General features: G+C 47.5%; 1 protein-coding gene and 1 pseudogene across 1 annotated transcript; one reads left to right on the top strand and one right to left on the bottom strand.

Annotated features, from left to right (window-relative positions):
* The first annotated feature begins 14,235 nt into the window (after nucleotides 1-14,235).
* Nucleotides 14,236-55,103, top strand: LOC123120157 (uncharacterized; annotated as a pseudogene).
* Nucleotides 55,104-55,762: 659 nt separating this feature from the next.
* LOC123119180 (disease resistance protein Pik-2) lies at nucleotides 55,763-59,522 on the bottom strand. Its single transcript, XM_044538888.1, has 3 exons — nucleotides 58,454-59,522; nucleotides 57,848-58,074; nucleotides 55,763-57,758 (listed from the first exon to the last, which is right to left on the bottom strand). Exons 1-3 carry the CDS (start codon nucleotides 59,332-59,334, stop codon nucleotides 55,948-55,950), a joined length of 2,919 nt encoding a protein of 972 aa, XP_044394823.1. The 5' UTR covers nucleotides 59,335-59,522; the 3' UTR covers nucleotides 55,763-55,947.
* Nucleotides 59,523-72,089: the final 12,567 nt, after the last annotated feature.

Here is a 72,089-nt window from a genome sequence, read left to right as displayed (position 1 = left end):
CTCGCATGTCGGCGCCACAACTACCCCACACGGCCGTAGTGAATGTGTCCACCTAACCCGGGCCCGCATGGCAGCCTTTGGAAGACTCTGGCGTGCTCGTCCTTTTTAATGCAAGCGTGGGGAGGGGTAGCCTCATCTACTTCTCTTCCCCTTTCACATCTGGCCACACCCATTCCCCTCGCCATCGATAGCGCAAACGCTAGCCATGGGTATCTTCGGCAAGAGCAATGGCAAGCTCGACGCCAGCGCCAGCTCGGCCCGCACGTTGCCTCCGCCTCCACTGCCGCCATTGTCGCCGCCCCCGTTAGCCTATGTGATGGATCAGCATGCGGCTAGTGGTCGCCGGCCACGGGACCGACTATACATGCTGGTGCACCAAGGGCGCTGGCACTATCATCAGCCGCTACCGTGGTCGAATGTTAAACCCCGGCATGGCTGGCACCTTGACCCGGACCGCATCCTGGTGCCGCGGTCGACGTGAGCGCACGCATAGGAGGTGCGCAAGCGTCGCGCGCTCCTGACGCCAGAGCAGCGGCGCGACCCTGCCTACACGCCACACTCCCCAATTGGGAGGCCTGGTTCACCACGGAGCATGACGTGGCCCGCTGCGGCAGCGTGCAGCTCAACCCTGGTTTGTGTCGCCGCCCTCGGAGGTGGTGCCGGAGGAGGAGAAGGGATCCTAATAGCCGAATTGGAGGCGGCGCTCTAGCGTTCCCTGAAGGAGAGCTAGCACGAGGAGGACACGCGTTGGGACGGCTTGGAGGAGGCCCTCGCGCTGTCAGCGGCGGGGGACTGTGCCTATGCCTCTCCGCTGCCCGAGCCCAAGGTCGAGCCCGAACACATGTTGGCACTCATGCTCACACCCACACCCACGCCCATGCCCATGGAGCCGGAGTTAGAGATGTATGCATGGACCGACATCTCCGCGAGTGGGTGAGCTTGCTGGCCATCGCGTTGGACGCCATGCGAGAGCAAGAGGAGGCTTACCTGGAGCACTGGCAACAGCTCCACCTGTCGGAGGAGCGCATCGACAGCGCGCGCCAGATGCAAGCCGGGTGCGAGGAGGAGGAACATTGTGCTCGCTGGGCACGGGATGTGGAGGAAGAGTATCGGGAGCAGGAGAAGGAGGAGCACGCACACCGCACAACAATGCTGCCGGTAGAGCTGACACTCGAGGCGTGTGACACCGCATTCCCACGGGCTGGGATGCTGTTAGCCTTTGTCATCCTCACCGGCGACAACGCCTAGGGCAGCGTGCGGGGTGCCTGGGAGGCGCGTTTATTTTGTTATGTTTTATTAATGTTGAAATAGACTTTGACCGGCGGTTGACTGGCCATTTAATGTTTAATTTGGATGCATGTTTTCAAAATTGTCTTTTAAGTGGGCATGGAAAAAATGTGTCGGCCAAAGTTGGACGACCCGGGCACCCGGCCAACCCAAATAAAAAGGCGGATAATCCGGTAAAAAAACCAGCTTTCCTTTTGCTTCTACAAAGGGCAACTCGAATGCTAGAGCCCAAATCGTCCGCGTACGTCGGTTTGTGTGTAAACATACACATGCAACGACCCAACACACATGAGCATTCTCACTTCTCGTCTGGCCCATGTCAGTTCTGCTCCATTTCCAGACCAAATTCGATCTAGATTTGCGTCCAAAGCGGACACTGCCGAAGTCTTTCTGGGCGTTCCTCGTCCGCTACTTGTCCGTCTTGACCCACCGTCCATACACTCACCCACCTTCCACCTTTCTCTCTCTCCCCAACCATCCACCCACCGGAGGCTGGCGAGCATGGCCGTCTTTGACTCGGCGCTGCTGCGGGCGCGCTAGGATGGGGCGGCTGGGGCTCTAGGGCATCAGAGCAGGGCACGAGCGAGCGCGGGCGGCACAGCGGGCGTGGCATAGAGCGCGGCGCAGGCGGGACGGGGAGGGCACGAGCGAGGCGCTAGCTGGCCGCACGAGCACACATCGGGGGCCAGCGGTTGCTGCAGGGCGAGGACGCGGCTGGCATTGGTGTGCGCACGGGCGGACGACGGCCAGGGAGGCGTGCATGTCTGAAGGCGCAACAGCGAGCGCTGCCGGGCACGACTGCGGGTGGTGCGGCAACAGATGGGGGCGCAACAGGATGGGACGGCAAGGTTTACATCAGGTCTGGTACACAGCATGGCATACATAATAGACCCTATGGCCGAGGCATAGGGGATGACACTCATCTCTTCTATATCTTCTGCCGTGGTCGGGCATTGAGCCGTGCTCAATTGCACACCTTGCAATACAGGCAAGAACCCCTTCTTGGACTGATCCATATTGAACTTCTTCAATATCTTGTCAAGGTATGTACTCTGTGAAAGACCAATGAGGCGTCTCGATCTATCTCTATAGATCTTGATGCCTAATATATAAGCAGCTTCTCCAAGGTCCTTCATTGAAAAACACTTATTCAAATAGGCCTTTATACTTTCCAAGAATTCTATATCATTTCCCATCAATAGTATGTCATCCACATATAATATGAGAAATGCTACAGAGCTCCCACTCACTTTCTTGTAAACACAGGCTTCTCCATAAGTCTGTGTAAACCCAAACGCTTTGATCATCTCATCAAAGCGAATGTTCCAACTCCGAGATGCTTGCACCAGCCCATAGATTGAGCGTTGGAGCTTGCATACTTTGTTAGCATTCTTAGGATCGACAAAACCTTCCGGCTGCATCATATACAACTCTTCCTTAAGGAAGCCGTTAAGGAATGCCGTTTTGACGTCCATCTGCCATATCTCATAATCATAGTATGCGGCAATTGCTAACATGATTCGGACGGACTTCAGCTTCGCTACGGGTGAGAAAGTCTCATCGTAGTCAACCCCTTGAACTTGTCGATAACCCTTAGCGACAAGTCGAGCTTTGTAGATGGTCACATTACCATCTGCGTCCGTCTTCTTCTTAAAGATCCATTTGTTTTCTATGGCTCGCCGCTCATCGGGCAAGTCAGTCAAAGTCCATACTTTGTTTTCATACATGGATTCTATCTCGGATTTCATGGCTTCTAGCCATTTGTCGGAATCCGGGCCCGCCATCGCTTCTTCATAGTTCGAAGGTTCACCGTTGTCTAACAACATGATTTCCAGGACAGGGTTGCCGTACCACTCTGGTGCGGAACGTGTCCTTGTGGACCTACGAAGTTCAGCAACTTGATCTGAAGCTTCATGATCATCATCATTAACTTCCTCCCCAGTCGGTGTAGGCACCACAGGAACATTTTCCCGCGCTGTGCTACTTTCCGGTTCGAAAGGGGTGACTATCACCTCATCAAGTTCCACTTTCCTCCCACTCAATTCTTTTGAGAGAAACTCCTTCTCTAGAAAGGACCCGTTATTGGCAACGAAGATCTTGCCTTCGGATCTGAGGTAGAAGGTATACCCAATAGTTTCCTTAGGGTATCCTATGAAGACGCATTTTTCCGATTTGGGTTCGAGCTTTTCAGGATGAAGTTTCTTGACATAAGCATCGCATCCCCAAACTTTTAGAAACGACAGCTTAGGTTTCTTCCCAAACCATAATTCATACGGTGTCGTCTCAACGGATTTAGACGGTGCCCTATTTAAAGTGAATGCGGCAGTCTCTAAAGCATAACCCCAAAATGAGAGCGGTAAATCGGTAAGAGACATCATAGATCGCACCATATCCAATAGAGTGCGATTACGACGTTCGGACACACCATTTCTCTGAGGTGTTCCAGGCGGCGTGAGTTGTGAAACTATTCCACATTTCCTTAAGTGTGTACCAAATTCGTGACTTAAATATTCTCCACCACGATCTGATCGTAAGAATTTTATTTTCCTGTCACGTTGATTCTCAACCTCACTCTGAAATTCCTTGAACTTTTCAAAGGTTTCAGACTTGTGTTTCATTAGGTAGACATACCCATATCTACTTAAATCATTAGTAAGAGTGAGAACATAACGATATCCTCCGCGAGCCTCAACACTCATTGGACCGCACACATCGGTATATATGATTTCCAATAAGTTGGTTGCTCGCTCCATTGTTCCAGAGAACGGAGTCTTGGTCATCTTACCCATGAGGCATGGTTCGCACGTGTCAAATGATTCGTAATCAAGAGACTCCAAAAGTCCATCTGCATGGAGCTTCTTCATGCGCTTGACACCAATGTGACCAAGGCGGCAGTGCCACAAGTATGTGGGACTATCGTTATCAACTTTACATCTTTTGGTATTCACACTATGAACATGTGTAACATCACGTTCGAGATTCATCAAAAATAAACCATTGACCAGCGGGGCATGACCATAAAACATATCTCTCAAATAAATAGAACAACCATTATTCTCAGATTTAAATGAGTAGCCATCTCGAATTAAACGAGATCCAGATACAATGTTCATGCTCAAAGCTGGCACTAAATAACAATTATTGAGGTTTAAAACTAATCCCGTGGGTAGATGCAGAGGTAGCGTGCCAACGGCGATCACATCGACCTTGGAACCATTCCCGACGCGCATCGTCACCTCGTCCTTTGCCAGTCTCCGTTTATTCCGTAGTTCCTATTTTGAGTTACAAATATGAGCAACCGCACCGGTATCAAATACCCAGGAGCTACTACGAGTACTGGTAAGGTACACATCAATTACTTGTATATCACATATACCTTGGGTGTTGTCGGCCTTCTTCTTGTCCGCTAAATATTTGGGGCAGTTCCGCTTCCAGTGACCACTTCCCTTACAATAAAAGCACTCAGTTTCAGGCTTGGGTCCATTCTTTGACTTCTTCCCGGTAACTGGCTTACCGGGCGCGGCAACTCCCTTGTCGTCCTTCTTGAAGTTCTTCTTACCCTTGCCCTTCTTGAACTTAGTGGTTTTATTCACCATCAACACTTGATGTTCTTTTCTGATCTCTACCTCAGCTGATTTCAGCATTGAATATACCTCGGGAATGGTCTTTTCCATCCCCTGCATATTGTAGTTCATCACAAAGCTCTTGTAGCTTGGTGGAAGCGACTGGAGGATTCTGTCAATAACCGCGTCATCCGGGAGATTAACTCCCAGCTGAGACAAGCGGTTGTGCAACCCAGACATTCTGAGTATGTGCTCACTAACAGAACTGTTCTCCTCCATTTTACAGCTGAAGAACTTGTCGGAGATATCATATCTCTCGACCCGGGCATGAGCTTGAAAAACCAGTTTCAGCTCCTCGAACATCTCATATGCTCCATGTTTCTCAAAACGCTTTTGGAGACCCGGTTCTAAGCTGTAAAGCATGCCGCACTGAACAAGGGAGTAATCATCAGCACGCTGCTGCCAAGCGTTCATAACGTCTTGGTTCTCAGGGATTGGTGCTTCACCTAGCGGTGCTTCTAGGACATAATCTTTCTTGGCTGCTATGAGGATGATCCTCAGGTTCCGGACCCAGTCCGTATAGTTGCTGCCATCATCTTTCAGCTTGGTTTTCTCTAGGAACGCGTTGAAATTGAGGACAACGTGGGCCATTTGATCTACAATACATAGTGTAAAGATTTTAGACTAAGTTCATGATAATTAAGTTCATATAATCAAATTATTTAATGAACTCCCACTCAGATTGACATCCCTCTAGTCATCTAAGTGAAACATGATCCGAATTCGACTAGGCCGTGTCCGATCATCACGTGAGACGGACTAGTCAAGATCGGTGAACATCTCCATGTTGATCGTATCTTCTATACGACTCATGCTCGACCTTTCGGTCCTCCGTGTTCCGAGGCCATGTCTGTACATGCTAGGCTCGTCAAGTGAACCTAAGTGTATTGCGTGTGTTCCGAGGCCATGTCTATACATGCTAGGCTCGTCAACACCCGTTGTATTCGAACGTTAGAATCTATCACACCCGATCATCACATGGTGCTTCGAAACAACGAACCTTCGCAACGGTGCACAGTTAGGGTGAACACTTTCTTGAAATTATTATAAGGGATCATCCTACTTGCTACCGTCGTTCTAAGCAAATAAGATGCAAAAACATGATAAACATCACATGCAATCAAATAGTGACATGATATGGCCAATATCATCATGCTCCTTTGATCTCCATCTTCGGGGCACCATGATCATCTTTGTCACCGGCATGACACCATGATCTCCATCATCATGATCTCCATCATTGTGTCTTCATGAAGTCGTCACGCCAACGATTACTTCTACTTCTATGGCTAACGCGTTTAGCAATAAAGTAAAGTAATTTACATGGCGTTTATTTAATGACACGCAGGTCATACAAAATAGTAAAGACAACTCCTATGGCTCCTGCCGGTTGTCATACTCATCGACATGCAAGTCGTGATTCCTATTACAAGAATATGATCAATCTCATACATCACATATATCATTCATCACATCTTCTGGCCATATCATATCACATAGCACTTGCTGCAAAAACAAGTTAGACGTCCTCTAATTGTTGTTGCAAGTTTTTTTACGTGGTTTGTAGGTTTCTAGCAAGAACGTTTCTTACCTACGTATGACCACAACGTGATTTGCCAATTTCTATTTACCCTTCATAAGGACCCTTTTCATCGAATCCGTTCCGACTAAACTAGGAGAGACAGACACCCGCTAGCCACCTTATGCAACTTGTGCATGTCAGTCGGTGGAACCAGTCTCACGTAAGCGTACGTGTAAGGTCGGTCCGGGCCGCTTCATCCTACAATGCCGCCGAAACAAGAAACGACTAGTAGCGGCAAGAAGAATTGGCAAACTCAACGCCCACAACTGCTTTGTGTTCTACTCGTGCATAGTAACTACGCATAGGCCTGGCTCATGATGCCACTGTTGGGAATCGTAGCATAATTTAAAATTTTCCTACGCTCACCAAGATGCATCTATGGAGTCTACTAGCAACGAGGGGAAAGGAGTGCATCTACATACCCTTGTAGATCGCGAGCGGAAGCGTTCCAATGAACGTGGATGACGGAGTCGTACTCGCCGTGATCCAAATCACCGATGACCGAGTGCCGAACGGACGGCACCTCCGCGTTCAACACACGTACGGTGCAGCGACGTCTCCTCCTTCTTGATCCAGCAAGGGGGAAGGAGAGGTTGATGGAGATCCAGCAGCACGACGGCGTGGTGGTGGATGTAGCGGGTCTCGGCAGGGCTTCGCTAAGCTTCTGCGAGAGAGAGAGGTGTTGCAGGGGAGGAGGGAGGCGCCCAAGGCTGTTGTATTGCTGCCCTCCCTCCCCCCCTTTATATAGGCCCCTGGGGGGGGTGCGCCAGCCCCAAGAGATGGGATCTCAAGGGGGGCGGCGGCCACAAGGGGGGAAGGATTGCCTTGCCCCCCAAGGCAAGGGGGAACTCCCCCCCTAGGGTTCCCAACCCTAGGCGCATGGGGGGAAGCCCAAGGGGGGCGCCCCAGCCCACTAGGGGCTGGTTCCCTTCCACTTTCAGCCCACGGGGCTCTCCGGGACAGGTGGCCCCACCCGGTGGACCCCCGGGACCCTTCCGGTGGTCCCGGTACAATACCGATAACCCCCGAAACTTTCCCGGTGGCCGAAACTGGACTTCCTATATATAATTCTTCACCTCCAGACCATTCCGGAACCTCTCGTGACGTACGGGATCTCATCCGGGACTCCGAACAACTTTCGGGTTTCCGCATACATATATCTCTACAACCCTAGCGTCACCGGACCTTAAGTGTGTAGACCCTACGGGTTCGGGAGGCATGCAGACATGACCGAGACGCCTCTCTGGTCAATAACCAACAGCGGGAGTTGGATACCCATGTTGGCTCCCACATGTTCCACGATGATCTCATCGGATGAACCACGGTGTCGAGGATTCAATCAATCCCGTACACAATTCCCTTTGTCAATCGGTATGTTACTTGCCTGAGATTCGATCGTCGGTATCCCAATACCTTGTTCAATCTCGTTACCGGCAAGTCTCTTTACTCGTACCGCAATGCATGATCCCGTGACTAACGCCTTAGTCACATTGAGCTCATTATGATGATGCATTACCGAGTGGGCCCAGAGATACCTCTCCGTCATACGGAGTGACAAATCCCAGTCTCGATCCGTGCCAACCCAACAGACACTTTCGGAGATACCCGTAGTGCACCTTTATAGTCACCCAGTTACGTTGTGACGTTTGGCACACCCAAAGCACTCCTATGGTATCCGGGAGTTGCACGATCTCATGGTCTAAGGAAAAGATACTTGACATTGGAAAAGCTCTAGCAAACGAAACTACACGATCTTTTATGCTATGCTTAGGATTGGGTCTTGTCCATCACATCATTCTCCTAATGATGTGATCCTGTTATCAATGACATCCAATGTCCATAGTCAGGAAACCATGACTATCTGTTGATCAACGAGCCAATCAACTAGAGGCTTACTAGGGACACTTTGTGGTCTATGTATTCACACATGTATTACGATTTCCGGACAATACAATTATAGCATGAATAATAGACTATTATCATGAACAAAGAAATATAATAATAACCATTTATTATTGCCTCTAGGGCATATTTCCAACAGGTACCGGCGTGCGGAGCACAACCGGAACAACCGGGCCACCACCGCCCGAGTACCGCATGAAAACAGTACAGTGACCGGTTGTTGAGCGATACCTGGCCGGTACAACCGCCGATGAACACCACAGAAATTTTAAGCATGGGGCAGTACCACCGCCCAGGGGTAGCGGTACAACCACTTGGATATGCACTGGGATGTTCAACCCCAGGGTATCACCCCTGGGGTGGTGGTTGGGCCGGTACCAAGGGCCAGCGGTACAACCGCTCGAGCAAGCGGTACAATCGCTGAGAGTTCATAGCAACAGTTGAAAAAGAAATGGAGCTCTCTCTCAAGCAAGAACCGGAAGGCAGCGGTGGGTGAGGAAGATGTGTACGTGCAATGATTCACCCAACTCCTTCCGATGTGGATTCCCTCTTAATAGTACGGGTTTCCTACGACCAAAGAGATAAACAAGTAGACAAACACCGTCTTCGATCTTTTCCTTCCAGAGAGAATAACTCACCGATGCGAGTCTAATCATCAAGAACCTGAAGCACTTAACACAAGATTAGACCAACACAGAGTTGTCATCATCATCCAAAACACAAAGTAGGGAAATGACCTTACAAATAAGTTTAGGAATTACGAAAGCAATTTCTTTTTCGAAAAACAGAATGTTCTGTGAGACGCAAACAATTTGGAAAATTGTGAAAAATATTTTGGAAAACTATAAGATTTTTGCAAAACTAGAACATCTTTTGAAATTCATGAACAATTTTTTGGAAACGAAAACATTTTTCCAAATTCCAAAGCAAAATTGGGAAACTCGAACATATTTTGAAATTCTTGAATAAAATATGAAACAATATTTTTAAGAAACTGGTGAACATTTTTTAAACCGGAAAATTTCTGAAACGCCTAAGAAAAATGAAACGTGAACAATTTTAAAATCTGTGAATAATTTTTTTAAACAGGAACATATCTTTAAAATTGTCAAAAAAATTGAAAAGAACACATTCAAACTTTTTTGTAATACATGAAAATTTTCTGAAATTCCGAATAACTTTTAAAAAATGTGAACATTTTAAGAAATTAAGAACAATTTTGAAAAATACGAAGATTTTTTGAAATTTTCAAAAAATTTCCAAAACAGGAACATTTTTCGAAAATTTCTAACAACTTTCAAAGAAAGGTGTTTAAAAATAAAAAATTTGAAAGCTAAAACAACAAACAGAAAACAGAAGACAAATATATAAAAAAAGAAACAAAAAAAGATACAGAAAAGCGGACAAAGAAAAAGAACAAACGAAAAACAAGAAAACCCAAGAAGAAATAAAAAACCGGTCAATAAAAGGTTCTCAAAACCGGCTGGCTAGATTTCGTATAATGGCCCGGCCCATTGCTAGCGATGCGAGTCTTCCGCGATTTCGTTGGGCAGCGCTCGCACGCGTAATGACTGGCCCGCGGCCCAAACATTCACGTTTGCTCCTGCACCAGCCTCGCCCGCTCGCCTTTTTCTTCTGGTTTTGTTTACTGCTACTGTTGAACATTGACTGTTTAACTAGTTGAGTGATGCGAACCAACCTGTAGTTGAATAGTTAGAGGGATTGTGGTATTCCCAACCCACCATGGTTCAAGTCCTGGTGCTCGCATTTATTTCTGAATTTATTTCAGAATTTTCGGCGATGCGCATTTACTGGGAGGAAACGTTCAGGTCGACGACGAGGTGACTACGGTGACTTCGTAAATTTCAAGATGCTATGCCTGCTCAGTCTTCCGGAGGTGCTCATAAGGATAGGGTGTGCGTGTGTGCGTTCATAGGAGTGAGTGTATGCGCGTGTATATGAGCACTTGCGTTTGTACTGTGTTCAAAAAACAAGTTGAGTGATTGACCATGTGACGCTTGACCGGTTGGCTTAAAAAAACATGTATCTGCAAAAGCATAAATTTAAGAAAATTCAATTTTTAAAAAAATCCACAAAATTTGGAAGTGTTAGAGAATTTGAAAAAAAAAGTTCATCAATTTGAAATAGGTTCAAAATTTGGGAAAAGATCATGAATGTTAAAAAGTTCATAATTTTTTAAAATCGTGAATATGGAAAAAGTTCATGAATTTGAGGAAAGTTATTTTTTAAAAATAAAGATCACGAATTGAAACAAGTTCATGAATTCACAAAAAAACATGGAATCAAAAAAGTTTATGGATCTAAAAAATGCTCATGAATTTGAGAACAGTTTGCTAATTTAAGAAAAATGAACTTGAAAAAAAGCGCAAATATGAAAGTAAAAAAAGAAAACAACATATAAAAACTAAATAAGATTGCTCCAAAAACCAGAGAAAACCGCCCCCCAGAAAAACCAGGGGAACCTTTTAGCGTCCTTGTGCCGTTTAGGGACCTCCTACTCCCCGCGGGTGCGGAGGAAACACAGTAATCGCGCAACCCAGTTTTTTTGGAACCTCATAAAAGGTTCTTCTTGTTTTTTACTGGCGTATTTTTTTTCTGTTTTTCTTTTTTACTTTGAAAATGCCCTCGAATCCCCAATTCGAAAGAAATATCAGTATTTCAAAAAATTCCATAATTCAAAGAAAGATTCATGAATTTGAAAATTGTGCCAGAGTTTCCAAAAAGTTCAAGAAATTGACAAAAACTGATTGCGAATTTCAAGAAATGTTTTTAGATTCAAAAAATACACATATCTCAAGTTCCTAGCTTTCAAAATGTTTGGTGAATTTGAAAAGTGTTCCTATATTTCAAAACCGTTCATGATCTAAGAACTATTCATTAATTTGCAATGTGTTCCCAAATTTCATAAAAATGTCCATGAATTCAAAAAATATTTGTGAATTAAACATTTTTCAGGATTCTGAAAAAATATTCAAATTTCAAAATAGTTTGCAAATTTGGAAACAATTCATGGATTTTCAAAAGTAATCGTGAATGGAAAAATTAAAATAAAATATTAAAATGAAAAAACATAAGAAAAAACGAAAATGTAAAAGTAAAAAAAAAAGCACAAAAGGGGTCTGGGAAGGTTCTAGGGAAAGTAGTGGCTGCACCCACGCAAGAAAACATAGCAAAATATTTTAAAATATTCTGAAAATTTGTGGGAATGATCATCAACAAATGTTATGGTTTTCAATGATTTTGTCTAATTACAAAATCTGCTCAAACAGTACACTTACATTTTGACTAATTTTCTGTGATTTTGTCTTTTTTGTAGATAGCTTCTCGAATGTTACCATCAAACTTTGCAAGCGACCATAAAATTTGTAGATGATCATTCCCACACTTACATTTTGACTAATTTTATGTGATTTCGTCTTTTTTTTTACATAGCTCCTCGAATGTTATTTGACCAGCAAACTTTGCAAGCCACCATAAAATTTGTTGATGATCATTCCCACAAAATTTTACAATTTTTTGAAATGTTTGCTATGTTTTCTTGCGTAGGTACATTGAAGGAGGGTGGAGAAAAACCACTCTTGAAGGTTCTAACCGGAAAGGAGAGCTAGTTGTACTATACTTGTCCATATGTGGAGCATACGGACCCTGCCGGGCCATCCATCACAGGCCGCCCCTTGATATTTGGACCGATCCAGCGAGCGGCCGGTCTAAAACAGACAATTTTGATTCATAATCCATAAAAGGTAATAATTTGTCCCTTCCAATTGATAAAACAATTCTAATTAAAAAAAGTACCATGTACTAAAAAAGTACTACAAAAGCAAACATGTGAACAGATATGAACGCATTTATTTTGGGTTTTCAAATTTTTAAAAAATCATAACTTTTAGATCGCGCTTCGGAATTAAGATCCGTTTTCACCGCTGAAACTCTCGCGACGTGCTCTTCAAAAATAGATTCCATATGGAGATGTTTCGACGAACTAGTCTTCCTGACAACTAAATATCAATATGTGTGCAACTAGACTACATGCCGCGCCAACTAAGCATATGCGTGTGCCAATAGTCCTTCTGCCAACTAAACATCAATGTGTGTGCAACTAGACTACATTGCCGCGCCAACTGAGTATATGCGTGCCAATAGTCCTGCCAACTAAACATCAATGCGTGTGCAACTAGACTACATTGCCACGCCAACTGAGCATATATGTGTGTAACTAGTCCTGCCAACTAAATATCAATGTATGTGTAACTGGACTACATTGTCACGTCAATTGCGCATATGTGTGTGCAACTAGTGTCCTGCTAACTAAACATCAATACGTGTGCAACTAGACTAAATTATAAGCCAACTGAGCATATATGTGTGCAACTAGTCTTTCTGCCAACTAAACATCAATATGTGTGCAACTAGACTACATTACAAGCCAACTAAACATCAATGTGTATGCAACTAGACTAAATTACAAGCCAACTGAGCATATATGTGCGCAACTAGTCTTACTGCCAACTAAACATCAATGTATGTGTAACTAGACTACATTACAAGCCAACTAAACATCAATGTCTCCCGATAGAAGAAAATGCATGGAGGATAGATGGTCGATGACTCCAAAATCAGGGTCTCCCTGACGACCTGCTAACCCCAGCCATAATGAATCTAGTAGTCGCACCTCGACGACCGCTGCCGGCACAGCTGTAGGCACACCCCTGTCTCAAATACTCCTGTCATTAGGATGTGCAACTTAATCATCTGTTTTGGCCAACTAACTGACAGTCAATATCCAACTACAAAACGATGCTTGTGCAATACTAGTAGAGAGATATTTTTCTGCGATGTCGTCGCGTAAATCGATCAAGAGCAAAGCTAGCCAGCCCAGCGTACACATGCAAAAGTCTACGGCGAGGCATGCATGTTATAAACAGCAAAATCAATTAAGCTGCTTGCTTGTGAGGTTCTCAGCTAGCTTTTGCCGGTGGCCGCGCCTCGATGAATCGATCTGCTACTGTAGACACATAGAAGAGCAGAGGATGTTGCTGCTGCGTGCGAGGCAGATCGGGTGAAGGCGCTCGACCACAGCGCCCTGCAGTGGCGGACGCTGGAACCTGCAGGAAGAGGCTGGGGCGACGAGGATGACCCTCGTCCGGATCCGCGTCGGAAAGCAGCAGCTCCACCATGGGAAGGAGAGCCGCGTGTCGTGGCAACGGCAACCGCGGTTGGTCAGCATCTGCTGGATCTCGCTGTCACCTGGATCGTGGGGAGGAGAGGACCTCCGGCCTCACTTCGCTGCCTGCTGGATGCTGCTCGGGCCGGCCATCCATGGCGAAGCAGCACAGGCGCCTGTGCTCCCTGCTGCTCGGGGCAGGTGGAGGAGGGGAACGACGGGGGAGGATGGGGCGCAACTGAAGAGGAGAAGGTGGAGAAGAGGATGGGGTTTGTCGTGTAGTGTGGCCGCTCGCGGCTCCCCGACCAGGTAACACCTGGCCTCGTGAGGCCACACGATCTGAGTTGATCGAGCGGCGAGCGTTCGGCCGCTCGATTCTACCCGAAGGTGCGCGCGCACTAATTAGATTTTAGGTTGATATTTTCCATTGTACTCCAATATGGATAGAATTTTAACGAGTTTCCCTGGAACCTCGCAGTCACAGCTATATGGCGGTGGCGGACTGGACACCGTGGTACCCGCCAGTTTTAAGAGGAGACCACGAGCAACAACTCCCTAGACATCAGTTTTCGGAGTGACCAGCAACTCGGGCGATGGGGAGGTCTAGTCGCCGGCGACGGGCTGCCAAATTGATGGCCAAGCAGTCCGGTTCGGCCATGGGGGTGAGTTCCTGTCCTCTCCTTCCTCTGAATATCCTATCTTATTTTCCTTTCAGTCTATCGTGCAGCATCAAAATCGCATCTTTAACTTTTTTTAACATCAGTACAAACACAAGCGCTCATACATACGCGCATACACTCATCCCTATGAATGCACACACGCACACCCTATCCCTATGAGCACCTCCGAGAGACTGAGCCAGCATGTCATCTTGAAATTTACGAAGTCACCGTAGGCGCATCGTCGTCGACGTGAACGTCTCCTCCCACTGAGGGCACATCGCCGGAAATCCTGAAATAAATTCAGGAATAATGAGAGCACCAGGTGGGCTGGGGATACCACTGTCCCTCTAACCATCCAACCACAGGTTGGTTCGCAAATCGCATCTTTAACTTAGCCTATCGGAATCTACTTTTGTTTTCGTACCAAAAATAAATAAATCAAAGTTGTGTTATTATCTTAAATAGATCAAAGGTGCATCTCTATGGCAGTAAACAAATTGTATCTCTGCCTGCGACTATCAAACTTGCACTTTTGAGACCTTCAATGTTGCGTATTTGATCAACTCTGATTTGTTTCGTTGACAAATGCAGAAAGTCAATCAAGATGATAGGGTCAGCAGCTTGCCCGACGACATCCTGGTCAACATTCTTGACCGACTCGATGTCAGCGCCGCTGTGAGAACCAGTGCCCTCTCGAGACGGTGGAGACAGCTTCCGGCCATGCTCTCACGGCTCACAATAAGTGCTCAGGAGTCGGAACCTCCTGCCCTCAAAAACCAAAACCGGCATGTCTGATGATGAATTGGTTCAGATGTCTAATGCAGCTGTGGTCAAAGCGACAAAGAGCATACTGACACGGAGGGTCCCGGGCGGGTGAACCATCCGCCTCCTCAGCGCAACGTTCTATTTGAGAGATGAGGCCCCCTTATCAGTTGGGCGTGTTGTTGGCAGTGCCATGACGACACACAAGATTGGCAAAGACGAATTCAGAGTTTTGGTGCAGAAGGAACGCCTAGAGTGCACCATTCGTGATATGCTCAACTATGGTAAACGGTTCGTGTCGTTTTCAACCAGTGCCTGAATGCATTTGCTGGTCTCACGCGCCTCTACCTGCAGAATTTGAGGTTCGCTGAATCCGACTTTGTCTCCAACATCCTCGTCACGTGCAAGCAAGTAAATTATTTAGGTTTTCTCAATTGCGCACAAAGAGTTGGATAACGCTCCAGGTTGAACACGCACAACTCAGGAGCTTAGTATATATTGTCAATTGCCATTTCGACATGGTCAAACTCACCTGTCTAGACCAGCCGATGGGTTCCCCTCTCCCCTCTCTCCCCTCTCCCCCCTGCTCCTCGCCCCCCTCCTCCCAGATCTCGCCGGCGGCCATGGCTCCTCTCTGCTGCGCCTGTCCTCCCCCTCTCCTCTGTAGGAGATATGCCCTAGAGGCAATAATAAATGATATTATTTATCTCCGAGTTCATAATTATGTTTATGTTCCATGCTATAACTGCAATGATTCTCGAGTCTGCAATATCCACGAGGCTCGGAGGAAGACTCATATGCACGTGTGGAATAATAAACGGTAAGAAGTATTCCTAGTCTGGCCTCTAAGACTAGCTCAAGTGTTGCATGATGGTTCTGTTTTCCTGATCATGGGCATGTCTATGCCAGCAATTTTGAGGGCACAATGTTAAGAGAACATTTGTGTTGAATCGACCCGGATTGATATTATGCTAAGAGATTCATTCGTCACAAGTTAATGGTGCATAACACAGAGATGGTTAACGTTTGCATGATTCCTTAGACCATGAGAGTATCGAGTTTCTTCATGCTTGCTTCATGAACTTTGGGGTTTGTTAAACGTCATCCGTAAATGGGTGGCTATTACGGCGGCTTACGGGTTCATGGAAAAGTGTGTCAAGTAACTTGAGAGCTCAAGATTGGGATTTGCTCCTCCGACGATGGAGAGATATTCTCGGGCCCTCTCGGTATTACGGTATCCATCATCGTCTGGCCAGACACAGTGTGATTTGATCACTGGGATGCCGGAACACGGAAACGAGAAAAGAGAGCAAAACCGGTAACGAGGTAACTAGCATAGTGGACAAGTTGTTGATCCACGGGAATGCCAACATGTCTCACCTCGGGTATTTGTAACATATCGCGAAGCAACAGGAATAGCACACGGCAACTGGAGGTTCACTCGAATATTTATTCGTGTGGGTATAGGGGTCAATATGGGTGTCCACGGCTCCGATGTTGATCATTGATCGGAAGGGGTTCCGGGTCATGTCTATACTTCACCGAACCTATAGGGTCACATGCTTAAGGGTCATCTATCTGCTGAATACTAGACAGGGACTGAGAGAAAATCACCGAAAAAGTTTCGGACACCGAAAAGTTTCGGACAGCGGAATCGTACCGCAGAGAGAGGCCATCGGATAAGTTTCGATGATACCGAAAAGTTGTTTCGGGATACACCATTAAGTCAAATTGGTTTCGGCACATGCCTGATAATTCTTGGAGGATGCCAGAATCATTCTGGAAGCTTTTTGGAATTTTCTGAGATAAAAACCGGAAATGTTCCGGAGCTGCCGGAGCCACTTCAGATGCGTTTCGCAGATGAAAATCACTAAAACCGGAATTGTTTCGGAACGCGTTGAAAATCATTTTAGTAGGTACTGGAAATGTTCTTAGCCCACATAAATATTTTCAGTTCGATCAGACGCTGGAAAATGTCGTCGTGAATAGTGAAAATCAGCTTTATGGTTACTTTATGGAAAGCCACCTTTTGAGGCTTTGCTCGAAAAGATCTTGGGGATGACATGGAAGGATAGGAGCCATTTTTTGGGCCCCTCATGGGGGTGTGGCCGGCCACATGGGGTATCCCCCCTTGGGGACCCTCTTGTTCATCGGTTTCACTGCTAGGTCCTTGTGGAAGGACTTCATTCATGTGCATTTTGGTTTTTTTGTGAAACTACCCTACCCCCTTGGGATTTCCTATAAATAGAGGTGGAGGGGCAGCCCTCCACAATCCTCCCTTGCTCTCATACACATGCCATGCATTTTCTGGCTTCTTCTCTCCCTCCCACGAAAAGAGTTTCGTAGAGCCGTAAGGCTGTCTGGGTTCCGGCAGGAACTAGTTCTGGACGGCGAAGCCCTGCCGGATAGATGACACCGTATGTGTGCAACTCTGTAGAGAGATCGTAGTTTCAGTCTTAGTTCGTGAGTGCCTCCCGAAGGGCTGTCCGTGTGACCGTCCGAGTTTCGAAGGTCCTCCCGAAGGGCTGTCCGAGTGACCGTTCGAGTTTCGAAGGTCCTCCCGAAGGGCTGTCCGCGACACCGTCCGGGGGGGCTGTTCGACCGCCTCCCGGAGGGTTGTCTGAGGAGCAGATGAGGGTATACATCCTCGCGGTTGGGAGGTTGTAAATCCTAGCTGCGGGGATCTGCACCGCCGATCGTCATCGACTCTACTTCCCGCTGCGCTACGAGTCGGTAACGAAAAAGATCAAACCATGTATGCAGTCTCCATAGTGGTACTGGGCTGGTGCGTAGGTCGGAATTTTTTTGTTTTCTGCTGCTTTACCCTACAGTGGCATCAAGAGCCGTGCTATGCGTAGATGCAGGTTTCGATCTGGAATACATGGAGATGTATGGGTATTGCATAATATAATTAGGTAGTAGATGAGATCTATTGCTGAAAATTATTTATGTGGGTGACAGATGAAATCTGTTACCCGAGGTTCTTGTTGCTTCCCTAGAATTTGCGTTTGCTCAATCTCGAGACAGCATGGTGGAATTTGACAAAGTTCTGGCAATCCGTGATCCTGATTGATCATGGAAGTGCTATCAGTTCTTTGGGTTCTACCGTAGTCAAAAGAAAGATGAAATTCGCAGATGAAAGGGCATTGCAGATATGATCTGCACGGGGGTCATGCGTATGACGAAGTGTAGTATGGGGCTCGAGATTTAATTATCTCGTGTTTCATACACCCCGAGATGTTAATCTAGCAACTTGAATAATCATACTTGATGATAAAACGTTGGTAGCTGCGGTTTAAGTCAAAACCTTAGAAGCCACGTAAAATAAAATTTTACATAAACCGATTAGAGGCGTCTAACTTGGTTTTGCAGGATGTGCATGTGATGTGGTATAGCAATGCTCATATTCAATTTGATTATGTATGAGATGACTATATGATGTAATTAACATGACCTGCGTGTCATGATTCGGCATGATGGCTGGAGCCATATGATTGTCACTTTAATGACCTGCGTGTCAACCTTAAGTAATGCACTTATTTTATTAGCTATAGAGATAGCAATATTATCTGGTGCATCGACAAGGTGGTGGCAATCTTCGCGAAGGTGAACACCGACGCGAATGCCAAAGACGAAGAAATGAAAGACTTCTCCGTCAGAAAGGGATATACCATATCATGCTATTATGAATTGCCTGAGATGTTTATCCCTTATTGTTGAGGATATAGACCTTAGAGTCACCCGCCAGGAGGGGCCGGGTTACTCATATGGTCATTGCCAGAAGCCCGGCGCTAAGCTTGAAGACGGTGGGCCAAAGATGGGCTTAAGACCCGGATACGGCTTAAGGCCCGTAGTTACAATCATTATTATGGTAGAACTTGTAGTGTAAGGCAAGAGTAATTGAGAGTCCGAGCCGGACACTCTTATGAGCCGGCCGGGACTCTGAGAGTTGCTGGGCGTCAGCCTCCCTATATAAAGGGACGACCCGGCAGCGGTTTTGGGAAGAAGGAAGATCTCGTCGAGAGCCAGGCATAGCAATTAAGCTCCCTGGTCCTCGAAACCCTAATCAATACCACCTCAACTGGACGTAGGCTTTTACCTTCACTGCAAGGGGCCGAACCAGTATAACCCTCGTGTTGCTTGTCCCGTTAACCCCTTCAAGCTTCCTAGCGGCGATGGCTCCACGACTAAGTCCTAGCTTGAGGACATCTGCCATGACAATTCCATGACAGTTGGCGCCCACCGTGGGGCCAGCGCACGGTGGATTTGAGTTCTTGAAGGGCAGCTTCGAAGGGCTCAAGGGATACGCTGTGGGCCGGATGACCAAGAGTCGTCGCGACAAGCTCTACATCGACGATGCAAACTGGGGCCCCGACGCCGGCTCAATGGAGTACGGGTACCGGGTCCCCTTCAGCGGAATTCATGTTTTCATTGGCAAGATTGGTGAGCCGGGCCCTGAGCCGGATCTCTGCGCCGATCTCATCGAGACGGCTCAGCGTGCACGACCCGCCCGGGCCCGGCCTGCCTTAAGGCATGCTTTTGTGGGATGCATCCATGGAGGGCCCTCTGATCGATCTGGATCTGGTGATGAGACGGCCGCCGGCTCTGACGGCGAGTCGTCCACCGATGAGTCAAACTCGTTGTATCAACTTCAAGATGGCAGGCTCATGGGTTGTTCCGATGGTGACAGTATTCCGGACCTGTTTGAGCCGCCAAGTCAGGTTGGAGTCTTTATGGCCGGTGCACAGCCTGTTCAGAACCCCGCTGCTGGAGCGGGAAACCCGGTGCCCTCGCCGGCTCAGGTGCTAATGGATCTCACGGACAAGATGACGGCCCTGTTAACCGCCACGGTTGACCCGGCGGATCAAGCTCAGCATGATGCGGAGGTGGCACAGTTAAAGTTGGATCTAGTGAAAGCTAAGGAGGATCTGGCAGCAGAAGGGATCAGGATGGCTACGGAAAGGGCGGCTCTCGACGCCCAAACCCAGTTGATTCAAGCGCAGTCCTTCCGACTCACGATGGATCAAAACGCGTCCAATGAGGTCCTGAGAAGGAGGCATCAAAAGGCCCAATCTCGACTCCCTCCGGTTTACGATCCACGAAACCTCTTCAACACGCCAGGTGCAGGGTCTAGTAACCCGCCAGGGGTCGTAGTGCCCGGATCTGGGACCCTACTCAGCCACAAGTGATGGGGCCTCCCCAGATGCCCCCTGCCCCGCCTCAGTACGTGCCAATACGACCGGGTCATTATGCCAACCCGCTGGAGAACATGGTCGCCGCGGCAGCACGGCTGGCGGCTCTCCCAATTGACGGCGACTCTCCGACGGCTATTGAAACCCGCCGGGTCAGGGAACTTCTTCAGACGGCACTGGCGCAGCAAGAGGCGTACTCCTACAGCCGGGACAGGATCCACTCGACCCCTCGTCCAGGCCGGAGCCCGAGTTACAGCAGACACATGGTCTCAACGACCGGCTCAAGTAACGTCCGACGCCATGACCCGCCTCCTGGCCATGGCCCGGCTCATAACGGAGCCTTTCACGCAGCAGGCCAAGACAGAGCGCGGCAAGAGGCGGAACAGGTGCCTCAGCTGACGGCTTACCAGACTCCCCCGGCTTATCCGACGACTTCCGTCGACGTGGGTATCCCTACCAGGACTGGGGGTGTCCCTTGTTTAGTGCCAGCTATCCGCAATGAACGTCTACCCAAGGACTTCAAAGGCCCTAGGAAGGTGCCTAATTACACGGCAGACTTACAACCCGCAGCCTGGATCGAGAGTTATGAGATGGCTATGGAACTGCTGGAGGTCAGTGAAGCGGCCATGGCTAAGTACTTCACCATGATGTTAGATGGGACTGCCCGCACTTGGTTGAAAGGGCTACCACCGAATTCCATTGGGTCTTGGGCTGAGCTGAAGGCCCGGTTCATCCAAAACTTCAAGGATACCTGTAGGCAGTCTATGTCAATTGTGGATTTGACTAACTGCAAGCAGCAGGAGGGTGAGTCTACGACACATTGGGTTCGCCGGGTTAAGGAGATAATACATTCCTCGGATAAGATGGATGCCGGCTCTGCAGTCTTAATGTTGGAGCAGAATTGTCGTTTTGTGCCCCTGAAGATGAAACTCGGGCGGCTTAAGCGCGACTGCAATGATATGGGTACACTGATGGCGGCTCTTGTCAAGTACGCCGATTCTGATGGTACCAAGGACCCCGCTTCAGATGATGAAAGGACAGGGAAGGGAAAGAAGAACGGCAATGGCAAGGGTCCTCAGCATAACCCGGGAACCAAGGAGGAGGCAAGCGCAAGGCCGATGGCAGCCTAGAGTTTGTAGCCAACGCCAGCTCACAAGGTAATAACCAGCGACGCAAGGGGAGGCCCCCTCCCCGAGGCGGCGGGTCAGGCCCGACGCTGGAGCAACTGTTGAATGAGCCTTGTCCAAGGCATTGCTCTAGAGATAAGCCAGCAACTCATCTATGGAAGGACTGTGCAATCATGAAGGCCTTTAAGAATTACAATGGCCCGGGCGGCGGCTCAGGCGCCGGCGGCTTTCATGGCCCGGGCGGCGGCTCAAATTCTAACCCTCAGAACGGTCAAGGGGGCTTTAATCAGCAGTCTGGCCAGGGTCATCAACAGCAGCAGGGAGGTTATCAGACTAATCCAAAGCAGCTTAGCGGTGGACAGTATCATGTGTTTACCACCAGTCTGTGTAAGCGAGAACAGAAGCTTCATAAGAGGGCTATGAATGTTGTTGAGCCGGCGGTTCCACGCTACTTGCGGTGGTCTGAGCAGCCTATAGTGTGGAGTAGGGAGGATCACCCTCCCCGGGTGGATAATCCGGGTCACTTGGCCTTGGTGGTGGCTCCTCAGGTGGGAGGATATAAGTTCACTAAGGTACTCATGGATGGAGGCAGCAGCATCAACATCCTCTATTATGAGACATTTCGTTGTATGGGGTTGATTGATAAGAATCTCAGCCAATCAAACACTATTTTCCATGGTGTGGTACCTGGTAAGTCGGCGTACCCAGTCTGCAAGATCGAGTTGGAAGTGGCCTTTGGAGATGAGCACAACTACAGGGTGGAAAAATTGACCTTTGAGGTGGTCAAGATAAGAAGTCCGTACCATGCCATATTTGGGCGGCCGGCTTACGCCAAGTTCATGGCACGGCCGTGTTACGTATATTTACAGCTCAAGATGCCGGGTCATAATGGGACCATTACGGTTCACGGCAGCCGGAAGGTGGCCTTGGAGTGTGAGGAAGGCGATGCAGCTTATGCAGAGTCTGTCTGCGCAACAGAAGAGTTAAAGTTTTATAAAGACAACGTTGACCCAACAGACATGACTTCTCTGAAAAAGCCGACTACGGAGCATGAGCCGGCGGTGAAATTTAAATCGGCTGATGAGACTAAACTTGTTGATTTCGTTCCAGGAGATTCATCTCAGCAGTTTAGCATCAGTGCCAATCTGGATCCAAAATAGGAAAGCGCGCTCATCGAGTTCATCCATGAGAATAGGGACATTTTCGCATGGAAGCCGTCCGACATGCCAGGTGTGCCTAGAGAACTCGCTGAGCACACTCTCAATGTTGATCCGAAATTTAAGCCGGTCAGGCAATTCCTTCGGCGGTTTAATGAAGAGAGGCGGAAAGCCATTGGAGAAGAGGTGGCCCGGCTCTTGGCGGCCGGATTTATTGTTGAAGTCTTTCACCCAGAATGGTTAGCTAACCCGGTGCTCGTACTCAAGAAGAACGGCACTTGGCGGATGTGTGTGGACTACACGGACTTAAACAAGGCATGTCCGGCTGATCCTTTTGCCCTTCCCCGTATTGATCAAATTATTGATGCTACGCAGGTTGTGCGCGCTTAAGTTTCTTGGATGCTTACTCCGGATATCATCAGATTAAAATGGCAGTTAAGGACCAGGAGAAGACGGCATTCATCACTTCCTTTGGAGCCTTCTGCTATGTGTCTATGCCCTTTGGACTCAAGTGTGCACAGGCGACTTATCAGCGCTGTGTACAGAACTGTCTTCATAACCAGATTGGGCGCAATGTTCATGCTTATGTGGACGATATTGTGGTTAAGTCCATAAAGGAGGAAACCCTGATAGATGATTTAAGGGAAACCTTTGATAATCTCCGGGTTTACAAGATGATGCTTAACCCGGCCAAGTGTGTTTTTGGTGTGCCTGCAGGCAAACTCTTGGGTTTTTTGGTTTCTGACAGAGGTATTGAAGCTAACCCGGAGAAGATCAAGGCCATCACCTCCTTGGCTAAGCCGGCGTGTATAAATGACGTTCAGCGCTTGACGGGTCGCATCGCTGCTTTAAGCCGGTTTATAAGCCGTTTGGGTGAGAAGGCCATGCCATTATATCAGTTGATGAAGAAAACTGATAACTTTGTCTGGAATGATGCAGCTAATACCGCTTTTGAGGATTTGAAGAAGCAGCTGGCAGAGCCCCCAGTCCTTGCTGCTCCAGTTGACAAGGAGCCTTTATTACTGTATGTGGCTGCTAATACACGAGCCGTCAGTGTGGCCGTGGTGGTGGAGCGCAAGGAAGAGGGTAAGGAGCATTTGGTTCAGCGGCCGGATTATTATGTCAGCGAAGTGCTCATTGAGTCCAAGCAGCGGTATCCGCATTGGCAGAAGCTTGTTTATGGTGTGTTCATGGCGAGCCGGAAACTTAAGCATTATTTCTAGGGTCATCCCATCACTGTGGTCAGTTCTGCCCCTCTTGGTGATATCATTCAAAACAAAGAGGCCACAGGGAGAGTGGCTAAGTGGGCTATAGAGCTTGGACCTCATGGTCTGAAATACGTGCCACGCACTGCTGTTAAGTCTCAGGCCTTGGTGGATTTCATCAATGATTGGACAGAGTCACAAGTGCCCGAGCAAAAGCCGGATAACACATACTGGACTATACACTTTGATGGGTCCAGGCAGTTGGAGGGCTCGGGGGCTGGAGTCGTGTTGGCTTCCCCTAAAGGTGACAAGTTCCATTATGTGCTGCAGTTGATGTTTCCTTGCACTAACAACGCGGCTGAGTACGAGGCCTTGCTCCATGGTCTTCGGATGGCTAAAGAGATGAGCTTGAGCCGGGTAAGGTGTTTCGGCGACTCAGACTTGGTGGCTCAACAAGTATCAGGAAAGTGGGATTCCAAGGACCCTCTCATGGCGGCTTATCGCCGCGAAGTTGATGCCATTGCTGGGCACTTTCAGGGTTACCAAGTAGAACACATCGATCGTAGGAAGAACGAGGCGGCTGATGCTTTAAGCCGGCTGGGCTCTCAGCGAAAACCGGTGCCGCCTAATACTTTCCTGGACGTCCTGTATAGCCCTTCTGTTAAGTTGCCTACAGAGGAAGACTTGGCTGTCCCTGACCCGGAGGCACGACTGGTGGCGGCTCTCCACGTCATACCGGACTGGACAGTACCTTATTTGGCTTACATGACCCGGGGAGAGTTGCCTGAGGATGAAACTTTGGCCAGACAAGTAACCCGGCGGGCTAAGTCAATGGTTGTTATCAATGGAGAGTTGCATCACCGTAGTGTTACAGGAGCGTTTCAGCGTTGTGTCTCCCCTGAGGAAGGTCAAGAGATCTTGCGTGAGATTCATGAAGGGGATTGTGGCCATCACGCCGGCTCAAAGTCTCTTGTGGCCAAGGCTTTTCGCCATGGTTTTTATTGGCTGACGGCTCATGCGACGGTTGCCAAAGGTTCTCGCGACGGGCTCATGTGCCGGCTCAGGAGCTGAGGATGATCCCAATTACTTGGCCCTTTGCGGTCTGGGGGCTTGATATGGTTGGGCCTTTTAAAAGGTCCAAAGATAAGAAGACCCACATCTTGGTGGCAGTTGACAAATTTACTAAGTGGGTAGAAGCAGAGCCAGTTAGCAAGTGTGATGCAGCCACGGCAGTTCAGTTTATGAAAAAGGTGATTTTTCGCTTTGGCTTTCCGCACAGCATTATAACTGACAATGGCACCAATCTATCCAAAGGCGCCATGGAAGAGTTTTGTCAACGAGAGCATATCCGACTTGATGTTTCCTTAGTGGCTCATCCTCAATCCAATGGTCAAGCTGAGAGAGCTAACCAGGAGATTCTGAAAGGCATCAAACCCCGGCTTTTGGTCCCTTTGCAACGGACGCCGGGTTGTTGGGTGGAGGAGTTGCCCTCCGTGTTATGGAGCATCAACACTACTCCTAACAGGTCTACAGGTTTCACGCCTTTTTTCATGGTTTACGGGGCAGAGGCAGTCCTCCCCAGTGACATCCGTCATGACTCGCCTCGAGTGGCGGCTTACATTGAGGCGGATAATGAACAGGCGCGCCAGGATGCTCGACTTGTTGGACGAGCAGCGTGATGTGGCAGCAGCTCGCTCAGCAATTTACCAACAGGACCTGCACCGTTATCATAGTCGCCGGGTTAAATCCCGGGTCTTCCAGGAAGGCGATCTGGTGCTCCGGCTCATCCAAGATCAAACAGATGTGCACAAGCTATCCCCGCCTTGGGAAGGGCCCTTTGTGGTCAGCAAGAATTTGCACAACGGGTCATATTACCTCATTGACATTCGGGAGCACAAAGATTCACGTAAGTCGGAGGAAGAAACCCGTCGACCGTGGAACATAGCTCAGCTTCGGCCTTACTACACTTGAGCCACCGGCTCTCATAATGTACATATTTCTCTAAGCCATGTATATATTATGATAAGCAATAAAGCAGGACCTCTGTCCTTTTTTCTCCTCCAAATGTGCACGTGTTGTTTTCATGGCAAGATTACATGATAACTTGAAGGAGGATCCGGCTTATGATCGTATTCGAATCTAGCCGTAAGCAATAAGGTCACTTGGGGGCTTCCTGTTCAAACATAGGTCGTATTCGAACCAAAGAGAACATAGCTGTCGATACCCATTTGATTGGCAAAGTGCCGAGCTCATTGGGGAATTTTCTTTGATCATATTTGAATCTTAGTTTAACCCCTTTGAGAACCGACGTGGATCGTATTCGAATCAGCGTCGTTAAACAATTCTTAAAGTCATTTGGGGGCTTCCTGTTCAAACATGGGTCGTATTCGAACCAAAGAGAACATAGCTGTCGGTACCCTCTTGATTGGCATCGCCACACCCACTGGGGGCTATATGATCGTATTCAAATCCTAGCATAACCCCTTTGGGCCGGGTCTCTGGTCGTATTCGAACCGGAAGCCCCTAAGTTCTTCTGCTTTATAACAAGTTTCTTCTGATTATTTCAAAGTGTTTACGGCCGGGTCTCACTTTGCCGGCTTAACTTTGATTTACAGTGTTAGCTGAACACAATGGGTGTTATTAAGACAGGTAAACCAGAATTGAGGTATCAACCTTATTACCCGGGTTATTTAAACCGGAAGCATGCTTGCAGGCCGCTAAGTGTGTTATTACGGCTGTATTAAGGACATACTTGAGGACCAGTCTTTTTTGATTCATATCCGGGTTATATATCTCAAACCTATGATTCTCAGCGCGGTAAGCCGCCTAGAGACTTGTGATTTGTCCTATGCAGGATAGTCGAAGGCAACTATTTTGAGCTTAAGGAAAATAAATGATTGATTACGACCCGGAGGAATATAAGGAAGACAATTTCAATAGACTTCAGCATTCAATGCATGCACGATGGCACGGCACAGTTAAAGTGTTGACCCTATTCTATTACAAGACTCGTGGAGTCCAAAAGGGTGAGGCATTGTTTGATAAGCCGCCAGCAGAGTTACGACGCTTGCTGGGTTGAAGTCTCCGGCTCGTCCCTCTCTTCTCCTCCGGCTGTTCCCAAGGTCTGGAAAGTCGACGACTTCCAGTCGATGCCGCTCAGAGCTTCGAATTGAGCTTCCTCGTCAATTAACCCAGCCGGGTCAATCTCCGGGACGAAGGTGTGCTGACGAGCCGGTGGGATTAAGCTGAGGGCTTCATAGCGCGGGGTCGGGATCCTCTGATTTTCCGCATTGTAACCCGGCTGGTACTTGGTCAGATCTGTGTCGTTTCCAATAAGGGTGGCCACCGGGCGCACGATCTTCACGCAGGCGGCAAAGTCTCTTTGGTCGAAGGCCGTGCCGTCTTCCTTCAGACTTGGATAGCCGAGGGCGATGTCCGTCGGGTCTAACTCGGGAAGCTGAGCCTTGGCCCGGCTCAGCGCGGCGATAGCTCCGGCTCTTGCAGAGGCCCGTCGCAACTCTTGGATACGTTGAGGCAGAACGGCGAGCCGGCGAAGCACTTCCGCCAGGTGAGTCGGCACCTCGTTGGATAGGGCCACCACAGCCAAGGCACGCTGTGACCCGGTGTAGAGTTGCTCCACCAGGGTGTACACGGCCTTCAGCTTGGTTACCACACTCTGGTTGAGGTTGGCACTTCTGGGACCTATTTAACAGAATAAGATAAGCCGCCGACAAGGGTGAGTTATGAGATATAAAGACTACAAACTTGATGAAAGCCGGTAAAATGACTTACCGAAGATTGCGGCAACCATCTGGGACACTTGGCGCTTTAAGCCGGAGAGTTCGGCGGTCTTCTCTGAGAGAGCCTTTGAAAGAAATATGCCCTAGAGGCAATAATAAAGTATTATATATTTCCTTATATCATGATAAATGTTTATTATTCATGCTAGAATTGTATTAACCGGAAACATAATACATGTGTGAATACATAGACAAACAGAGTGTCACTAGTATGCCTCTACTTGACTAGCTCGTTAATCAAAGATGGTTATGTTTCCTAGCCATAGACATGAGTTGTCATTTGATTAACGGGATCACCTCATTAGGAGAATGACGTGATTGACTTGACCCATTCCGTTAGCTTAGCACTCGATCGTTTAGTATGTTGCTATTTCTTTCTTCATGACTTATACATGTTCCTATGACTATGAGATTATGCAACTCCCGTTTACCGGAGGAACACTTTGTGTGCTACCAAACGTCACAACGTAAATGGGTGATTATAAAGGTACTCTACAGGTGTCTCCAAAGGTACTTGTTGGGTTGGCGTATTTCGAGATTAGGATTTGTCACTCCAATTGTCGGAGAGGTATCTCTGAGCCCACTCGGTAATGCACATCACTATAAGCCTTGCAAGCATTGTGACTAATGAGTTAGTTTCGGGATGATGTGTTACGGAACGAGTAAAGAGACTTGCCGGTAACGAGATTGAACTAGGTATCGAGATACCGACGATCAAATCTCGGGCAAGTAACATACCGGTGACAAAGGGAACAACGTATGTTGTTATGCGGTCTGACCGATAAAGATCTTCGTAGAATATGTGGGAGCCAATATGGGCATCCAGGTCCCGCTATTGGTTATTGACCGGAGACATGTCTCGGTCATGTCTACATAGTTCTCGAACCCGTAGGGTCCGCACGCTTAACGTTACGATGACAGTTTTATTGAGTTTTGATGTACCGAAGGAGTTTGGAGTCCCGGATGAGATCGGGGATATGACGAGGAGTCTCGAAATGGTCGAGACGTAAAGATCGATATATTGGATGACTATATTCAGACTTCGGAAAGGTTCCGAGTGATTCGGGTATTTTTCGGAGTACCGGAGAGTTACGGGAATACGTATTGGGCCTTATTGGGCCAGACGGGAAAGAAGAAAAAGGGCCTCAAGGGTGGCCGCACCCCTCCCCTTGGTCTGGTCCGAATTGGACTAGGGAAGGGGGGCGCCCCCTTCCTTCCTTCTCTTTTTCCCTTCCTCTTTTCCTATTCCATAAGGGAGGTGGAATCCTACTAGGACTAGGGAGTCCTAGTAGGACTCCACACTTGGTACGCCCCCTCCTAGGGCCGGCCTCCTCCTCCCTTGCTCCTTTATATACGGGGGCAGGGGGGCACCCCAGGGACACAACAATTGATCCTTGAGATCTCTTAGCCGTGTGCGGTGCCCCCCTCCACCATATTACACCTCGATAATACCGTTGCGGAGCTTAGGCGAAGCCCTGCATCGGTGGAACATCATCATCGTCACCACGCCGTCGTGCTGACGAAACTCTCCCTCAACACTCGGCTGGATCGGAGTTCGAGGGACGTCATCGAGCTGAACGTGTGTAGAACTCGGAGGTGCCGTACGTTCGGTACTTGATCGGTCGGATCGTGAAGACGTACGACTACATCAACCGCGTTGTGATAACGCTTCCGCTATCGGTCTACGTGGGTACGTGGACAACACTCTCCCCTCTCGTTGCTATGCATCACCATGATCTTGCGTGTGCGTAGGAATTTTTTTGAAATTACTACGTTCCCCAACAGTGGCATCTGAGCCTGGTTTTATGCGTTGATGCTATGCACGAGTAGAACACAAGTGAGTTGTGGGCGATATAAGTCATACTTCTTACCAGCATGTCATACTTTGGTTCAGCGGTATTGTGAGATGAAGCGGCCCGGACCGACATTACGCGTACGCTTACGCGAGACTGGTTTCACCGTTCGGAGCACTCGTTGCTTAAAGGTGACTGGCAGGTGTCTGTCTCTCTCACTTTAGTTGAACCGAGTGTGGCTACGCCCGGTCCTTGCGAAGGTTAAAACAACACCAACTTGACAAACTATCGTTGTGGTTTTGATGCGTAGGTAAGAACGGTTCTTGCTAAGCCCGTAGCAGCCACGTAAAACTTGCAACAACAAAGTAGAGGGCGTCTAACTTGTTTTTGCAGGGCATGTTGTGATGTGATATGGTCTAGACATGATGTGATATAATTTGTTGTATGCGATGATCATGTTTTGTAACCGAGTTATCGGCAACTGGCAGGAGCCATATGGTTGTCGCTTTATTGTATGAAATGCAATCGCCATGTAATAGTTTTACTTTATCACTAAGCGGTAGCGATAGTCGTAAAAGCAATTAGTTGGCGAGACGACAACGATACTACGATGGAGATCAAGGTGTCGCGCCGGTGACGATGGTGATCATGACGGTGCTTCGGAGATGGAGATCACGAGCACGGTGCTTCGGAGATGGAGATCACAAGCACAAGATGATGATGGCCATATCATATCACTTATATTGATTGCATGTGATGTTAATCCTTTATGCATCTTATCTTGCTTTGTTTTGACGGTAGCATTATAAGATGATCCTTCACTAAATTATCAAAGTATAAGTGTTCTCCCTGAGTATGCACCATTGCGAAAGTTCTTCGTGCTGAGACACCACGTGATGATCGGGTGTGATAGGCTCTACGTTCAAATACAACGGGTGCAAAACAGTTGTACACGCGGAATACTCAGGTTAAACTTGACGAGCCTAGCATATAACAGATATGGCCTCGGAACACGGAGACCGAAAGGTCGAGCGTGAATCATATAGTAGATATGATCAACATAGTGATGTTCACCATTGAAACTACTCCATCTCACGTGATGATCGGACATGGTTTAGTTGATATGGATCACGTGATCACTTAGAGGATTAGAGGGATGTCTATCTAAGTGGGAGTTCTTAAGTAATATGATTAATTGAACTTAAATTTATCATGAACTTAGTCCTGATAGTATTTTGCAAATTATGTTATAGATCAATAGCTCGCGTTGTTGCTTCCCTGTGTTTATTTTTGATATGTTCCTAGAGAAAATTATGTTGAAAGATGTTAGTAGCAAAGATGCGGATTGGATCCGTGATCTGAGGATTATCCTCATTGCTGCACAGAAAAATTATGTCCTTGATGCACCGCTAGGTGACAGACCTATTGCAGGAGCAGATGCAGACGTTATGAACGTTTGGCTAGCTCAATATGATGACTACTTGATAGTTTAGTGCGCCATGCTTAACGGCTTAGAATCGGGACTTCAAAGACGTTTTGAACGTCATGGACCATATGAGATGTTCCAGGAGTTGAAGTTAATATTTCAAGCAAATACCCGAGTTGAGAGATATGAAGTCTCCAACAAGTTCTATAGCTAAAAGATGGAGGAGAATCACTCAACTAGTGAGCATGTGCTCAGATTGTCTGGGTACTACAATCACTTGAATCAAGTGGGAGTTAATCTTCCAGATAAAATAGTGATTGACAGAATTCTCTAGTCACCATCACCAAGTTAGTAGAACTTCGTGATGAACTATAGTATGCAAGGGATGACGAAAGTAATTCCCGAGCTCTTCGTGATGCTGAAATCGACGAAGGTAGAAATCAAGAAAAACATCAAGTGTTGATGGTTGACGAGACCACTAGTTTCAAGAAAAGGGCAAAGGGAAGAAGGGGAACTTCAAGAAGAACGGCAAGCAAGTTGCTGCTCAAGTGAAGAAGCCTAAGTCTGGTCCTAAGCCTGAGACTAAGTGCTTCTACTGCAAAGGGACTGGTCACTGGAAGCGGAACTACCCCAACTATTTGGTGGATAAGAAGGATGGCAAAGTGAACAAAGGTATATTTGATATACAGATTATTGATGTGTACTTTACTAGTGTTTATAGCAACCCCTCGGTAATTGATACTGGTTCAGTTGCTAAGAGTAGTAACTCGAAACGGGAGTTGCAGAATAAACAGAGACTAGTAAAAGTGAACAAAGGTATATTTGATATACAGATTATTGATGTGTACTTTACTAGTGTTTATAGCAACCCCTCGGTAATTGATACTGGTTTAGTTGCTAAAGAGTAGTAACTCGATAACGGGAGTTGCAGAATAAACAGAGACTAGTAAAAGGCGAGGTGACGATGTGTGTTGGAAGTAGTTCCAAGATTGATATGATCATCATCGCACACTCCCTGTACTTTCGGGATTAGTGTTGAAACTAAATAAGTGTTATTTGGTGTTTGCGTTGAGCATGAATATGATTTGATCATGTTTATTGCAATACGGTTATTCATTTAAGTTAGAGAACAATTGTTGTTCTGTTTACATGAATAAAACCTTCTATGGTCATACACACCAACGAAAATGGTTTGTTGGATCTCGATCGTAGTGATACACATATTCATAATATTGAAGCCAAAGGATGCAAAGTTAATAATGATAGTGCAAATTATTTGTGGCACTGCCGTTTAGGTCATATTGGTGTATAGCGCATGAAGAAACTCCATACTGATGGGATTTTGGAATCACTTGATTATGAATCACTTGATGCTTGCGAACCGTGCCTCATGGGCAAGATGACTAAAACGCCGTTCTCCGGAACTATGGAGAGAGCAACAGATTTGTTGGAAATCATACATACAGATGTATGTGGTCCGATGAATATTGAGGCTCGTAGCAGGTATCATTATTTTCTGACCTTCACAGGTGATTTGAGCAGATATAGGTATATCTACTTAATGAAACAAGAGTCTGAAACATTTGAAAAGTTCATATAATTTCAGAGTGAAGCAGAAAATCATCATAACAAGAAAATAAAGTTTCTATGATCTGATCGTGGAGAAGATTATTTAAGTTACGAGTGTGGCCTTCAGTTAAAACAATGTGAAATAGTTTCACTACTCACGCCACCTGGAACACCACAGCATAATGGTGTGTCCGAACGTCATAACCGTACTTTATTGGATATAGTGCAATCTATGATGTTTCTTACCGATTTACCACTATAGTTTTGGGGTTATGCATTAGAGACAGCTGCATTCACATAAAAAAAGGGACACCATCGAAATCCGTTGAGACGACGCCTTATGAACTGTGGTTTGGCAAGAAACCAAAGTTGTCGTTTCTTAAAGTTTGGGGTTGCGATGCTTATGTGAAAAAGTTTCATCCTGATAAAGCTCAAACCCAAATTGGAGAAATGTGTCTTCATAGGATACCCAAAGGAGACAGTTGGGTACACCTTCTATCACAGATCCGAAGGCAAGACATTCGTTACTTAGTATTGATCCTTTCTGGAGAAGGAGTTTCTCTCGAAAGAAGTGAGTGGGAGGAAAGTAGAACTTGATAAGGTAACTGTACCCGCTCCCTTATTGGAAAGTAGTTCATCACAGGAAACGGTTCCTGTGACGTCTATACCAATGAGTGAGGAAGTTAATGATGATGATCATGAAACTTCAGATCAAGTTGTTACCAAACCTCGTAGGTAAACCAGAGTAAGATCCGCACCAGAGTGGTACGGTAATCCTGTTCTGGAGGTTATGTTACTAGACCATGACGAACCTACTAACTATGAAGAAGCGATGGTGAGCCTAGATTCCGCAAAATGGCTTGAGGCCATGAAATCTGAGATGAGATCCATGTATGAGAACAAAGTGTGGACTTTGGTTGACTTGCCCAATGATCGGCAAGAAATTGAGAATAAATGGATCGTCAAGAGGAAGACGGACGCTGATAGTAGTATCACTATCTACAAAGCTAGAATTGTCGCAAAAAGGTTTTCGACAAGTTCAAGATGTTGACTAGGATGAGAGTTTCTCACTCGTATCTATGCTTAAGTCTGTCCGAATCATGTTAGCAATTGCCGCATTTTATGAAATCTGGCAAAGGGATAAACAAAACTGCATTCCTTAATGGATTTATTAAAGAAGAGTTGTATATGATGCAACCAGGAGGTTTTGTCAATCCTAAAAGTGCTAACAAAATATGCAAGCTCCAGCGATCCATCTATGGACTGGTGCAAGCATCTCGGAGTTGGAATATATACTTTGATAAGTTGATCAAAGGATATAGTGTTATACAGACTTGCGGTGAAGCCTGTATTTACAAGAAAGTGAGTGGGAGCACTACAACATTTCTGATAAGTATATGTGAATGACATATTGTTGATCGGAAATAATGTAGAATTATTCTGCAAAGCATAAAGGAGTGTTTGGAAGGAGTTTTTCAAAAGAAAGACCTCGGTGAAGCTGCTTACATATTGAGCATCAAGATCTATAGAGATAGATCAAAACGCTTGATAAGTTTTTTCAATGAGTACATACCTTAACAAGATTTTGAAGTAGTTCAAAATAGAACAGTCAAAGAAAGAGTTCTTGCCTGTGTTACAAGGTGTGAAATTGAGTAAGACTCAAAGCCCGACCACGGCAGAAGATAGAAAGAGAATGAAAGTCATTCCCTATGCCTTGGCCATAGGTTCTATAAAGTATGCCATGCTGTGTACCAGATCTATTGTATACCCTACACTGATTTTGGCAAGGGAGTACAATAGTGATCTAGGAGTAGATCACTGGACAGCGGTCAAAATTATCCTTTGTGGAATAAGGAAATGTTTCTCGATTATGGAAGTGACAAAAGGTTCGTCGTAAAGGGTTACGTCGATGCAAGTTTTGACACTAAATCTAGATGACTCTAAGTCTCGGTCTAGATACATATTGAAAGTGGGAGCAATTAGCTAGAGTAGCTTCGTGCAGAGCATTGTAGACATAGAAATTTGCAAAATCCTTACGGATCTGAATGTGACAGACCCGTTGACTAAAATTATCTCACAATCAAAACATGATCACACCTTAGTACTCTTTGGGTGTTAATCACATAGCGATGTGAACTAGATTATTGACTCTAGTAAACCCTTTGAGTGTTGGTCACATAGAGATGTGAACTATGGGTGTTAATCACATGGTGATGTGAATTATTGATGTTAAATCACATGGCGATGTGAACTAGATTATTGACTCTAGTGCAAGTGGGAGACTGAAGGAAATATGCCCTAGAGGCAATAATAAAGTATTATATATTTCCTTATATCATGATAAATGTTTATTATTCATGCTAGAATTGTATTAACCGGAAACATAATACATGTGTGAATACATAGACAAACAGAGTGTCACTAGTATGCCTCTACTTGACTGGCTCGTTAATCAAAGATGGTTATGTTTCCTAGCCATAGACATGAGTTGTCATTTGATTAACGGGATCACCTCATTAGGAGAATGACATGATTGACTTGACCCATTCCGTTAGCTTAGCACTCGGTCGTTTAGTATGTTGCTATTGCTTTCTTCATGACTTATAGATGTTCCTATGACTATGAGATTATGCAACTCCCGTTTACCGGAGGAACACTTTGTGTGCTACCAAACGTCACAACGTAAATGGGTGATTATAAAGGTACTTGTTGGGTTGGCGTATTTCGAGATTAGGATTTGTCACTCCAATTGTCGGAGAGGTATCTCTGGGCCCACTCGGTAATGCACATCACTATAAGCCTTGCAAGCATTGTGACTAATGAGTTAGTTGCGGGATGATGTGTTACGGAACGAGTAAAGAGACTTGCCGGTAACGAGATTGAACTAGGTATCGAGATACCGACGATCAAATCTCGGGCAAGGAACATACCGGTGACAAAGGGAACAACGTATGTTGTTATGCGGTCTGACCGATAAAGATCTTCGTAGAATATGTGGGAGCCAATATGGGCATCCAGGTCCCGCTATTGGTTATTGACCGAAGACATGTCTCGGTCATGTCTACATAGTTCTCGAACCCGTAGGGTCCGCACGCTTAACGTTACGATGACAGTTTTATTGAGTTTTGATGTACAGAAGGAGTTCGGAGTCCCGGATGTGATCGGGGATATGATGAGGAGTCTCGAAATGGTCGAGACGTAAAGATCGATATATTGGACGACTATATTCGGACTTCGGAAAGGTTCCGAGTGATTCGGGTATTTTTCAGAGTACCGGAGAGTTACGGGAATACGTATTGGGCCTTATTGGGCCATACGGGAAAGAAGAAAAAGGGCCTCAAGGGTGGCCGCACCCCTCCCCTTGTTCTGGTCCGAATTGGACTAGGGAAGGGGGGCGCCCCTTCCTTCCTTCTCTTTTTCCCTTCCTCTTTTCCTATTCCATATGGGAGGTGGAATCCTACTAGGACTAGGGAGTCCTAGTAGGACTCCACACTTGGTGCGCCCCCTCCTAGGGCCGGCCTCCTCCTCCCTTGCTCCTTTATATACGGGGGCAGGGGGGCACCCCAGGGACACAACAATTGATCCTTGAGATCTCTTAGCCGTGTGCGGTGCCCCCCTCCACCATATTACACCTCGATAATACCGTTGCGGAGCTTAGGCGAAGCCCTGCGTCGGTGGAACATCATCATCGTCACCACGCCGTCGTGCTGACGAAACTCTCCCTCAACACTCGGCTGGATCGGAGTTCGAGGGACGTCATCGAGCTGAACGTGTGTAGAACTCGGAGGTGCCGTACGTTCGGTACTTGATCGGTCGGATCGTGAAGACGTACGACTACATCAACTGCGTTGTGATAACGCTTCTGCTATCGGTCTACGAGGGTACGTGGACAACACTCTCCCCTCTCGTTGCTATGCATCACCATGATCTTGCGTGTGCGTAGGAATTTTTTTGAAATTACTACGTTCCCCAACAGCCTTCTCCGCCTGTTCGGCCCGGTTCACCAGAGCAGCCTTCTCTTCGGCCCAGGCTCTCCGTTCCGCGTCGAAGTCCGTCTTCAGCTTCTCCTGCGCAGCAATACTGGACACAAATTTAGCATTTGCTTTCCGGGTCTCAGTTTCTTGCGTCTTCAGCCGGGTCTTGAGATCAGAGATATCAGCCTCAAACTTCTTGCCAGCAGCCTGCATAAATTTCCGGGTTATAACATGAACAGTTATTATGCAAATTTAAAGTCCCAAGCATTTTCCAAGCAAAGACACTTGGCACTTGGGGGCTAATGCATATCGAACGTTCCTATCTACAAACTACCGGTTCATGGAAATAAGCCGGACCTTAAGTCTACAACATACTCAATCATAAGTCGTCGACTTGGGGGCTAGCATGGTAAAGGTAATTATGCAGTAAGTAAGAGGATAGAAGAATAATACCTCAGACTTCTGCTGAATCTGGTTCACCATGGCAATCTCTACGTCCCGGCTCTTGTGCACTTGGCTGACGTAGCCGGAGACGAGCTCTCCGATGCTCAGGTTGGTGTAGTCGGAGAGGTCCAGATTAACCCGGCGGGGCTGTAGCAACTCCCCCTTGGCAGAACACTTGGCCAGTGCAGTAGGTCTCCCCGGCTCAACAAATTCCGTCCGGGTGATTACCACATCCGGGTCATCTACTGGTTGAGCCGAGCTGGAGGCCTCCGGGATAACAGAAGCTTCTGCTATGGGCTTGTTGGTTGGAGCAGCGGCCTCAGGAGCAGAGGCAGCTGGCGGTTCTTGAGCGGCTACCTCCGGCTCAGGCAAGTCCGGCTCATCGACCGGCTTGTTCTTCTTCGCCCTTTTGCTGAGTTTTGCTTGGGCGCTGAAAAGACAGAAAGGTTAAGCACAAGAGTGTAAGTAAAGACAAAGTACACCATAAGATGATCATTATTACCCGGGCACAGTCTTGAAAGCCGGCAGGTTCGACTGCATAGAGTCGCCCGAAGAGGGGGAAGTCTCCTGATAGTTTGAGTCAGAAGAATTGAGTGGCTGACGTATAACACCCGCCAAAGGATGAAAAGGGTACAAGTTGGAGATAACCTCAGTTCGGCGCTTCCTCGATGTGTCAGGTAACCCGGAGGAGAGGTCGGCGTCCTTGTTGGTCCGGGTGTGACGCCGGCTCTCATGAACCTGTCGCTTCAAAATAAATTGAGGATCTTGATAAGCTAAAGGATGTGAAAAGCTTACTTTCCGGGTTACCCTTCGGACTTTCAGCCTTGGCAAGGGCTCCGAGTCGGAGGAAAGTGACATTACCTCTTCAACCACCGGGTTACTTGCGCCGGTGTCATCCTGTTGATGAATAGTATTGATAAGGCGGGAAGAAATAAACAACAGATATAACAAGAGTTTACAGGTTCAGGGGTTACCTCTGACTCGGAGCTGTCGCTTAGTTGCATCAACTCTGAAGCAGTTGGCCTACTTCCCTTCTTGCGGGGAGCGGCTTTCTTGGCGGCTTTCTTCGCCTTCCTGGCCTTCTTGGCCGCCTCGTGGTCATATTTGACCTTCCAAAATTTGTCATCAGCCTGAAAAATACAATGATGATTTCTTAAAAGATTCAGATGAAAGTTATATACAGAAGAAGATAAGATGTTCACATTAGCGGCTTACCGCTGGGGCTGGATTGGTCTTGCAGAAGGGGGCTAACCCGGTCCTCCCGCAGTCTGCCAGGCTCTCGTTCAAGAGAGCCTTGGTCATATCCTCTGCAACATCTTCAGGAAGATCGTTGCGGCTGTGTCTCTGGGGGTCATCCTTTCGGCCCGTGTACTCGCACATTAAGCCGGGGCGGCGGCTCAATGGGATCACCCGCCAGGAGATCCAGACCCGGACCAGATCGATTCCATTGAGACCATTGCCCAGGAGAGCCTTGATCTTGTTGATGGTGGGGAGCAGAGGTTGGCGTTCCGCCTGAGTTAACTTGTCAGACAGCGGGTGGGTTGGCTCCAGACGTGAAGGGCGAAAGCCGGGCAGCGGGCTCTCGTCAGCCGGTGACGTGTCTTGGCAATAGAACCACGTTAGATTCCAGTCCTTTGGGTGACTCGGCGGCTCGGCATAAGGGAAAAGACAGTCTCTCCGTCTCTGAATGGAGATGCCGCCTAGCTCCAAACTTGGCCCGTTGGCACACTCGTTCTGGCGGTTCAAGTAGAAAAGCTCTCTGAAGAGCAGCAGACTGGGCTCTTCTCCAAGGTAAACCTCGCAGAACACTTGGAAATTGCATATGTTGGACACCGAGTTGGGTCCTATATCTTGTGGCCGCAGGTCAAAGAAGTTCAGCACATCTCTAAAAAACTTTGAGCCGGGCGGTGCGAAGCCCCGGCTCATGTGATCCACAAAAATGACCACCTCCCCGTCCCTTGGATGTGGTCTCTCCTCTGATGGGTCGGGGGCATGGTAGGACATGACGTCCTTCTTGGGCAGATAGCCTGACTTGACAAAATCTGCTAAGGTCTCGTTGGTGACATTGGACCTCATCCAATTGCAAGTGATGGAGGCTTTAGGAGCTTTGGGAGGCATGATGAAAGTCGGCAGCCTATGATAAAAGGAAACGTCCGGTTTTATTATAAGCCGGAGGAAATTTACAGGTCAATGTTAAAGTGGCGGCTTATGGAGGGGACTAATGACATATATCTAGGTGCAGCGGGTTATTTAAGCCGCCCTAGGTATTGAGAGTAATTCGATTGTCTACGGCCTTATCACAGATGAGCCGGAAAATTCTATGGCGCATGGTCTCCTTTGAGCCAGGAAATTTTATGGCGCATGGTCTCCTTTGAGCCAGAAAATTTTATGGCGCATGGTCTCCTTTGAGTCGGAAGATTCTACGGCGCGTGGTTTCTTTAAACCGGAAATGTAAACCGCCATGACTCAATGAGTGCAGTTTTTTACTAAGTGTGGTGAAAACAGGTTTCACACATTGCAGTAAATATTTTGGATCAAAATGGTCGGTCAAAAGGAAAATTTCTAGACCTAAAAAACAGACGCAGGGGAGTTCTTGAGCTCGAATGAGGCCTTCATGCAGTAAAAAGAGGTCTACTTGCATGAGAAATGGGTGCTAAACAGCTACCGCAGTGGTTCTATACAAGGCTAAGATCAAAAAAGGGCAGTAAAAATGAAAACTACCGGAGCTTGTGGGCGACGGCGACGAACACGGACGAACACGGACGAACCCTACTGCAAATCTGTTCTACGGGGTAGCGAGGACTTACCGGTGCTGAAGGGATGCGGAGGTTGCCGCCGTTTGTCTGGACCGAGTCAGGGTGATGCAGCGGCCAAGGTTGACGAAGACTGGGGGCGCGGCGGCGGCGGCGGAGTTTGAGTTCTCGGGGGACAGAGGAAGAAGACGAAGAAGAAGAGTGGCTGAAGGCCCGTCGGGCCGGGCTATTTATAAGGGCGAGCTCATAAGTGGGCGCGAGAAACGAGGAGACCGCGGCGTGGTTATCTCCCCACGAAACGCCTCGATTTTTGGGATAGCAGTAAAGATAAGATCCGTTGCGGATCTGCTGGAGTAAAAAATGGACTTAATGGAAGATGACGTCACGGCGGATTACCCGGAGTCCAGAGGATGACGTCACGCCGGGTTATGACATTCACGCAATTGTAAGCCGGAGATTTTCTGTCAAAAGGATTGAAGATTGACATGAGCCGGCTCAAATCAATCTGGGGCCTAATGTTGAGGATATAGACCTTAGAGTCACCCGCCAGGAGGGGCCGGGTTACTCATATGGTCATTGCCAGAAGCCCGGCGCTAAGCTTGAAGACGGTGGGCCAAAGATGGGCTTAAGACCCGGATACGGCTTAAGGCCCGTAGTTACAATCATTATTATGGTAGAACTTGTAGTGTAAGGAAAGAGTAATTGAGAGTCCGAGCCGGACACTCTTATGAGCCGGCCGGGACTCTGAGAGTTGCTGGGCGTTAGCCTCCCCATATAAAGGGACGACCCGGGAGCGGTTTTGGGGAGAAGGAAGATCTCGTCGAGAGCCAGGCATAGCAATTAAGCTCCCTGGTCCTCGAAACCCTAATCAATACCACCTCAACTGGACGTAGGCTTTTACCTTCACCGCAAGGGGCCGAACCAGTATAACCCTCGTGTTCCTTGTCCCGTTAACCCCTTCAAGCTTCCTAGCGGCGATGGCTCCACGACTAAGTCCTAGCTTGAGGACATCTGCCGTGACAATTCCATGACACTTATGATGCACCCTTCTTGATTGCGCGGTAGTCGCTTTTTATTAGGGTGATCTCTCACTTAAAATATCAAAGTAGTTAGTGTTCACCCAAGTGTAGCACCATCTGAAATTCGTATCTTTTCGGGGTGCGCCATGTACACATGAGCACGAACGAATCGAGAGGAATGAGGCGGGTGAGGTCAGACCTTGCAGCAAGATCACTTGGTTGTCTTTGACGTTCAGGCAGGAGAGTCCTAAGCTTGGAACACGCCCATCGAAAGATGAACAAGAATCACATAGAGATGTGATCGGCAAGTTGGCCTACCGATTGAAATTCGTGTCATCAGTGATGAACCCGTCAATGGCATCGAATAGAAATATGGATCTTGAATCACTCTAAATCAATTATGAGAGACATTGATTTGAGTGGGAGCGCACTGTCGAATTAACATGTTTAATTCTCAGTGCAATTAATTATGAACACTGTCTAAGTGTTTCTTGCAAAATAGTTGTAGAATAATGGCTCGCGATTCCACTTTCCCTGTTAAAATTGAATAGTTGTTAAATATCTTGTTAAAACTTTACGATTGGTAACGTAATATGAGGATTGTCCTCAAAAGTGCCGAGAAGGACTTTGTCCTATCGCATGCTTTCCGTATCCTCCCGCTAATGCTATGGATCATGTGACTCTCGTCCTTCGATCCAAAAGCTAGAATTCTGTTACGGTCAAGTGGAATATGTTTGCTTCCATGAAACCCAAACTTCGAAAGTTGGGATAGTTATATGATATTCATGGAACTGAAAATTATTTTCAGATACAAACAAAGCAATGTTTGTTTGCAAGTATTAGTAAAAGTGTTTACTATGCATTTGACTGTTGGGAAAGGGATCCAGAAGAACGCCTGTCATATAATGAAAGGTGAATAAAACAACAACTTAAAGAGAAAGGAAGTGTCCAAAGGGTGTTAGTATGACTTACACGCCTAGGAAGTCCGGGGCTAACGCCACTCTTAAGTTGGGTGCTTCTTTTGCGAGTAGGAGAAATACTAAAAGTTAAACTGTTAGAAGTATAAAGGCAGAAAGAAAGATGACTGGAATATCCAGCTCATGTATGAATGTCATACAAGTTTTTGATGTATAGTAGGCTGGTCAAAGATATAGTTCTTGGGAATTATGGTTAAACATGTTAATCACTAATTCTTGGGTATTGTGAGTTAATCACAAAGATACCCGCTCGATTGCATTCGGTTACGAATCAATGTAAGAGCTACTATGGCCTAAAAAGACTAGCCAGAAATGAGGTTAAGGTATACACAGGGAACATAGTAAATGTTACTATACCTTCAATCGGTGTATTGCCGTCTGTATTTATTTTCATAATTTATTTAGAGTTTTTACAAACTCTAGCCCATTGCATAAGGTATCTTGCAAGAAGGTTGTTCATAAGAGAACTTTTTATGTTCGATGTTATGAATAACACAAGGGCCATACTTTCATTATGAATGAGATGTATGTTATGAATATTGATAATAATACAATACCTCTGGGTTTACTTTCATAATTCATTTTAGAGTTTCATACACTCTAGCCCATTGCACAATGTTTGTTGCAAAAGAGGTGTTCATAAAACCAACAATTGTTGTTAAGTATTATGAATAACATGAAGGGCCATGCTTCCATCCAAGATGTGATGTATGTTATGAATATTGATGGTAATATGATACATCCATAACGCTGACGCTAAATGTCGCGAGACTATGAGAATACCACACATGTGTGGCACTGCATTTGGTCATATTGGAGAAACCCGCATGGAAAAATTCCATTATGATGGATTTTGAAGTCGTTTGATTTTGAATCATCTGACACTTGCAACTTTCCTCCGAAAAGTGAAGTGACTGAAATACCGTTCACAGGCCATAAGGAACGAGCAACAAACTTATTGGTGATCATACATTTTGATGTGTGTAGTTCAATAAATGTTGTTGCAAGTGGTGGATTTATTTATCTTCAGAAATGACTCAAGTAGATATATGGATATTTACTTGATGGGACGTAAGTCTGGATCTTTTGAAATCATTCGAAAGGTTTTCAAAAATGAAGTAGAAGTTATTGTAACAAGAAAATTATGTTTCTGCAATTTGATTGCACAAAGGAATATTTGAGTTACATGTTTAGCGAATGTCTGATGAGTTGTGAAAGGGGTTTCATAACTTGCACCTCCCGGAAACCACTGCAAGTGGAAAGTCCGTGGAGATGTAATCTAACCATTTATGACATGGTAAGGTCAAAGATGACATAAATAAAATTGCCATTGTCCCTTTTAAAGTGATGCTTTAGAGACTGCGGCTTTTACACTGAAAAGAGCTCCATCGGGTCTGTTGAAATAAAGCCATGGTATGGTACACCCAACCATGTTATATCTTTTATTAACATTTGGAATATGGGGCTGGTGTAAAAGGTTACAAATCTATTCCAAATCAGACAAGTGCTACTTTGTAGGTTATACCAAAATGTTGGGTATTCCTCCCTCACTATACCGAGGCAAATAGTTTTGCCGCGAAACGGTGTGCTTTTAAAGAGAATGGTTCTTTCAAAAAGGTGAGTGGGAGAATAGTGCAACTCGACGAGATAAACAGTATCTACGTCATCAGATCAAAGGAAAGAGACCTTGGAAGTAATTCTAGAGTTTCGTACTGCGACTGATACGGAAGTCTCTACAATAAAATGTATGAACTTCGGTCGAACTTGCAGCTGAACCACGTAGGCAAGGCTCGTGCAAACCTCTCAGGTGCGCAAACGAGATATTGTTGTTAGACAACATTATACCTACGATACACAAGGAAGCGTTGATGGGCCCTGACTCCGGAATTGGCTAAATGCCAATACAACCCGAGTTAGTTTCCATATAAGTGATTCAAGATTTAAACCTTGATACACCTTTCGGAAGACTTAGAGTCTAACGAATATTTATGGAACTTAAAACTGATACGGATAAAAATGTTTTATCCATAAAGCTCGACTTTTTGAAATAACAAGTTCAAGAGTTGACTACGATGAGGTTGTTTTCATCGTAGCGATGCTTAAAGTCGGTTCGGGTTGAACTAGCAATTAATACATATTTCAATCATGAGATATGAAAGATGGATGACAATAGGATTTCCATCTGATGGAAATGAAACCAAGGACTTGCATGTGTTATAGTCCAAGGCATTTTGTCTATCCAGAGGATGCTAGTAAGGGTGCAAACTTCAGAGTTCCAGCGATGGACAGAAGAGAGCAAAATGGAGTTGGAATCTTCGTGCTTTGATGAAATGGTCAAAGGGGTTTGACTTCATCAATGGGTAACGAAGATGCTTGTAATTCAAGAAAGTAAGTGGGAGCGTAATAATATTTCTAAAAACCTTGTGTGCTTGACACATTGTTAATTGGAAATAAATTTCTTGACACGAATTAGGACTTCATTTGAAATTAGTTTTTTGATGAAGTGCTTAGGCTAAATAGCCTCAATATTAGGCATAATGATCTATGGAGATAGATTTACCTAATAGGGCTAAGCAATGAATACATATTGACAAGGTGCTAAAACCTTTTAGCATTTAAAACCGCCAGGGAGTGATTCTTGCCGGAGTCACATGGAAGAGTTTTTTGCAAGACTCGGTGTCCCAAAACATTGATGAGCAAAATACATGATGTAGATTCCACACACTTTTGTGTTTGGATTAATCATGTATTCCATGGTATGTAAAACAACCAGATATGTCCGATACTCCCAAGGTGTTACGAGTATGGATACCAAAGTGATCAAAGTACTGATCATGGGACAACAGTGAAAGATGTCATTGAGTACTAGAGTAAGTACTGATGATATGTTTTCTCGCAAGCGGAGATCATGAAGAGTTCGTTGTAAAATGTTACATCGATACAGTCTTCATCTTTTCTCCATGCGATTTTCGATTTAAGTTAAGCGTTTTGTGTAATACACAATATGGTGGCATGGTAGTTGGAAATTGTTCCCAACAGGATACTGTGGTGAATTCTATAACAAATGACTAAGTATGTTGACGCTTTAGAAGCGACAAACAAGATGTTGAACATATAGTTCATTCATGAACTTACTATGGTTCCAAGATGGCTTTTGTTAATGGGACACTACTGCAGGTAGTTTCTCCATAACTCAGTCTGAGGAATCCAGGTTCGACCTGTGATTCACATACATAAAAGCCAAGTCCGCACAAAATATGAATTTTGTGAAAGCGTGAAAATGCGAGGATATGCAGAGATAGACACGGAGCTGAAGTTGTCAGATCCGATGGACATCAGGCTATACCACATGCGAAGCATTTTTTACACCAGTATGCCATAGGTGTGAAGTGCATTAGCATTAACTGGATTATTGATTCTATTGCAAGTGGGAGTCTGTAGGAGATATGCCCTAGAGGAAATAATGAATGATATTATTTATCTCCGAGTTCATAATTATGTTTATGTTCCATGCTATAACTGCAATGATTCTCGAGTCTGCAATATCCACGAGGCTCGGAGGAAGACTCATATGCACGTGTGGAATAATAAACGGTAAGAAGTAGTCCTAGTCTGGCCTCTAAGACTAGCTCAAGTGTTGCATGATGGTTTTGTTTTCCTGATCATGGGCATGTCTATGCCAGCAATTTTGAGGGCACAATGTTAAGAGAACATTTGTGTTGAATCGACCCGGATTGATGTTATGCTAAGAGATTCATTCGTCACAAGTTAATGGTGCATAACACAGAGATGGTTAACGTTTGCATGATTCCTTAGACCATGAGAGTATCGAGTTTCTTCATGCTTGCTTCATGAACTTTGGGGTTTGTTAAACGTCATCCGTAAATGGGTGGCTATTACGGCGGCTTACGGGTTCATGGAAAAGTGTGTCAAGTAACTTGATAGCTCAAGATTGGGATTTGCTCCTCCGATGATGGAGAGATATTCTTGGGCCCTCTCGGTATTACGGTATCCATCATCGTCTGGCCAGACACAGTGTGATTTGATCAGTGGGATACCGGAACACGGAAACGAGAAAAGAGAACAAAACCGGTAACGAGGTAACTAGCATAGTGGAAAAGTTGTTGATCCACGGGAATGCCAACGTGTCTCACCTTGGGTATTTGTAACATATGGCGAAGCAACAGGAATAGCACACGGCAACTGGAGGTTCACTCGAATATTTATTCGTGTGGGTATAGGGGTCAATATGGGTGTCCACGGCTCCGATGTTGATCATTGATCGGAAGGGGTTCCGGGTCATGTCTATACTTCACCGAACCTATAGGGTCACATGCTTAAGGGTCATCTATCTGCTGAATACTAGACAGGGACTGAGAGAAAATCACCGAAAAAGTTTTTGGACACCGAAAAGTTTCGGACAGCGGAATCGTACCGCAGAGAGAGGCCATCGGATAAGTTTCGATGATACCGAAAAGTTGTTTCGGGATACACCATTAAGTCAAATTGGTTTCGGCACATGCCTGATAATTCTTGGAGGATGCCAGAATCATTCTGGAAGCTTTTTGGAATTTTCTGAGATAAAAACCGGAAATGTTCCGGAGCTGCCGGAGCCATTTCAGATGCGTTTCGCAGATGAAAATCACTAAAACCGGAATTGTTTCGGAACGCGTTGAAAATCATTTTAGTGGGTACTGGAAATGTTCTTAGCCCACATAAATATTTTCAGTTCGATCAGACGCTGAAAAATGTCGTCGTGAATAGTGAAAATCAGCTTTATGGTTACTTTATGGAAAGCCACCTTTTGGGGCTTTGCTCGAAAAGATCTTGGGGATGACATGGATGGATAGGAGCCATTTTTTGGGCCCCTCATGGGGGTGTGGCCGGCCACATGGGGTATCCCCGCTTGGGGACCCTCTTGTTCATTGGTTTCACTCCTAGGTCCTTGTGGAAGGACTTCATTCATGTGCATTTTGGGTTTTTTTGTGAAACTACCCTACCCCCTTGGGATTTCCTATAAATAGAGGTGGAGGGGCAGCCCTCCACAGTCCTCCCTTGCTCTCATCCACATGCCATGCATTATCTGGCTTCTTCTCTCCCTCCCACGAAAAGAGTTTCGTAGAGCCGTAAGGCTTTCTGGGTTCCGGCAGGAACTAGTTCTGGACGGCAAAGCCCTGCCGGATAGATGACACCGTATGTGTGCAACTCTGTAGAGAGATCGTAGTTTCGGTCTTAGTTCGTGAGTGCCTCCCGAAGGGCTGTCCGTGTGACCGTCCGAGTTTCGAAGGTCCTCCCGAAGGGCTGTCCGAGTGACCGTTCGAGTTTCGAAGGTCCTCCCGAAGGGCTGTCCGCGACACCGTCCGAGGGGGCTGTTCGACCGCCTCCCGGAGGGTTGTCTGAGGAGCAGATGAGGGTATACATCCTCGCGGTTGGGAGGTTGTAAATCCTAGCTGCGGGGATCTGCACCGCCGATCGTCATCGACTCTACTTCCCGCTGCGCTACGAGTCGGTAACGAAAAAGATCAAACCATGTATGCAGTCTCCATAGTGGTCCTGGGCTGGTGCGTAGGTCGGATTTTTTTTGTTTTCTGCTGCGTTACCCTACATCCTTCGTCGACTCCCTCGCCGCCTGCTGCTCGGGGTGGCCCCCCCTGCTCCGTCAGCGCGGCGGCTCGCTCGGTGGGTGCGCCCGGCTCCTCGGCCTGTCCTGGATCTCGTTTCTGGGCGTTGGGCGATACAGAGGACTCGGATACTGATTCAGAGGTCAGCGGCTCGTCCTTCATGGTGGGCATGGTGCCGGCCGCTCCTGTGGCTGGGCGTGTCCGGAAATTTGCCCTGGGGGGCAGGGGCCGGCCGGTGGCGCAGCCTTGTGGGTCATCGGGGTGGATACGTGTCGGTCGGCGACGGCGCAAAGTGGGCAGGTGTCCGGCCCCGTCTCCTGACTGTGGTGTCCTCGGGCCTCCTCCCTCCTCTGGTGCAGCGGCGCCATGCGTTTTGGGACCGTTGGCTGCTGCTGTCGATCATCGTTCTCCTCTCCGGCTGGGGTGGGTGCCCTCCGTGGCGGCTTCGCCGGCGGGCGCTGGGGCGGCAGGTGGCCAAACCCTAGATCGCTCGTGTCCTATGGGGGCGATGGGCCCCCGTGAGCAGTTGGGCCTGGCGGTTCCTGGTCGGGATCGGGTTGGGCCGCCTGGGCCTCCGGTTTTGTCCTCTCTCGAAGCATTTCCCCTCCCTTCTGTGGCCCCGGGACAGCTGGTTGTGGCCTCTGTCCCGCGTGTCCCCCTCCCCCGGCCCATTATTCCGCTCCGGCCCAGTGTGCCCTGGCCAGCCTTGGCTACTTATGGGTGCGATGTGGTTCCCTCCCCCCTCCTAGGCTTTCCGGCTTCCGCCGCTGATATTCGCAGAGTCTGTCGCCCTATCCGCCATTTCTCCGGATCCATCCTCTCCCCTGCTCCTCTCCACCTCTCCTTCGTGGAAGCGCTTGCCATGGACAAGTCTAGGGGCTCTTCCTCCGAGGCCCTCTCGGGTAGCAAGCATGCGCGTGAGGATTCGCCGGGCAACGGAGTTGATCTGGCCTATGAACCGGAGCTTCGGTCGAAGCTGGAGGCTGAGAGGGTTTCGCGCGAGGTGTCGCGTGAGCGTGAGGCCTGGGCGGCTGGGCCGGAGTGGCTCCAATGCGACGAGCAGGAGTGCTCGGCTGCTAGATCTGGCCCGGCGCTCCCTGGACCTGGTGGTGCGGCGACGTCGGGTCCGGATCCTTGGGAGGCTGCTGCTGCCTCGGCTGGTGGTGTTTCCTCCTCGTCGCTGCCGCGTCCGGCTTCGGCCAGGGGTCCGGTGCCCCCGCCGCGGCCGCCTCCTCGCTCGTTTGCGGCTGGTGCTGCCTCTCGCTCGGGCCTGCGTTTCGGTCCTGGTGCTTCTTCCTCTATGGTTAGGGATCGTCGTGCTCCTGCTTCTGCTCCGGGTGCATCGTCTGCTGACCTTGGTGATGGCATCTTACCCCCGCCTCCGCCTCCCCCTCCCCGCCAGCATCCTGCTGCCTCAAGCCCTTCCCCGTCTCTGACCTGCTTCGCCTATCATCGTCCGGGCCACTTCCAGTCCAGGTGCACCAATCCTCCCTTTTGCCTCATCTGTCGCTCGGATGGTCACCTGACGGTGGATTGCCGCAATCTCTCAAGAGCCCCTCCTTCATTCAGTTTGGGTTGGGGCTGCCAGGCTGTTCCTTCTTTGCTCTGGATTCTGATGTGCCTGTGGTGGTGGCGGCGCCATCCCTCTCTAATGTGGCCATCATTACCGTCCGCGGTCAGTCGATTTCTCCTTAGATCCTCCTGGATGGTCTGAAGATTTGGGATGATGGGAGTTGGGACTGGCAGGTGCGGCAGCTGTTAGAATTTGAGTTTGCTGTGGTTTTTCCTTCCAAGGAGTGTCTAAGGATGATCTCTTCATGTACTAGCTTTACTCTGCCTCTAAACTAGTTGGTGGTGTCAGTCAAAGCGGCTACTTGTGGTGCGAAGGCGGTTGGCCCTCTGTCTAAGATCTGGGTGTTCGTGGATGACGTGCCAGTTGGTTTACGCTCTGCCGAGTTCATGATGGCTTTTGGGAATCTAATTGGCAAGCCCGTGGAAGTTGATGCGGAATCTTTGGGCAAGGTTGGTCCGGTTCGCCTCAATGTGTGGTGCATTGATCCTGTCTATGTTCACAGTGCGGTGGATGTTTTCCCTTCTCCTGATGGTGTTCGTCTTCGTGTCCGGGTCGAGGGTGCTGACTTCCAGGTCCCTCCTCCGCCTCCTCCTCCCAAGCCGTCGGTTCGTGATGATAAGCAGGGGGACGGCTCGGCTGGTGGGCAGAACCCTAGTGGTGGCTCGGATCCCCGTTTTACTTAGTCGGAATGGGATAAGTTGGAACCTGATGAACAGGAGATGCTCAAGGACAATGCCCCGACAGCTAACCCTCAGAAGGATGACCTAGCTCCTCGTGTGATTGCTGCTAACAAGGGCACGCCCTTCTCTGGTGTTCCTCCGAGTCTATAACTAAGAAGAAGAAGAAGTCATCGGTCCGGAAATTCTCAGCTAAGAGCAGGGCTTCTTCGGGCTCCAAGCAGTCTGTGGCTGGTCTGGCTCGCCATCTTGATAAGGACCTGGGCTCTGCTTCGGGATCTGGCCCGGGTCCGGCGTCGCCGGTGCGGTGCTCTCCGTCGCTGCGCTCCCCGGCGTCTACGGCGCGCAAGGGCCGGCGTGTGCGTGACTCTGTGGTTTCGGTGGCGGTGAGGGCTGAGAGGTGAGCTGCGGCCAGGGATCTCCCTCCTTCAGGTTCGTCCGTTCATCCCCCTCCCCCTGCTTCCCCTATTCATCTTGTTTTACCTTTGCTTTCGGATGATCACTTGCTTCATGTTATGTCTGATATTGGGGTGTCAGTTGCACCGGGTTTGGGCTCTCCCTCTCGTCTCCTTTCTGTCATTAGGGCCAACGAGGCTGCCCAGGCAGCGATTGCCAAGGCCATGGAGGTCGCGGCTGTTGCCGGGCCTGCGGGGGCCCAGGTCCAGTCTGGGGAGGGTGGGGCGACATTTGGTTGTGGCCAGTCGCCTCCACCTTCCACTCAAGTCAAGAGAGGCCCGTCCAAGCGCTCTAAGCCTTGCTTGGCTCTGTGCAGATCAAGCCTCCGCATTAAAAATCTTTCCTATAAATGAAAGCCCTCTTCTGGAATGTTAGAGGTTTTGGCGCTAGGGGGCGTCGAGACCAGATCCATGACCTAGTTTGTGGTGAGCATATTGATATTTTAGGTCTTGTTGAAACGTTTAAGGAATCCTTTCCCCTCCTGAACTTTCGGCTGTGGCTGGCATGGATAGGTTCGACTGGCACTTTCTCCCTGCGTCGGGCCACTCAGGGGGGCATCTTGTTAGGGTCTAAACGTGATGTGTTTGATTTCATCGCCTTTGATCATGGAATTTTTTGGGCGAGCTGTGTGGTTCATCATCGTCAGCTTAACAAGTTATGGGAATTTATGGTGGTTTATGGCCCCGCGGATCACTCCCTTGCCCCTCTGTTTTTGGATGAGCTCTCTATTAAGTTTGAATCCTGTAATATCCCTCTTATAATTGGTGGTGACTTCAACCTCTTACGCTCCCCGGCGGATAAAAATAGCACTAATTTCTCTTGGCCCCTTGCTAACGCTTTTAACGAGTTCATCAGTAACTGCGTGCTCCGTGAACTCCCTAGGGTGGGGGCCCGGTTCACCTGGTCTAACCATCAATCCTCCCCTGTCCGGTCGGTGCCGGATCGGGTCTTTGTTTGTGAGTGGTGGGACTTGCTTTTCCCTCGTGCGGTGTTGAAAGCTAGGCCTGCGGTGGGCTCCGATCATGTTCCCCTCGTAGTGGATGCGGGCTTGCGTTCTTCTGCGTCTCCGTCCCGTTTCCAATTTGACGCGCCCTGGCTTGTGGTGGAGGGATTTTGTGAGATGTTGGCTTCCAAAATTTCTAACCTTCTTTCCTCCCCTCGCCGCTCCTTTGGCCCCATGGATGACTGGCATAAGATGTCCTATGAGCTTCGTAAATTCTTGAGGGGTTGGTCTCGTAATTGGGCCGCAGATCAACGTAGGGACAAAGAGGCTCTTGAATCCCAGCTTCGGGATCGGGATCTCACTGCGGACCTGTCTGGGCTCTCTGCTTCTCAATGGCCACTCGTTATTCCCTGGAAGATGCTTTGATGCAGTTGCATAAGCAATCGGAGATCTACTGGCGCCAACGCGGCGCTCTTAATTGGACCTTGGAGGGGGATGCGATGACGGCTTATTTCTTTGCGATCGCTAATGGTAGGCGCCGGAGATGTCTCATTGACAGTCTCATTATTGATGGTGTCAGGAGCTCGGATCATTCTATCATTCTTAACCACATTGTTGAGTTCTACTCTAATCTTCTCGGCTCTAAGCCGGATCCTGGGCTCGTCCTCTCCTCTGACTTTTGGGATGCTGGGTGTAAGATCTCCTCAGATGAAAACTTGGGATTGATGGTCCCTTTAACTGACGAGGAAATTTGGCAGGTGATAAGCTCGGCTAATCCGAATGCTGCTTCTGGGCATGATGGTTTCTCGATTCCTTTCTTTAAGAAGTTCTGGCCACAGTTGTGGGTCCTCGTTTGCAAGATCATCCAGGGTTTCTGGCTGGGGACTGTGGATATTTCTCGCCTTAACTATGCTGTCATCTCTCTTATTCCTAAAGTCAGGGGTGCTGACCTGATCTCACAATTTAGACCTATTGCCCTCATCAATAATTTCGCCAAATTTCCAGCCAAAGGGCTCGCCACGCGCCTCTCCCCCATTGCCCATCGCACTATCAGTCCTTTTCAATCGGCCTTCATTAAAGGCCGTTTCATCTTGGATGGGGTTCACTGCCTACATGAAATTGTGCATGACCTTAAAATTCGTAAGTCTAAAGCGGTGATTCTTAAACTTGATTTTGAGAAGGCCTACGACTCGGTGAGCTGGCCGTTCTTGCGGAGGGTCTTGTTGGCTAAAGGGTTTGAAGGGCACTGTGTTCATAGAATCATGCAGTTGGTCTCGGGAGGCCATACTGCTATCTCTGTTAATGGTCAGGTTAGTAAGTTTTTTGCCAACGGCAGGGGCCTTCAGCAAGGTGATCCGGCCTCGCCCATCTTGTTCAACTTTGTGGCGGATGCCTTATCCCGTTTACTCTCCAGGGCAGCTGCTCATGGGCACATCTCTCCGGTCAGCTCTAATCTCCTCCCCCACGGGATAACCCACCTTCAGTATGCGGATGACACTATCATTATGGTTGAGCTGAACGATGCCTGCCTCGCCCATCTTAAATTTATTCTCCTATGCTTCGAGGCGATGTCGGGCCTTAAGATCAATTTTGCAAAAAGTGAAGTTATAGTTACTGGTGTGGACGAGTCTGAAGCTGTGCGGGTGGCACACCTTCTTAATTGTAAGTTAGGATCGTTCCCTTTCAAATACTTGGGCCTTCCCATATCCCCGGACGCACTTCATGCGAAAGATTTTGCCCCGGTGGTAACCAAGGTGGGCAACAGGGTCCTTCCTTGGCGTGGGAGGTATAATACCAATGCGGGAAAAGTGGCTTTGATCAATGCCTGTCTGTCTTCCCTCCCCATGTTCCTGATGGGCTTCTACCTACTATCGGGTGGGATTCATGCTGGTTTTGATGAACACCGTGGTGCGTTTTACTGGAATGCTGCTGATAACCGTCGTAAATACCGTTTTGTTAAATGGAAGCTGATGTGTAGGCCCAAAAACCTTGGGGGGTTAGGGATTATTAACACTTCCATCATGAACCAGTGCTTGCTGATCAAATGGTGGTGGAAGATTATGAGTGCTGAGGACCAGCCTCTCTGGATATCTATTCTTAAGGCTAAGTATTTTCCTTCCTCGAGCCCGATGTTTGCCCACTCTCGCGGTGGTGCTCAGTTTTGGAAGTCCTTGGTCAAAGTGAGGCCTATTTTCCAGTCTTTTGTTAGATTTGTAGTTGGGGATGGCTCTTCTATTAGGTTCTGGCTTGACTGGTGGTGTGGAGACTCACCCCTCTCGGTGACTTTCCCCACCTTATTCTCCTATTGTGCTGATCCGAATATTTCCATTGCGGAGCTTGCGTCCCTTGGGTGGAACTTGGCCTTTCGCCGATCCTTGTCGCCTGAAGAGTTTGAAGACTGGCAGCGTCTTACTGCCTTCTTCCCCTCGCTCTCGACGCACAAGGATTCAGTGACTTGGCCGCTGTCTGCCTCTGGGCGTTTCTCTGTTAAGTCGCTCTACTCTAAGCTTGTTGGCAGTACCCCTACTAATCGTTTCTCCCAGATTTGGAAGGCCCGGATCCCTCCTAAGATTAAGATTTTCTTATGGCAAGCCTTTAGAGGCAGGTTGCCTGCGGCTGATCAGATTCGCAAGAGAAATGGGCCGGGCTCCCAGTTCTGTGCCCTCTGTGGTGCTTTGGAGGATACGGAGCATATTTTTTCCACTGTGTCTTGGCTAAGCTCATTTGGAGCTGTGTGAGAGAATGGCTTTGTGTTTCTTGGGCTCCTGCCTCCTTTGCCGAGTTGCATAGCTTAGCTTCGAACCTGTCTGGAGTCTCCAGGCGCATCTTTTGGGTGGGCCTAGGGGCTCTATGCTGGTCCCTTTGGACGACGAGGAACAAATTTAGTATTGAACATGTGTTTCCGACTAAACCTGCTGATTGCTTATTTAAAGCGTGTGCTCTCTTGCAGCAGTGGAAATCATTGACTAGGGTCGACGACCAGGATGCGCTCTCTATGCTGATCTCCAAAGTTCGGGCTTCGGCTTCCCAATTATGCAGACAAGAGCAGGATGCTTAGTCGTTTACCTTTTGACCCCAGCAGACTAGTTGCGCTTGGGCTTTGCTCTTCCGGCCTGCGTGCCGTGTACTGGCGAGGGAGCCATGTACCTAACTGTTTTTTCTTTTGTTCCACCCGTGGTTGGGGTCTGTTTGACGTGTGAGATGATTTGCTTGTGGTTGCTACTTGCCTTATGGCTTTATCTATAAAGTCGGGCGTATGCCTTTCCTCTAAAAACTCACCTTTCTACCATTTGAGTTTTGGATATCTTTCAAAGAACCACCACTGTCATTTGGCTCTGTCCTATTGCTCGAGGTTCTGAGCCTTTCAAATGTGGGTCTTAGTTGGCACAAAATGCTCAAGTTAAGTATATTTCTTCAGACCTCAATGTACTTAACTTGTTTTACTGAAGAAATGTACTTTCAAAATGTGAAATGGTCAAGGTATTATTGTTCGAGACCTCAAGCTTTCAAAATGTACTTAACTTGTTTTACTCAAGTTGGCACAAGATGAGCCTTTCAAAATGGTCAAGGTATTATTGTTCGAGATCTCAAGTTGGGGTTTAAATGTGGAAAGGTAAGTCGGGATGATTGCTTTGTTCCGGCTTCACTTGTTCACTATTCATCCTATCACGTGCTTATTGTTGCAGATTTGGGTTCAATCGGAGTGTTTGACCAGAAGGCAGGCATATGTGTTTCACCAACTAAGGATTCTCAATCTAATTATCATTCCTGAAGGTATGATCTCACTTGGACAATGTTCTTCTTGGAAGTGGCGCCGTCCCTGGAGGAGCTCCACATGATGGTTTGTTCTTTAACTATAGCTTTTTTTTTGAGGGGTTGCTCTATTCTCCATTGCATGATTGCACACATGCACCTGTGCTTTCACTTGGAGTCCAAAATTAATCTGTTCCATTTACCTTTGTCCTATGGGTGGCATGTAGGTAGCTTATCATCCGTGTGAAATGGAAATGGATGAGGAGGCGAGGAGGGAAAAAATGTACAGCGAGAACAAGGGCATCAAGTGGTTATCACCTACCTCAAATTTCAAGCATCATTGGCTCACCAAGCTAGCCATCTTCTGCTTCCAGTCTGAAGAGTACATGGTGAGTCATGTGAGGCGTGTCATGAAAGCAGCGGTGAATCTAGGGAATGTGTACCTGTATGATAGGCTCACATGTATCAACCGCGACGGCGTGGAGCGTGTAAAGCCGATAATGTTTCCGGAGACAGATAAGCAAAGGTGTTCAGTGGAGAAGCAACTCAGGAAGGGCATTAAGTCACCTGCCACAATCCTCTTGCTGGCGGCTGCTGAAATAAGTGATGAGTATTTTGCAAGGATATCTGAGGACTATTAGAGGCAGTTTACTGAATATCAGTCAGTTGGACGGAAAAAGTGGCCAAGTCTGCATTTCTTTTTTTGGTGTGCTTTTGTAGCTGCCAATGCCTTGTAGAACTAAAATCAGTTGAAATCTATTGTGGGTGGCACTATTGTTGGTGAAGTCAAGAATTCGATAATCCAGTTAAAGTTTAGACCAAAGTTTGTAGAGATATATTGGATCCAATGATCTGTAGTGGTCCGTCGACGAGTGCATCAGTTGATATGGTTCTTTGAGAGCATATTGACCTGGAAGGGGAAGCTAGGCAATCTGTCCTTTGTACTAATAGGCATAGTTAGTTTGGTTATATGGTCCACCATGTTCTATTGCCTGATAGAATGTAAGCTACTAATTAGATTCTTGTGCCAACTAACAGAACAGATTAGTAGGGTGCGGAGTGCGGACTGAAGGGTTTTCCACCAATAGAACATTTTATCACCCAATGTTTGCAAACCAGCCTTTACAATTTCAGTACTCACCATCAGGTCAATGCCCACAGACAAACATACCATTGCCATTTTAGAACCACAAAACCGTACAAAATAACACCATATAATTATATGAAAAGACGATGGGTCATGAAGGTATGCCTGGTACATGTCCAGGGACAACAAACACAAATCCACTGTCTTGAAGAATTTACAAGATCATAATCATCAAACCAAATTTATTGATCACACATAAACACAGTACATAAAACATGTCATCACTCTCTCATGGCGTAGCTTATTTCGGAGGAAAATAACATCGTCCTAATTAACACAATATCTTTTTCAAAATCTAAAAACAGGTGATGATGCCATAATTTCCATCTTACAAAGACTCACCCAGAGTTTGACCTCATACCAATCGGTTGTTGATGCAAGATTATCCTAGGCGATGTTCCGTCAACCTTCCTCAACTTACCCAGCTCGCTTGCTATCTCCTTGGTCATCAAATCTTCCTCCTTTTTGTCGTTTGATGTCAAATGCAACTCTTTCAGCTTTGCAAGGTTTTCTGCGCCAAGAATGCCCTCCAGCATGCTGTATCGAATCTCAAGCCTTTCCAGCTCTGGCATGGCCTTACTTGAAAAGCTCAGTAGTGGCAACAAAGGACCAGAGAGGCAGAGAAGCTTTAAGCTCTTGAATCCGCCATCCAGCACCATGATCTCCCCGCTGGAGTACAGCTTGTTTTCCGCGATAATGGCCAGTGTTTGCCAGTCCTGCTGTTTGGCCCTAAAACAAAAGGTGAGAGAAAACAATGCCTTCAGTTTACTGAGGTCCTGCAAGTTATCTGTTCGGAGGGCTGTTAATGGTAGCGTTAACTTGCTGAGGACATCAAGTTCTTTTATCCACTTGGGGAGATTAATCATCTTGCCAGATAGTTCGAGAGCAACAAGGAATCTTGGAGGGGATGACAAACCATCCAGTGATTTGACAAAATTTGATGACTCGTCGTCAATTATGAGGGTTTGTAGAGAGCAGCCACCAAGGTACTCGATAGAGGTCCTTAACGCCTCTAAACTCCCATCCTTCAACATGGTTTCGAGCTTGTAGATGGCAAGCTTCTTAAGTTTGGTCAAATGACGAAGTTCTGATGACCCCTCAACAATCTCAATCCCTGACAATATCTGCAGTGCCTTCATTTTCTTCGTCATCTCTCCAGGAAGCCTTAATGCCTTCCGTGTTGATTTATCCCCGCCAAGTATGTTAACCAACAATTCAAGCTGGCATACAGCTTTAGGCAACTCAATAACTTCTGTGTCCCTTATGTCCAGTGTCTCAAGGCTCTTAAGCTTCCTAATGTTATCAGGAAGTTGTTTAGTGTCTGTTTTTCTGAGGCTAAGATACTTGAGAAGACACATCTCGCATATCTCAGTTATATGGCGCTGTTTGAAATCCTTGCAGCCTTCAAGATCCAGGACCTGTACAATTCCAAATTTAAAGGAATGAGGAGGGAGTTGTTTCTTCAAGCTCCCAAAGATGGTCAGTGACCTAACATGAGACAAGTTCATCTTCTCTGTATCCTTGGCATGTTTGGAATCACTGTCTTGGATGGACAGTCGTCGGACCTTGGTGCTAGGCAGCTGCATGAACCAGTTACCACCAACCACAGTGATGAAATTCTCTTCGCTTGCCTTTCTCACAATGAGCTCAAGAACCATGTCGTGAACTACACATTTCTTCACCTTTCCATTACCATTGTGCTCAACTGGTTGGATGATCTTCCTCCTTATGAGATGATTGAAATATGTCTCTGCAATAACATCAACACCCAACCCGTCTTTCTCACAGATGATACCTTCGGCTATCCATCGCCGCGTCAAGCGCTTCCTGCTGATTCTGTAGCCCTTGGGAAATATGCTCAGATACAGTGAGCAAGTCTGGATTTCAGCAGGCATGTCATTGTAGCAATCGCTAACGATCCTGCTCACTTGCTCCTGTGTAAGCTGTGTAATCTCTTCCACAACAGCATTCGCTGCTGCTTCTGGAAATATAGATTTGCAAACGTCCCTCCAATACGTATGCAGCTTGCCTGGGTTGCAGGCCACACGACCAGCCATGGTAATTATGGCCAATGGTAGCCCCCCGCAAATCTTCCAGACTTCTTCTGGAAACAGACCTTCAGTTTCAGAGGTGGCTTGCGTAGATGATTCTGCAGGATTGTGGCCATACAACGCTTTAGCATCATTATGAATAGTCTTGTACACATACGAAAAACCAAAATATCATGAAACAGATCACCTTCTTTGCGCTTAGATGTTGATTCGTTGTAGGCCTGCATAAACAACTTCTTAGATTTTTCTTCAACAAGGCGATGAACTTTACGAGTGTCGGCTTCTCTTTGTGCTGTAGCAACATCGTGAAACCGTGTAGTTACTATTATTATGCTTTTTTCTTCCACTGGAAGTGCATTTATAATACTATCCAGCAACAATGCAGACCATACGTCATCGATTAAGACCAAGTACCTGGCAAGCACAGAAATTCAATATTCGGTGCACAAAGAGCAGCATCTGTAACTTAACTGAATGCAAACAAAAAAATAATTCCAAATTGGAGGGGTTCTGCAACATAGACTGACTGAGTTTGAGTTAGGTTTGTGTTAGGAAGTAGAAACAGAGACTTGTTACAACCAACAGAAGCAAAGAATATAAAAATCTGAATTTCTAGGGAGTGTTGTTTACTCACAAGATAAAAACTTACTTTTATCGATTAAGAACATTTTGCCTTTTTTTTGCGAGAAGAACATTTTGCCTTTAATTCCACATGAGAACATTTTGAAATAGAATGGACTGTAATATATTGATGCTGCCTTTCGAAAATTCCTGAGGATTGCAGGTTAATTACCTGTTTCTCTTCAAGTGCTTCAGGATGTCATCCTTGAGGTCATCAATCTCACGTCTCTGCTCGGAGCTGCCGGATCTGCAGCGTATGGCATCCATGACGGCTGACGAGCCGCGTCTGACGAGGCTCTTCTTCTTCTCCGAGCTATCCTGCTGCTCGTGATTGCTGGTGCGCGGCTTGATTTGATCCCTGATGATCCTGAGGATGGCCTCCAGGTCGGTGCTCTGAGACACCGTGACCATGGCACGGTGGCTGAACTCCTCCCCATAGGTCCTGTACAAGGCGGTGGCGATGGCGGTCTTCCCCACGCCGCCGAACCCAACAATGCAAGTCACCCGCTTGTGGGGCTCCTTCATGAGATCCTCCACTCCCACGGGCTCCCTCGTGGTGACAAGCTGAAGCCGGCCGGGGGCCTGGTTGTCGGCGACATCAAATCTAGCGGCGCCGGCGCCGGCCTCGGCTGGGTTGACGACCCCATACCTGTCGCGCCGCTCGCTGATCTCCTGCGCCCGCATCTTGAGGGCAGAGAGCCTCGTGGCAATGTCGCGGCGAGGCCCCGCCGTGAGGATCTCGTAGACGCCGTTGACGAGGCAGTAGCAGCACATGCTGGTGCGCAGGCCGCGGATGCGCTTGCCGGAGTCGTCGATACAGTCCTCAATGTCGTAGGTGATGTCGCGGATCTGCTTCATCCAGTCCTTCATCAGGCAGCCGTGGGTTCCGTCGTTGGCGCGGAGGAAAGACTGCATGGTGGTGAGCTCGTCGTTGATGTACTGGAGGTCAACGCCGACGCCCCTAATCAGGGTGTACTCGTCGGAGAGAAGCCTGCCGAGCTTGGACAGGAGGGACCTCATGGTCGCCTCCGAAGCGCCCACCACCAGCTCCATCGCTCTGCCTTGCAAGCCGGCCGGATCAACCTGCCGCTCTTCTTCCACTCGGCGGCGGAGGGGGCGAGGAAGAGCAAAGTACAAGGAGGCGACGAATACGTGAACCCCACAAGCCGGGCTGCCGCTTCTCCTCTTCCACTAGCCGCCGTAGGGGACGGGGAGAGAGTATATGCCGAGTTGTTACCAAAATTAACACATTTGTGACATGGCAGGGTCAGGACCGGGGAGCTCCCCCTTTTAAAAAAAAAAGGTCAGGGCTGCGGAGCCAAGGAGGAGAGACCTCGGAGCATCTAGCCCGACTTGTAAATCTGGCCCCTCAAACGCACACGGATGCATCCGCGGGCATTGACCGACCTGTCCTCATAGTTGCGGCTCCCCCTCCTCATCCGTAGATGCGAGCATCTCACCAAAGACCGCGGTATGCTCCGCCTCCGCCTCCTGAAGACGGCGGCGGTTGGCCTCCGCCTCTGATTCCGACCGGAGGGAAACGAGCACCTGCTGCTACGCGTCCCCAGCGTCCCACACGTCCTCCTCCACCTCCAAGTCCTCCGGATCCATCGCGTCCGGAGGTAACCCCGTGGCGATCCATGGTTCTCGCCATAGATTAAAATAGCCCGCGAAATAGCCGCGATAGCTGCGCTATAGCTGCCCAGGAGCCTCGCCGCTACGCTATGACTGCTGTCGTGAAATCCTCCACATATCCCTATAAATGGCTCAACAATCAACAAATCCCTCCAGAATCATCTCCCCCATCAGAAATTTTTTCGCTATTTGCCGCGATTGCCCGCTATGGCGGCCGCTATAGCTGCTGGGAGAGGCCGCCGCGAAATCGTTTCTCCCGCGATTTTAATCTATGGTTCTCGCCTTGCCCGGATCTGCTCGAGGAGCTGCAGCTGCATTCCGATGTTAGATATGGGTAGCTCTTTATCCGACGGCGTGGGGGCATGGCTACTAGTGGTGGCGGACGGCGAGTGGAAAGTGGCGGCGGCGGCGGAAGGGAGGGGGAAATGTAGACGGGTGGGGCACTACGCGGCCCGCCGGAGCGGCGCACATGGCGCCATCGGTCCGACGGAGGAGACGAGCTTTGGAACGCCCGATTTTAGAGTATTTTCTAGTGGGACCCCATCGTCAGTCCTACATGGCGAACACGTCTGGGCATCCTGATCTGTCCCGGCAAATTTGAGCTGGATATGAGGGATGCCGGTCAGTCCGAACGTTTGAGACGGATTTGGGGCACCCGACTGTAGATGCTGTAACGGAGGGAGGGAGGGGCTGGAGGGGATCATACTAATTGAAAAGAGGTATAAATACTTTAGGAGTGTCTAGATTACGTGGTTGCTTTGATATCTAAAGTTGTAAAGATATATTACATCCATTCGGAAATAAGTGACGTGATGTGAGTACAAAACTGGTGCTTGAACTTACTTAATCATGTAACGATAGTACTGGGAGCGGGCGCGCCGGCCCAAAGTCCGATTTACTCAACAATAACCGTCTAGGTTGCATCTTCTCCCTTGCGTGCGGGTCAAAGTCTCCTCCTTCCCCGCGTATGGGCTGCGCTCGACGCAAACGTATCCTCCACCATGGCGCTTCCTTCTCCTCCCCGGCCCTCATGAAAAAACTCCTGCCTCCGGCGAGCAGCAGGGCCGGCCGCTCGGAGTGCAGCGCCCCGCCGGACCCCAAGGTCGCCGCTCACCATGGCCGCACCAGCCCCCCCAAGGTTGCAAATGCAGCAGTTCTCGTCATCGTCGGCGCAACACCGTGCCACCGCGCTACACACTAGGTCGCTTCCCGTCTTCTGTCGCCGGATGTAGCACATGATCTCAGCAAAAAAGAGAAAATGAATGTATGTAGCAAAAAAATCATAGGTCGTAGCAAAAAGCAACGCCGGTTGTAGCAAAAAAATCATCGTCGCCGTCGCCGTCGTCGAGCCTCCAGCTCCACCATGAAAAAAGGATGTATCGAAAATCCTCGACAGACGTAGCAAAAACTACAACAGTTGTAGCAAAAAAGGTTATCGCCGTCGCAGGACGCAACTCGGCCGTGAATGAATGCAGCAAAAAATTGAAACGGTTGTAGCAAAACAAATCACCAATGGCAGGAAAAACATATACCGGTTACAACAAAAGAACATGTGTCGCCGCCGACAGTGGCAACAAAAAACTTCGCCGGATCCAGCAAATCCAGTAGCCGGTTCCAGCAAATCAGCTCGCGGTTCCAACAAAAAATACCTCCACCGCCATGGATGCAGCGTCTTGAATCCTCCGTTGTAGCAAATCGAGTAGTCGGTTCCAGCAATTTACTTCACCGGTTCCAGCACGAGCGTGGCCGGATTCCAGCACGACGGACGGCCGTAGAGCTTCCAGCACAGCGTGTCGATGGTTTCTAGCACAACAACGGTTCCAGCACGGGGACTTGCCCCCTTGCAGCACGGCACATCGCCAGGTCCAGAGCGCCGCCACACAGGTCCAGAGCGGCGCCGTCTGTGACCATGGCCATGGATTGTGGGGGGATAGACTAAGGGGAAGGTTCAAGGGCGGCGCTGGCCAACTGGAGTGGCTTGCTCGTCGGCATGGATCAGAGGAAAAAGTGGGAGGGATTTCATGGCAGATTGGGATTTGGGAGCAGAGATGCTACGCATGGGGGAAGAGAGTGCGTAGAGGATAAGCTTTCTCGAAATAAAAAGCGATAGGTGAGAGATGAGCTGCGTGTGTGGGCCCATGAGCGTAGCTGGGAAAGTGACCGACCGAGCGTTCGGTCGGCGTGCCGTGCCCAAACGATTCCCATCATGTAAATACGGTGCCTCCTCCCGTATTCGAGTGTACACCTTGCTCATGTGGCGTGTCAGTGTGGTGGTGGTTCACATATTAGTCAGTGAAAGTGAGTCTGTTTGAGCTAAATCTGGTAGATCCCTTAGTAGGGTATCTATCTATGTGACTTGAGACGATGAGAATAGAGACACGAGTTGTATCCAGGTACGAGCTCTCACAGAGAAGATAATACCGTCCTGCTCTTTGTTTTATTGCGTTGGGATGTATACAAAGTATAAAATACAATGAGATTGTGATTATGTCTACGACGAGCCTGACACCTGGCTTATATAGCATACTGAGGGTCATATTGTTTACACAACTAGGTCGGCTATGTCGATGGAGGTAGAATCCTCCACAACTTCGGCTTCGTGTCTTGTGTGTCAAGGCTTGCGGAGGCATAGTGTAAAACGCAATGGGTCACCCAATGTGGCCCATGACGGAACCGACAAAGGGGTCCTCAGTCCGGCTCACCAAGATGCGAACCATCATCATGAGAGACCCCTTAGCCAGGACACTGTCAGTAGTGAAGGAAATATGCCCTAGAGGCAATAATAAAGTTGTTATTTATATTTCCTTATATCATGATAAATGTTTATTATTCATGCTAGAATTGTATTAACCAAAAACTTAGTAAATGTGTGAATACATAGACAACCAGAGTGTCCCTAGTATGCCTCTACTTGACTAGCTCGTTAATCAAAGATGGTTAAGTTTCCTAACCATAGATATGTGTTGTCCTTTGATGAACGTGATCACATCATTAGAGAATGATGTGATGGACAAGACCTGTCCGTTAGCTTAGCATAATTATCATTTACTTTTATTGCTATTGCTTTCTTCATGACTTATACATGTTCCTTTGACTATGAGATTATGCAACTCCCGAATACCGGAGGAACACCTTGTGTGCTATCAAACGTCACAACGTAACTGGGTGATTATAAAGATGCTCTACAGGTGTCTACGATGGTGTTTGTTGAGTTGGCATAGATCGAGATTAGGATTTGTCACTCTGTGTATCGGAGAGGTATCTATGGGCCCTCTCGATAATGCACACCACTGTAAGCCTTGCAAGCAATGTGACTAATGAGTCAGTTACGGGATGATGCATTACGGAACGAGTAAAGAGACTTGCTGGTAACGAGATTGAACTAGGTATGAAGATACCGACGATCGAATCTCGGGCAAGTAACATACCGATGACAAAGGGAATGGCATATGTTGTTATGCGGTTTGACCGATAAAGATCTGTGTAGAATATGTAGGAGCCAATATGAGCATCCAGGTTCCGCTATTGGTTATTGACCGGAGATGTGTCTCGGTCATGTCTACATAGTTCTCGAACCCGTAGGGTCCGCACGCTTAACGTTCGATGACGATTTGTATTATGAGTTATGTGATTTGATGACCGAAGTTTGTTCGGAGTCTCGGATGAGATCACGGACATGACGAGGAGTCTTCAAATGGTCAAGAGGTAAAGATTGATATATTGGAAGGTTATATACGGACATCGGAATGGTTCCGATATGGTTCGGGGATTTATCGGAGTACCGGGAGGTTATCGGAACCCCCCGGGAAAGTTATTGGGCCTATTGGGCCATAGTGGAGGAGAGGAGACAGGCCACATGAGGAGGCGCGCGCCCCTCCTTGCCCAAACCAAATTGGACTAGGGGAGAGGGTGCGGCCCCCCTCTTTCCTTCTCCCTCTCTCTCCCTTCCCCTTTCCCTCTTCGGTGGAAGGAAGGAGGGGGGCCGAATCCTACTTGGACTAGGAGTCCAAGTAGGACTCCTCCCTTGGCGCGCCCTCCTTCGCCGTCGGTCTCCTCCCCCTCCTTTATATACGTGGCCTGAGGGCACCCCAAAGCACAAAAGACAATCTCTTAGCCGTGTGCGGTGCCCACCTCCACAGTTTAACACCTCGGTCATATCGTCGTAGTGCTTAGGCGAAGCCCTGCGCCGGTAACTTCATCATTACCATCGCCACGCCGTCGTGCTGACGGAACTCTCCCTCGTCCTCAACTGGATCAAGAGCTTGAGGGACGTCATCGTGATGAACATGCGCTTAACACGGAGGTGCCGTACGTTCGATACTTGGATCGGTTGGATCGTGAAGACGTTCGACTACATCAACCGCGTTACTAAACACTTCCGCTTTCTGTCTATGAGGGTACGTAGACAGATTCTCCCATCTCGTTGCTATGCATCTCCTAGATAGATCTTGTGTGATCGTAGGAAATTTTTTGAAATACTGCGTTCCCCAACAAGTAGCCCCAGAACTGGTCTTCAACCTATTTGCACCTTGCTACTTCCGACCTGCACGTCGTCTTCGATCGCCGGTATTGAAATAGGTTCAACAAGATGTCTCCCGAACAGTGTCTTCATGCAGTCGAGCCCTAGCTGCCGAGCTGTTTCCGAGGTGACATGAACCACCTCGAATTTGAAAATGTTGAAAAGAGAGAACCGAGCTGCATGTTGATACGTCCATTTTGCATCATGCTTTTATATTGATATTTATTGCTTCATGGGCTGTTGTTACACATTATGGCACAATACTTATGCCTTTTCTCTCTTATTTTACAAGATTTACATCAAGAGAGAGAATTCTAGCAGCTGGAATTCTGAACTTGAAAAGGAGCAAATCTGAGAGACCTATTCTGCCTCCAAAAGTCCTGAAACTTCACGGAGAATTATTTTGGAATAAAAAAAATATTGGGCAAAGAAAGCACCAGAGGGGACCCACCAGGCATCCACAAGGGTGGAGGGCGCGACCTACCCCCCTGGGCGTGCCCCCTACCTCGTGGGCCACCTGGGCAGGCCCCCGGTGCCCATCTTCTGCTATATGGTGTGTTTTGACCTGGAAAAAAATTGAGAGGAAGCTTTCGGGACGAAGTGCCGCTGTCTCGAGGCGGAACTTGGGCAGAACCAATCTAGGGCTTCGGCAGAGCTGTTCTGCCGGGGAAACTTCCCTCTGGGAGGGGGAAATCGAAGCCATCGTTATCACCAACAATCCTCTCATCAAGAGGGGGTCAATCTCCATCAACATCTTCACCAGCACCATCTCCTCTCAAACCCTAGTTCATCTCTTGTATCCGATCTTTGTCTCAAAACCTCAGATTGGTACCTGTGGGTTGCTAGTAGTGTTGATTACTCCTTGTAGTTGATGCTAGTTGGTTTATTCGATGGAAGATCATATATTCAGATCCTTAATGCTATTCAATACCCCTCTGATTACGAACATGAATATGCTTTGTGAGTAGTTACGTTTGTTCCTGAGGACATGGGAGAAGTCTTGTTATAAGTAATCATGTGAATTTGGTATTCGTTTGATATTTTGATGAGATGTATGTTGTCTCTTCTCTAGTGGTGTTATGTGAACGTCTGATATGTCTCCAACATATCTACTTTTCCTAACTTTTTTCCTCTTGTTTTGGACTCTAATTTGCATGATTTGAATGAAACTAACGCGGACTAACACTATTTTCAGCAGAACTACCATGGTGTTGTTTCTGTGCGGAAATAAAAGTTGCCGGAACGGAACGCAACTTTGCGAGGATTTTTCATATAATAAAAGAGAATTTCTAGAGCCAAGTACCACCGGAGGGGGGCACCTGGGTGGGCACAACTCACCAGGGTGCGCCCCCCCTCCAGGCGCGCCCAGGTGGGTTGTCCCCATCTGGTGGCCCCGGAGACGCTATAAAATCCTATTTTTTCAGAAAAAATCAAGGAGAAAGAATTATCGCGTTCCACAAGACGGAGCCGCCGCCGTCTCCTGTTCTTCATCGGGAGGCCAGATCTGGAGTCCGTTTGGGGCTCCGGAGAGGGGGGGGGGTCTTCGATCTTCGTCATCACCAGCCCTTCTCCATCGCCAATTCCATGATGCTCCCCACCGGGAGTGAGTAATTCCTTCATAGGCTCGCTGGTCGGTGAGAAGTTGGATGAGATTCATCATGTAATATAGTTAGTTTTGTTAGGGCCTGATCCCTAGTATCCACTATGTTCTGAGATTGATGTTGGTATGACTTTGCCATGCTTAATGCTTGTCACTTTGGGCCCGGGTGCCATGATTTCAGATCTAAACCATTTATGTTATCACCATTATATCCATGTTCTAGATCCGATCTTCCAAGTTATAGTCACCCACTATGTGTTATGATCCGGAAACCCCGGAGTGACAATAGTCGGGACCACTCCCGGTGATAAGCGTAGTTTGAGGCGTTCATGTATTCACCGTGTGTAAATGCTTTGTTCCGGTTCTCTATTAAAAGGAGGCCTTAATATCCCTTAGTTTCCAATAGGACCCTGCTGACACGGGAGGGTAGGACAAAAGATGTCATGCAAGTTCTTTCCATAAGCACGTATGACTATTTACGGAATACATGCCTACATTATATTTATGAACTGGAGCTAGCTCCGTATCGCCCTAGGTTATGACTGTCACATGATGAATATCATCCAACAAATTACTGATCCAATGCCTACGAATTTCTGTTATATTGTTCTTGCTAAGTTACTACTGCTATCATTACTGTTGCACTTGCTATAAAACTACTACTATCACTGTTACCGTTACTATTGCTGTGACTACTACTATCAAAACTATCATACTACTTTGCTACTGATAACGTTCCTGCAGATAATTAATCTCCAGGTGTGGTTGAATTGACAACTTAGCTGCTAATACTTGCAAGTATTCTTTGGCTCCCCTTGTGTCGAATCTATAAATTTGGGTTCAATACTGTACCCTCAAAAACTGTTGCGATCCCATATACTTGTGGGTTATCAATGTCGACTACATGACACTTCACCATGATTTGGGCCCAGAGGAAGGCATTGAGAAGTAATAAGTAGATGATGGGTTGCTAGAGTGATAGAAGCTTAAACTCTAGTTTATGCGTTGCTTCATAAGGGCCTGATTTGGATCCATATGTTTCATGTTATGGTTTGATTTATCTTAATTCTTCTTTCGTAGTTGCAGATGCTTGCGATAGGGGTTAATCATAAGTGGGAGGCTTGTCCAAGTAAGGGCAGAACCCAAGCACCGGTCCACCCACATATCAAATTATCAAAGTAACGAACGCGAAGCATATGAGCATGATGAAAAGTAACTTGACAGTAATTCCCATGTGTCCTTGGGAGCGCTTTGCTTTATATAAGAGTTCGTCCAGGCTTGTCCTTTGCTACAAAAACGATTGGGCCACCTTGCTGCACCTTAGTTACTTTTGTTACTTGTTACTCGTTACGAATTATCTTATCACACAACTATCTGTTATCGACAATTTCAGTGCTTGCAGAGAATACCTTGCTGAAAACCGCTTGTCATTTCCTTCAGCTCCTCGTTGGGTTGGACACTCTTACTTATTGAAAGGACTAGGATAGATCCCCTATACTTGTGGGTCATCAAGACTCTTTTCTGGCGCCGTTGCCGGGGAGTGAAGCACCTTTGGTAAGTTGAATTTGGTAAGGAAACATTTATATTACGTGCTGAAATTTACTGTCACTTGTCACTATGGAAAATAATCCTTTGGGAGGCTTGTTCGGGGTATCTTCACCTCGATCGGTAGAGCAAAGAGTTGCTCCTCGACCTACTGAACCTATTGAAAATATTATGAAATTCCTTCGGGTATGATAGAGAAACTGCTAGCTAATCCTTATGCAGGAGATGGAACACTACATCCTGATACGCACCTAATCTATGTGGATGAAGTTTGTGGATTATTTAAGCTTGTAGGTTTGCCCGAGGATGATGTGAAGAAGAAGGTCTTCCCTTTATCTTTGAAGGGAAAAGCATTGACATGGTATAGGCTATGTGACGATATTGGATCATGGAACTACAACCGATTGAAATTGGAATTTCATCAGAAGTTTTATCCTATTCATCTGGTTCATCGTGATCGGAATTTTATATATATATATATATATATATATATATATATAGACACACACACACACACATAAACACTATTCTGATCACAGGATCAGAATAATATTCTGATCACAACCTGAACTGCCTGAGTAACGCGCCTGAACTTCCCTCTGTACGAACCCGACCTTCGGGTTATCTTCGCAACCGTGCCTTCTACCGCGAGTTTTTCTGATCATTCGTGTTGTTTGTGATGTAAGTGTAATTTGGACATGTTTTTTAGAATCTAAATGCTTGTTTTGATTCGGAATCTAGCAAGTTGGCGGATTTGCTCTCGGGCAGCGATGAACATGGGTCTGTTACAAGTTTTTTGCATGCACTGGATGTTCTAGAATCTCTAAGAGGATGAGAATTGGGTTTAGGTACGAGTTTACTGCATGTTATGTTGTTATTTTCAAACAAATTCGATTTGGTGTTCCGCCGGCTCTGTTCTTCGTCCGCGGGAGTGGTTTCGGCCGCTGTTGTAGATTTGTAGTTTTTTCTGTTCAAATTGGCGGCGGATTCGCGTGCATTAGTGAGACAGAATGCTGCCCATGTTGTTAATTTGATTATGCGGGCTCATTCAAATCGAAATCCAGCGATTGGATCTTCTGCCTCCCGCCGTGGTTTTTTGTTCGAGGGAAAATCTGATGAGAATCATTTTCTTGTTTTTCTGGAGCATGATGATGTTCGAAATGGCGGTTGAATCCTTACCATGTTGTTAATTTGATTTGGCTGGCTCATTCATTCCGAAAATGTGGATTGGACCTTCTACCTCCCCGTGGTGGTTCGTTGTTCGAGCAGACAGCTTGATGGCGAATCATTTTTTGATGTTTTAGCTGGAGTATGACGACGTACGAAATGGCTGTTGACATGTTGGAATTTACCCAAACGATTAAATCTGGGAACCAAATATGTTCGGGGTTGTTTTTGTTGGGGATCGTAGCAGAAATTTAAAATTTTCTATGCATCACCAAGATCCATCTATGGAGTTTACTAGCAACGAGAAGGAAGGAGTGCATCTACATACCCTTGTAGATCGCGAGCGGAAGCGTTCAAGTGAACGGGGTTGATGGAGTCGTACTCGTCGTGATCCAAATCACCGATGACCGAGCGCCGAACGGACGGCACCTCCGCGTTCAACACACGTACGGAGCAGCGACGTCTCCTCCTTGTTGATCCAGCAAGGGGGAAGGAGAGGTTGATGGAGATCCAGTAGCACGACGGCGTGGTGGTGGAAGTAGCGGGGATCCCGGCAGGGCTTCGCCAAGCGCAAGCGAGAGGGAGAGGTGTCACGGGAGGGAGAGGGAGGCGCCAGGGGCTAGGGTACTGCTGCCCTCCCTCCCCCCCACTATTTATAGGGGTCCTGGGGGGGGGGGGTGGGCGCCGGCCCCCTGGAGATCCCATCTGAGGGGGGGGGGGCGCCGGCCAAGGGGGTGGCTTGCCCCCCAAGCCAAGTGGGGCGCCCCCCACCCCCAGGGTTTCCAACCCTAGGCGCAGGGGAGGCCCAAGGGGGGCGCACCAGCCCACCAGTGGCTGGTTCCCCTCCCCACTTCAGCCCATGGGGCCCTCCGGGACAGGTGGCCCCACCCGGTGGACCCCCGGGACCCTTCCGGTGGTCCCGGTACAATACCGATAACCCCCGAAACTTTCCCGGTGGCCGAAACTGGACTTCCTATATATAATTCTTCACCTCCGGACCATTCCGGAACTCCTCGTGACGTCCGGGATCTCATTCGGGACTCAGAACAACTTTCGGGTTATCGCATACTAATATCTCTACAACCCTAGCATCACCAAACCTTAAGTGTGTAGACCCTACGGGTTCGGGAGACATGCAGACATGACCGAGACGACTCTCCGGTCAATAACCAACAGCGGGATCTGGATACCCATGTTGGCTCCCACATGTTCCTCGATGATCTCATCGGATGAACCACGATGTCCAGGATTCAATCAATCCCGTATACAATTTCCTTTGTCAATCGGTACGTTACTCGCCCGAGATTCGATCGTCGGTATCCCAATACCTTGTTCAATCTCGTTACTGGCAAGTCACTTTACTCGTACCGTAATGCATGATCCCTTGACCAAACACTTGGTCACATTGAGCTCATTATGATGATGCATTACCGAGTGGGCCCAGAGATACCTCTCCATCATACGGAGTGACAAATCCCAGTCTCGATTCGTGCCAACCCAACAGACACGTTCGGAGACACCCATAGTGCACCTTTATAGCCACCCAGTTACGTTGTGACGTTTGGCACACCCAAAGCACTACTACGGTATCCGGGAGTTGCACAATCTCATGGTCTAAGGAAATGATACTTGACAATTGGAAAAGCTCTAGCAAACGAACTACACGATCTTTGTGCTATGCTTAGGATTGGGTCTTGTCCATCACATCATTCTCCTAATGATGTGATCCCGTTATCAATGACATCCAATGTCCATAGTCAGGAAACCATGACTATCTGTCGATCAACGAGCTAGTCAACTAGAGGCTCACTAGGGACATGTTGTGGTCTATGTATTCACACATGTATTACGATTTCCGGATAACACAATTATAGCATGAACAATAGACAATTATCATGAACAAGGAAATATAATAATAACCATTTTATTATTGCCTCTAGGGCATATTTCCAACAGTCTCGCACTTGCACTAGAGTCAATAATCTAGTTACATTGTGATGAAGAGAACACCCATAGAGTTCTGGTGTTGATCATGTTTTGCTCTAGGGAGAGGTTTAGTCAACGGATCTGCTACATTCAGGTCCGCATGTACTTTACAAATATCTATGTCTCCATTTTGAACACTTTCATGAATGGAGTTGAAGCGACGCTTGATATGCCTGGTCTTCCTGTGAAACCTGGGCTCCTTGGCAAGGGCAATAGCTCCAGTGTTGTCACAGAAGAGAGTCATCGGGCCCGACGCATTGGGAATCACCCCTAGGTCGGTAATGAACTCCTTCAACCAGATTGCTTCTTGCGCTGCCTCTGAGGCCGCCATGTACTCCGCTTCACATGTAGATCCCGCCACGACGCTTTGCTTGCAACTGCACCAGCTTACTGCCCCTCCATTCAAAATATACACGTATCCGGTTTGTGACTTCGAGTCATCCAGATCTGTGTCGAAGCTAGCGTCGACGTAACCCTTTATGACGGGCTCTTCATCACCTCCATAAACGATAAACATATCCTTAGTCCTTTTCAGGTACTTCAGGATATTCTTGATCGCTGTCCAGTGTTCCATGCCGGGATTACTTTGGTACCTTCCTACCAAACTTACGGCAAGGTTTACATCAGGTCTGGTACACAACATGGCATACATAATAGACCCTATGGCCGAGGCATAGGGGATGACACTCATCTTTTCTCTATCTTCTGCCGTGGTCGGGCATTGAGCCGTGCTCAATTGCACACCTTGCAATACAGGCAAGAACCCCTTCTTGGACTGATCCATATTGAACTTCTTCAATATCTTGTCAAGGTACATACTCTGTGAAAGACCAATGAGGCATCTTGTTCTATCTCTATAGATCTTGATGCCTAATATATAAGCAGCTTCTCCAAGGTCCTTCATTGAAAAACACTTATTCAAATAGGCCTTTATACTTTCCAAGAATTCTATATCATTTCCCATCAACAGTATGTCATCCACATATAATATGAGAAATGCTATAGAGCTCCCACTCACTTTCTTGTAAACACAGGCTTCCCCATAAGTCTGTGTAAACCCAAACTCTTTGATCATCTCATCAAATCGAATGTTCCAACTCCGAGATGCTTGCACCAGCCCATAGATGGAGCGCTGGAGCTTGCATACCTTGTTAGCATTCTTAGGATCGACAAAACCTTCCGGCTGCATCATATACAATTCTTCCTTAAGAAAGCCGTTAAGGAATGCCGTTTTGACGTCCATTTGCCATATCTCATAATCATAGAATGCGGCAATTGCTAACATGATTCGGACGGACTTCAGCTTCGCTACAGGTGAGAAAGTCTCATTGTAGTCAACCCCTTGAACTTGTCGAT

The sequence above is a fragment of the Triticum aestivum genome, chromosome 5D (assembly GCF_018294505.1).
Source record: "Triticum aestivum cultivar Chinese Spring chromosome 5D, IWGSC CS RefSeq v2.1, whole genome shotgun sequence".
NCBI lineage: Eukaryota > Viridiplantae > Streptophyta > Magnoliopsida > Poales > Poaceae > Triticum > Triticum aestivum.
Note: the sequence above shows the minus strand (reverse complement) of the source record. Positions and strands in the feature narration are given on the sequence as shown.

Bases quoted from the DNA above. Each gene is read 5' to 3' on its own strand.
- LOC123119180 (XM_044538888.1), bottom strand. From the start codon at position 59,334: ATGGAGCTGGTGGTGGGCGCTTCGGAGGCGACCATGAGGTCCCTCCTG. The intron at 58,075-58,453 runs GTAATTAACCTG...TGTGCTTGCCAG, and splicing joins AAGCACTTGAAGAGAAACAG to GTACTTGGTCTTAATCGATG. The intron at 57,759-57,847 runs GTGATCTGTTTC...ACAATCCTGCAG, and splicing joins AACATCTAAGCGCAAAGAAG to AATCATCTACGCAAGCCACC.